Below are 72,089 nucleotides of genomic sequence, written 5' to 3' on the forward strand. Positions count from 1 at the left end.
AGGTAAATACACTACAATACCACCAACAGAATCAGAGCCGGGCAGCAAAGTCAGTCCAAGAATCACAACACATATCACCCTGTCCCCTGGTGGTGGTTCACAAAAGGCATGGGTAGCACCCCAGCTCCCCATTCAGCCTAGCACTCATCCCCAGCAAGTCTGGTACACACCCCTAGTTCCCCACCAGTCTCTACCTATCCCAAGCTCCCCAGCCAGCCTCTACCTATCCTCAGCTCCCCAGCCAGCCTGGTACCCATCCGTAGCGCCCCAGCTAGCCTGGTACCCATCCCTAGCTCCATAGCCAGTCTAGTACCCATCCCTAGCTCCATAGCCAGCCTAGTACCCATCCCTAGCTCCATAGCCAGCCTGGTACCCATCCCTAGCTCCATAGCCAGCCTGGTACCCATCCCTAGCGCCATAGCCAGCCTAGTACCCATCCCTAGCTCCATAGCCAGCCTAGTACCCATCCCTAGCTCCATAGCCAGCCTGGTACCCATCCCTAGCTCCATAGCCAGCCTGGTACACATCCCTAGCACCATAGCCAGCCTAGTACCCATCCCTAGCTCCATAGCCAGCCTAGTACCCATCCTTAGCTCCATAGCCAGCCTGGTACCCATCCCTAGCTCCATAGCCAGCCTGGTACCCATCCCTAGCTCCATAGCCAGCCTGGTACACATCCCTAGCGCCATAGCCAGCCTAGTACCCATCCCTAGCTCCATAGCCAGCCTAGTACCCATCCCTAGCTCCATAGCCAGCCTAGTACCCATCCCTAGCTCCATAGCCAGCCTGGTACCCATCCCTAGCTCCATAGCCAGCCCAGTACTCATCCCTAGCTCCATAGCCAGCCTAGTACCCATCCCTAGCTCCATAGCCAGCCTAGTACCCATCCCTAGCTCCATAGCCAGCCTAGTACCCATCCCTAGCTCCATAGCCAGCCTAGTACCCATCCCTAGCTCCATAGCCAGCCTAGTACCCATCCCTAGCTCCATAGCCAGCCTGGTACCCATCCCTAGCTCCATAGCCAGCCTGGTACCCATCCCTAGCGCCATAGCCAGCCTGGTACCCATCCCTAGCGCCATAGCCAGCCTAGTACCCATCCCTAGCTCCTTAGCCAGCCTAGTACCCATCCCTAGCTCCATAGCCAGCCTAGTACCCATCCCTAGCTCCATAGCCAGCCTAGTACCCATCCCTAGCTCCTTAGCCAGCCTAGTACCCATCTGCAATTTATTGGTTTTCTTAGTGGCCTTTAACAAACGTAATTGTTTTTAAACAGTAATATGGCGTACTGCATTAGAAGTGGACAAGCCCGTGAGCATGGTGGTATGGTAGATGGCCTACACTTATGGCTCTAGGCCCCGCATATGACCCTTGCCCCAGGCCTCGCATACTCTAAGGCCGCCTCTGATTCAGACACTACTGCAGCCAAATAGATCAGCAGGGCTGCCAGCGAACAATTATTGTTTAAAATGAAATACATATGGCCAGTGGCGTAGTTGCAGACTATGGGGCCCCATAGCAAACGTTTCAGGCAGCTTTATATCTATGCACTCTTGAGCAATGCCAATGCCTATGGCTATGAGCTGAGTGGGCAATGTATGTTTCTATGCAATGTACACTGTGTTTAGTCCATGGGTACTGAGAGAAAGTCAGAGGGGGGAGAAACGAAGGAGAGTTAATGGCGAATACATCAATTACTACCTGGGCCTCCTCCTCATCTCTAGGCCCCTATAGCAGTTGCTATGTCTATTGCCACACCGCTTCTCACTTCAGCTGTCCTTTAAAGGAAGTGAGATGGATATGGAGGCTGCTGTAATTATTTCCTTTGAAACAATACGAGAAATAAAAATGGCAGCCTCCATATTCTTCGAGCTTCAGATTCTCTTTAATACAGGCTGCGGGCACCTGCAGGGGTGGTCTTAGGTAAGATGGAGGGCTGGGCCTGTTACGGTCCTTGACTTGCGGGCCCTGAGCAATTGCCCAATTTGCTCCATGGAAGCACCGGCCCTGGGCACCCGACATGGAGCCACGGCCACAAACACATGCAAATTGTGATCAAAACTGACAGGCTTCAGATTCTTTTTCTTTCACTTCTGTACAAATCTCACAATTTGAAATGTTTGTAAAATCATTGCATTCATTATATCAGTCCTATTGTTGTTTTATAAATAGGATGCTGAAAGACAAAAGATCAGCATGACAGGCAAGGCAAGTAATGTATGCAAGTAAATTAAGTCGAAGCAGCATTCTTGAAATTTCTCCTAGCACCAGGATTCTATTAAAAAAAGGTATTTTCTTCAATGTTGATTGTTTGTTTCTTAAAGTGAACCATCCATCGGTGCATAAATTGTACTGACACAGATGATTGTGTTGAGGATGCTATTAATGCTTTTATCTCTTATTTACAGTAATACACACTCATGAGGCGAGAGTAAGGGCTTTGTGTTAAATCGAGTGATGGTGATACAAATATCAGTGTAGTAGAGCATCACTTCTCAGCATCTCCAGGGTCTAATTCAACCATGCCTATGAGCCAGTCATTTGTTCCACCTGCCTTCAAATCCGTGAGGCACAATCCGAGATATGGCTGCAAATCACTCAGATGGCAGATAGATGTGTCTGGTGCTCTAATGGGACCACAAGAGGGCAGTATAGTCAAACATGTGAGCTGAAGGCAGGAGAATGATTCTGAAACTATAACCTTCACTAAACGGAAAAATTAACTCTTCCCACTCAGAGCCTCCTGAACAAATAATTTAATAACAGGTAATATCGAACTGGCTAAGGGAGAAATTTAAAATCTGCTAGTTGAGTAACGATCCAGTCACTGAAAAATGCCTGTTATGGCGATCACTCTGTACTTTAAGGCTGCTTACACACTAAGACGTTACAGGCGCACGTTAGTGCGCCTGTAACGCTCCCCCAACGCACAGCAATGTAACACAAGTGGGCTGTTCACACAGCCCACGTTGCGTTACATGTAACGCTGCACGTTCTCCCGAAAGTGCAGCATGCTACGGCGTTACAGCGGCTTAAGCCGCGTTAGACTGTCTGCACATGCGCAGTCATGTTGGGGAGTAGCGGAGAGCGGCCAGGTACATGGCTAATTAATATTCACTGCACGTTGTGACGTGCAGTGTTTACTTCCTGGAGCGGCCGCTCTGTGCGGTGATTGGCCGGCGGGACCACGTGATGCAGCATGCGCACAAGAGTACGCATCACGGCATCACGGACGCCAGAGTGAGCTGCACAACGCGGCTCACTCTGACGTCCACATCGAAGAGCACCAGGCCTTGAGTTAGGTGCACGTTATGCGACCTTAGCGTGGCACCTAACGCAACGTCTTAGTGTGCAAGTAGCCTTAACCATAAAAGGACACTCTGCATGAAAGAGACACGCCTGACTAGGACCAGAAGGCAGCAGTTGTTCTTTTGCTGTAAAATAGAGCTTATATTTTTTAAATCATAGAACTACCACAGATAATAAACATCATATCCCAAAACATTTCAAAAACAGAAAAAGGTACGTACACGAGTTAATTGGCTTCCCCTAAATTGTCCCTAGACTACCATACATACACTATACGATACATACATAGACATATGACTATGGTAGGGATTCGATTCTGAGCCCCTCTGAGGGACAGTTAAAAGGACCCTCAGAGGGCCGCCTTAAAAGCCTTAAATCAAAAATGTCACTTACCTGGAACTTCGTCCAGCCCACCGTAGGCGCAAAATCCTCCTGGCTCTTCTGCGGGTCCCGCTGGCGGCTCTGTTACCAGAGACACCTGGGCCTGGATCTGGATACTTGGCGTCATCACGACGGCCTCTACGCGTCATCAAGGCGGCCGACGGGACAGTACTGCGCACACGTGGTTCAGAGTTAGAAAAATGCGCAGTATTGTCACGCCGGCCTCTGTGATGACGCGTAGCGGCCGGCGCGATGACGCGTAGCGGCCCCCAAGCATCCAGATCCAGGAAGTGTCGGCCCGGTTGTCACCTGTAACGGAGCTGCCAGCGGGATCTGCAGAGGAGCCAGGAGGATGCCAGGGGACCTCACGGCCTACGGTGGGCTGGAGGAAGACCCAAGTAAGTTAAATTTTTCATTTAATGTACTGCTCAGGGTCCCTTTAAGTGACAAGACAATGAACTCTATACAGCACTTTGAAAGATGTTGGCGCTATATAAATACTAACTACGGTAATGGTAATAATTTTGACCTGTCCATACAGTGCTCCAAGCTCCACCCATCCAGCTATGAGCACGCTTTGCCCCTTAATCATCCTAAATATCAAATGCAATACTATTTCACAGACTGAGACTAAGTGACCATGGCCATGTTACTCGCATTGTGAGTTCTGCCATTTTGAAGAGACTATAGCCCCTGCTATTACACAGGCAGACAGAGACTGACCACTGACAGACAGATACCTGTTGATAGACTCCACAGATTCTTTTGACATACGTTTTCCACTGACAGACAGTTGCTTTTCATAGGCAGTGTTTTCTAACAGGAAGATATAAGAGATGAGGTACCTGACAGCCAAATGCACATGGTCCACTTACTGTACATTTCAGTACTGTACTCTCCATAAGGTTGATGTGACCTTAGCAATTCTTGACATGGGAGCCCCTAAGAAACTTGGGATGCTAGGCAATTGTCTGCTTTACCCCTATGGAAGGAATGGTCCTGCAGGTAGATTGTTTGACAGGTGGATACAATTAATGGGCACATAACATTGACAGGAAGTGCTGATGTATGAGGTAGGGAATTTCAGAATGAAGTAGGATATGTAAATGTACAGTACATGTATCTTGGACATTCTGTGTATATACATACGGTAATTGAAAATGTTACTTGGAATGATAAGCGATTCCCTATACTAAAACTGACAAAGGGCTAGATGCAGAAAATAATGGCAATATTGCCATGCACAGACAGCGCATAGAAATATTACCCGTACTTCCACCAGCAGTACCTCCAGTTACACTGTTAGCGTGCCCGGCAGTACTTGAGTAGCACTACTATTGCTACGGTATTGCACATTACTAACGAGCATTATTGTTAGTAATGCGCATTAACCGTAGCAACGGTTTAGCTACTTGAGTACCGCGGGTTGCGCTAATAGCGTAATTGGAGGTACTGTGTTACACAGTAATATTAGTGCGATTTTGTTCATCTACCGCAAAGTGGCATTATCCTACCTAATAAAAGGCAAGTGTCCCTGCGTCCTGTCCCTGTGTCAGTGCTTTTGCGCTACTGCGCATGTCCTGCACTGTCAGCTGTTGGGACAAGACGCAGGACGGACCAAGGGGTGTGGGTGAGCGAGTGCGTGCGGCGGGCGGGTGCATGCATGCGGCGGTGACAGACCTAGAGCCTGTTTTTAAACAGGTTTAGGTCACTAGTGTGAACATAAAGCTTTTTGTGCAAAGAAAAAAACAAAACAACAAAAAAAAGCTTTTTGAAAATGTATTAACAGGAACATATAACAGCCAAACTATAAGGGCCAGTTCACACTACGCTGTAAACCACTCCAATTCAGCAGAGCAAATGTGAATGTGTCAATGGATCCTATAATAAGCATAAGATCCATTTACGCTTGCCGCTGCAAATGGAGCAGAACAGGAGAGGAGCACACATTCCCGATTGCAGATGCTGTAGATGCCCATGGAGTCATGCAAGCCTATGTGTACTAGGCTATTTTCCCCATCTGTTTCTGCTCTACTCTCCTGTCTTCTATGTCTTCGGTCATCTCCTGTCCTCTCCTCTGCTGCAGCTGGCACTGCCGCTCGACACAGGGGAGAAGCGTCGGTATTTAGATCAGAGGCCCATAAATGTATTTATAATATTTTCCTTGTGCCCTTTTTGCATGTAAGCTTTTTGTTACCTACCATGTGATTTACCTTTGGATGTTAGCAATATGCAAAGCAGTTTAGCAAAATCCTGTGCACTTCTCTGGAGTTATCTACCTTTGTCTATACTGTGCACTTTCTCTGGAGTTATCTGCCTTTGCCTATACTATCCATAATTCTTTAGTTTCCATGGCCACAGTTCCCTTACTGTTTTCCCTGCAACTTCTTCCTTTCTCTGCCTTTCTAGTTAAATGTAGTTTTACTGCACATCTTAAACAACCGCCTTACTATCACAGTTGTTGTTCTTCACTGTGAAGCAACACTCATATGGAGACAGTGTGTAACACATTTGAAGCTCGATACACACTTTCAATTATTGTCACCTGAAGGGATCATACTGTAACTTGATCCCACAGGCAGCAGTTTGGAGCCATGCTCTGTACAGATGTGTTGCTAGCAGCATAACATACAATACTCAATGGAGTGACACGAAGTGGGAGGGGTAAGGAAGGAGAACAATAGAGTTGGGCAGGGCTCAGTCGAGATGATCCAGCAGTCCGGATCTCTCGCCAATGCATCGGGGGCCAACAAACAAACACTACATTCTCTTGAACCATTTAACCTGTGTGTATGAAGTTTTAGGTAGAGAAGAAAACTGGTTTGCAAGAGACGTGAAACTTGTACAGTTAACATCTATGTAATGAGCCCTATAGAACTAGGCTTGGCCAATGAGAAGCCAATAATTACGCGCTAATGCAGGTTTATGCAAATTCTGTATGCAGACTTATGCAGCTTGAAAATAAACCAATCAAATTCCACCAAGGTGCAATTTGATTGGTCCATTTTCAAGCTGCATACATTTACATACAATTTTTTCCTAACCCTGCATCTCATTGCCCATCTGTACATAGAACTTTGGTTATGTGTTTATGCTTACTGTGTGTGTGGCCTTCCATGCCACCTCTTACCTACATGGACATTCTGCCTTAATGTAGGCTGGACTTGTTGGTATTACTTTACCACATTTGATCTGATGATTAATTCATTTTGAATGGTGAACCTTCATCTAAAATACCAAAAGGAAACTAGACTAGTTGAAAATGTTTTATTTTCCTCTCTTTGTACCATAATCTTGATAAACAAGAACCTTCATAGATATCATATTATTGGCGTTCCTAAATTTTCCAGTGAAGCTGATTGATTTTGTAATGATCTTGTGTTTGGTTCCTATTGCCCTGTAGTCATCATTTCCATCATAATCACTAGTGATTTACAGCTGGAGCCTCATGGGTATTCTCCAGGGATAAAATATATTTTCTGAATACCAGCTGTTGCTCCTTTCCTTGAGTTTCCATACTTTCTATAAGAGAGAAAGAGAACTTGTAAGGGGAGAGGTTCTGCACTTGGGGCTGTGCAGTTATTTGTCTCAGCAATTATTATTATTATTATTAGTATTATAATAGATGCCAGTGTTGCTTAATGGTAATGGCATAGAGTAGATTCATGCAGTGTCAGTCTACTTAGCTGCACATCTCGGTTCATATGTATCCACTATTCTGGTCCTATCATTCTCTATCTGTACAATATGTGCTTAGGCATGAAAGCCTTTAACCACTTGCTGACCACCCACTGTAGATTGGCGGCGGCAAAGTGGCAGCCCCAGGACCACGGTGTCGGATCCTGGGAGTCTTCCTGGCCGGGGATCGCGTGCAGTGATGTGCGCGCATCCGCCGGCAATAAGCTCCGCCCACCCGCGACGTCAACCCGCCAGCCGATCGGAAGTGCCGGCGGGTTGTTAACCCCTGGATCGCCGCATCTAAAGCGTATAATACACTTTGTAATGTATACAAAGCGTATTATACAGGCTGCCTCCTGTCCTGTTGGTCCCAGTGATCAAGGGACCACCAGGGCAGGCTGCAGCCACCCTAGTCTGCACCCAAACACACTGATCTGCCCCCCCTGCCCTCTGATCGCCCACAGCACCCCTCAGACCCCCCCCCCCCCCCTGCCCATCCCCTCAGACCCCTGTTTTCACCCAATCACCCCCCTAATCACCCATCAATCACTCCCTGTCACTATCTGTCAACGCTATTTTTTAGATGAACCCCTTAACTGCCCCCTGGGGGCTCCTGATCACCCACCCACACCCTCAGATCCTCCCCAGACCCCCCAGACCCCCCCCCCTGTGTACTGTATACACCTATCCTCCCCTATAATCACCTGTCAATCACTTGTCAATCACAAATCAATCACCCCCTGTCACCACCTGTCACTGCTAACCATCAGAACAGACCCTAACCTGCCTCTTGCGGGCGTCTGATCACCCACCCACACCCTCAGATCGCCCGCAGACCCACCGTCACATCACCTCCCAAGTGCATTGTTTACATCTGTTCTCTCCTCTAAACACCCACTAATCACCCATCAATCACCCATCAATCACCCCCTGTCACCACATGTCACTGCTACCCATCAGATCAGACCCTAATCTGCCCCTTGCGGGCACCCAATCACCCGCCACACCCTCAAATAGCCCCCCAGACCCCCTCTGATCAACTCGCCAGTGCACTGCTTGCAAATATTCTCACTTGTAATCACCTACTGATCACCTATCAATCACCCCGTCACCCCCTGTCACCACCTGTCACTGCTACCCATCAGATTAGACCCTAATATGCCCCTTGCTGGCACCCAATAACCCGCCACAGCCTCAAATAGCCCCCCAGACCCCCTTTGATCAACTCGCCAGTGCACTGCTTGCGTATATTCTCACTTGTAATCACCTACTGATCACCTATCAATCACCCCGTAACCCCCTGTCACCACCTGTCACTGCTACCCATCAGATTAGACCCTAATCTGCCCCTTGCGGGCACCCAATCACCCGCCCACAGCCTCAGACAGCCCCCCAGACCCGCTCTGATCAACTCGCCAGTGCATTATTTACATCTGTTCTCCCCTCTAATCACCCATCAATCAGCCCCTGTCACCACCTGTCACTGCTACCCATCATACCCATCAGATCAGACCCTCATCTGCCCCTTGCGGGCACCCAGTGACCAGCCCACACCCTCAGATCGCCCTCAGATACCCCCGATCACCTCCCCAGTGCATTGCTTGCATCTATTCCTCCCTCTATTCACACCCTGAGACACCCATCAATCACCTCCTGTCATCCCCTAGCTCACCTACCCATCAAATCAGGTCCTAATTTGCCCCGTGTGGGCTCCTGATCACTCAGCCAAATCCTCAGATCCCCCTCAGACCCCCTTCCGATCACCTTCCCAGTGTATTGGTTGCATCTATTCTCCCCTCTAATCACCCACTGAGACACCCATCAATCACCCCCTGTCAACCCCTAGCACTCCTATCCATCAGATCAGGCCCTAATCTGCCCCCCTTCGGGCTTCTGATCACCCGGCCAAACCCTCACCCGCCCCACCGCAGTGACAGAATTTTTTTTTCTGATCACTGCTGGTACGACTTAATTGTGGCGAGACCAACCGTTATGCCACACAATACGCAACCGCCAATCCAAGAAGCTACTATGCCCAGCCTTTATGGTGGAAGCCACTCCAAGATTCCGAACGTAACATTTTTTGGGCCCTTCTTCTTAACATGGGTCTAGTCAAAAAGAATGTATTGCGGTCGTATTGGTCTACGCACCCAATACATCACATGCCGATGTTCTCTGCTGCCATGTCCAGGTCACGATTTGAGAACATCCTACGCTTCCTGCACTTCAGTGCCAATACAACTTGTCATCTAAGAGGCCACCCTGCTTATGACTGGTTCCACAAAATTCGGCCCCTCATAAACCACCTGTCATCAAATTTTGCAGATGCTTATACCCCTGAACAGTCATTTTGAGGCATTTGGTTTCTAGACTACTCCTTACGGTTTTAGAAAGAGCAGAAGAAATACCGCTCCACTCACAGAATGGAAAACAGTGCTGGAAAAAAGGGGCTGCCCAGCCCGGAACACAGTATGCAATCAATATCCGCACGATGTCTCCAAAAATCCAAAATTTATTCAGGACGTATCCCAATCAGATAAAAAAGCGAGTACTTAGACTGACATGTTTCGAACCATCCCGGTTCTTAATCATAGCCATTTTTATGACTTACATCCACAAGGTTTTATAGGGGGTGGTGGGCGGGACCAGGAAGTGTGACAGACCGGCCACACCCAGTGAGGGTGGTTTCAAAAGGTCAGCACACTCAAGAGAGGTCGCCACAGCAGCCTCTACAACACTGTACACATTTAAAATTTGTATTAAAAACTTACAGATATATAAAAAAAACCAAAGAAAAGAAAAGCGCACTTGAGATGAAAACACATCAATATAAAGCAAAGCAAGATAAATGTATGTACTAGGAGATAATTCCAATGAGAAATAAATAAAGATGAAACAAAAAACAAGGACAAGATAAAGCAGGGGGGGGGGGGGGGGGGAGTTATCTTCTGTGTTTGAACTAACCGGTCACTAAAGCTAAATCCCACCTTGCATTCATACCAAGGGGGGCCCTAGTCCCTAAACAAAAAATCCAATAAGCCTCTCTTTTACGAATCATGGCTAAAAGATCTCCCCCTCTTTTGGGTAAAAAGACCCTCTCAATGCCCTGAAATTGGAAGCTGGACATTTCTCCCTCATGTTCTGAGCGAAAATGTTTTGCCACATTTGAGATACTATTTGTGAGCCAACCGGCCCCCAAATAGTGTTCAGCAATACGGGCCTTCAAAGGCCTAGTAGTGCATCCTACATATGGGACAGAACAGCTAACACAAGTGATCAAATAAATTAAATTTTGTGTGTTGCAGTTAATGAAATGTTTGATTAGGGAGACATGTCCATTGGAAAGGGAAACAATAGTCTGGGTTTTAAAATGCATGGGACAGTAGTGGCAAGAAGCCACTCCACATTTATATGACCCCTTAAAGGTGTAGAGTGTGCTGACCTTTTGAAACCACCCTCACTGGGTGTGGCCGGTCTGTCACACTTCCTGGTCCCGCCCACCACCCCCTATAAAACCTTGTGGATGTAAGTCATAAAAATGGCTATGATTAAGAACCGGGATGGTTCGAAACATGTCAGTCTAAGTACTCGCTTTTTTATCAGATTGGGATACGTCCTGAATACATTTTGGATTTTTGGAGACATCGTGCAGATATTGATTGGGCTCCTAAAATTCCAGGGCCGTATAGGAACCCCACAAGTGACCCCATTTTGAAAGAAGACTCCCCAAGGTATTCCATTAGGTGTATGATTAGTTCATAGAAGATTTTATTTTTTGTCAAAAGTTCGCAGAAATTGATTTTTATTTTTATTTTTTTCACAAAGTGTCATTTTCCACTAACTTGTGACAAAAAATAAAATCTTCTATGACCTCACCATACACCTAACGGAATACCTTGGGGTGTCTTCTTTCTAAAATGGGGTCACTTGTGGGGTTCCTATACTGCCCTGGTATTTTAGGGGCCCTAAACGGTGAGGAGTAGTCTTGAAACCAAATGCATGAAAATGACCTGTGAATAGGACGTTGGGCCCCTTAGCGCACCTAGGCTGCAAAAAAAGTGTCACATATGTGATATTGCCCCACTTAGGAGAAGTAGTATAATGTGTTTTGGGGTGTATTTTTACACATACCCATGTTGGGTGGGAAAAATATCTCTGTAAATGAAGTTTTTTTTATTTTTTTACACACAATTGTCCATTTACAGAGATATTTCTCCCACCCAGCATGGGTATGTATAAAAATACACCCCAAAACACATTATACTATTTCTCCTGAGTACGGCGATACCACATGCGTGACATTTTTTTTGCAGCCTAGGTGCGCTAAGGGGCCCAACGTCCAATGGGTACCTTTATGATTTCAAAGATCATTTTGAGACATTTGGTTTCAAGACTACTCCTCACGGTTTAGGGCCCCTAAAATGCCAGGGCAGTATAGGAACCCCACAAATGACCCCATTTTAGAAAGAAGACACCCCAAGGTATTCTGTTAGGAGTATGGTGAGTTCATGGAAGATTTTATTTTTTTGTCACAAGTTAGCGTAAATTGATTTTTATTGTTTTTTTTTCACAAAGTGTCATTTTCCGCTAACTTATGACAAAAAATAAAATCTTCTATGAACTCACCATACTCCTAACTGAATACCTTGGGGTGTCTTCTTTCTAAAATGGGGTCATTTGTGGTGTTCCTATACTGCCCTGGCATTTTAGGGGCCCTAAACCGTGAGGAGTAGTCTTGAAACCAAATTTCTCAAAATGACCTGTGAAATCCTAAAGGTACTCATTGGACTTTGGGCCCCTTAGCGCCGTTAGGGTGCAAAAAAGTGCCACACATGTGGTATCGCCGTACTCAGGAGAAGTAGTATAATGTGTTTTGCAGTGTATTTTTACACATACCCATGCTGGGTGGGAGAAATATCTCTGTAAATGGACAATTGTGGGGGAAAAAAAAATAAAAAAATTGTCATTTACAGAGATATTTCTCCCACCCAGCATGGGTATGTAAAAATACACTGCAAAACACATTATACTACTTCTCCTGAGTACGGCGATATCACATGTGTGGCACTTTTTTGCACCCTAACTGCGCTAAGGGGCCCAAAGTCCAATGAGTACCTTTAGGATTTCACAGGTCATTTTGAGACATTTGGTTTCAAGACTACTCCTCACGGTTTAGGGCCCCTAAAATGCCAGGGCAGTATAGGAACACCACAAATGACCCCATTTTAGAAAGAAGACACCCCAAGGTATTATAAAAATTTATTGTGCTACATGTCTTTGATAAAAAAAAATCCAATAAGTGTATATTTATTGGTTTGGGTAAAAGTTATAGCGTTTACAAATTATGGTGCAAAAAGTGAATTTTCCCATTTTAAAGCATCTCTGACTTTTCTGAGCACCTGTCAGGTTTCATGAGGTGCTAGAATTCCAGGATAGTATAAATACCCCCTAAATGACCCCATTTTGGAAAGAAGACATCCCAAAGTATTCACTGAGAGGCATGGTGAGTTCATAGAAGATTTTATTTTTGTCACAAGTTAGCGGAAAATGACACTTTGTGACAAAAAAAATAAATAAAAGTTTTAATTTCTGCTAACTTGTGACCAAAAAAAAAAATGAAATTTTGTCATGGACTCACCATGCCCCTCTCTGAATACTTTGGGATATCTACATTCCAAAATGGGGTCATTTGTGGGGTGTGTTTACTGTCCTGGCATTTTGGGGGGTGCTAAATTGTAAGCACCCCTGTAAAGCGTAAAGGTGCTCATAAGACTTTGGGCCCCTTAGCGCACCTAGGCTGCAAAAAAGTGTCACACATGTAGTATCAACGTACTCAGGAGAAATACTATAATGTGTTTTGGGGTGTATTTTTACACATACCCATGCTGGGTGGGAGAAATATCTCTTTAAATGAGAATTTTTTTAATTTTTTTTTACTCACAATTGTCCATTTACAGAGATATTTCTCCCACCCAGCATAGGTATGTGTAAAAATACACCACAAACCACATTATACTACTTCTCCCGAGTACAGCGATACCACATATGTGGCACTTTTTCTGCACCCTAACTGTGCTAAGGGGCCCAAAAGTCCAATGAGTACCTTTAGGATTTCACTGGTCATTTTGAGACATTTGGTTTCAAGACTACGCCTAACAGTTTAGGGCCCCTAAAATGCCAGGACAGTATAGGAACACCACAAATGACCCCATTTCAGAAAGAAGACACCCCAAGGTATTTCGTTAGGAGTATGGTGTGTTCATAGAAGATTTTATTTTTTGTCACAAGTTAGCGGAAAATGACACTTTGTGAAAAAAAAACAATAAAAGTCAATTTCTATATACAAAAATGTATATAGAAATTTTACTTTATTTGAAAACTGTCAGCACAGAAAGTAAAAAAAAAACATTTTTTTGATAAAATTCATGTATTTTTTGATGAATATAATAAAAACTAAAAATCACAGCAGCAATCAAATAGCCCCCAAAAGAAAGTTGTATTAGGGACAAGAAAGGGAGGTAAAATTCATTTAGATAGTAGGTTGTATGACCGAGCAATAAACTGGTAAAGCTGCAGTGGTCTGAATGGAAAAAAAGTGTCTGGTCCTTAAAGAGACTCTGTAACAAAAATTGCATCCTGTTTTTTATCATCCTACAAGTTCCAAAAGCTATTCTAATGTGTTCTGGCTTACTGCAGCACGTTCTACTATCACCATCTCTGTAATAAATCAACTTATCTCTCTCTTGTCAGACTTGTCAGCCTGTGTCTGGAAGGCTGCCAAGTTCTTCAGTGTTGTGGTTCTGTGATGCATCTCCCCCCTCCAGGCCCCTCTCTGCACACTGCCTGTGTGTTATTTAGGATTAGAGCAGCTTCTCTCTGCTCTATTATCTTTTACAAGCTGGATAAATCCTCCTCTGAGCTGGCTGGGCTTTCACATACTGAGGAATTACAACAGGCAGAGCTGTCTGCACTCTGCAGGAAGAAACAGCCTGACACTTCAGTGGAAGGGGGAAAGAAACACACAAATGATCTCTTGAGATTCAAAAGGAAGGGTGTATACAGCCTGCTTGTGTATGAATGTATTTTCTATGTGTGGACATACTGTACATCAACCTACTTCCTGTTTTGGTGGCCATTTTGTTTGTTTATAAACAAACTTTTTAAAACTGTTTTTAACCACTTTTAATGTGGCGAGGAGCGGCGAAATTGTGACAGAGGGTAATAGGAGATGTCCCCTAACGCACTGGTATGTTTACTTTTGTGCGATTTTAACAATACAGATTCTCTTTAAGGGGTTTTATGACTGCAGTCCTTAAGTGGTTAAAGAGATCCCGAGGTTGGTTTTAAGAATGCTATTAGGACACAGAGGCTGGGCCTGCATACTATTACCAGTCTCTGTGTCTGTACTGTGCCCCCCGGTCTCCCCCCTGCGCTCTGCTGTTCCCCTCCAGAAATGAAACCGCCGTGCTAGCGACATGCACCATGTTGCTAGCAGGCTGTTTACCTTTGTGCTGCCTGTCACTACTGCTCCCCGCCTCCTCTATGTCGCCGCTCCCCGCCTGTGTCCCTTCCCTCAAATCAGCTTACAGAGGTGGGGAAGGAAGGGACCTAGACGGGGAGCGTCAATATAGAGGAGGCAGGGGAGTGGCCTCAAATCAGCTTACAGAGGTGGGGAAGGAAGGGACCTAGACGGGGTCGGCGATATAGAGGAGGCGGGGGAGTGGCGGTGACAGGCAGCACAAAGGTAAACAGCCTGCTAGTGACAAGGTGCATGTTGCTAGCACAGCGGTTTTATTTATGGGGGACAGTAGAGTGCAGGGGGGGGGGGGGCACAGTACAGACACAAAGGCTGGTGATAGTATGCAGAACCAGCCTCTGTGTCCTAATAGCATTCTTAAAACCCACCTCGGGTTCCCTTTAAACAGATCGGTGTGTGTGTGTTTGTTGACTGAAGAAGGTGGAGAAAAGATCTAGAAATCCCTTCCACTCCAGCTAGATGAGTGCTGTTGTTCCTTCATTCATGGACTTGTTAGATCTGTCTATTCCCTCCTAACCTTCCACACTAGGCTGCGTGTAATGCTTAATTTAAGTAAGTTTTGCTGCTTCACAAATCAGACAACACCCACATCAAGGTAGCAGACAATCACGACTGCAAAGATAGTGGTAATTGTGTGTGCCCCTAGCAAAAATAAATAAATTAATTCAGAAGTGTGTTCATTGAAAAGGATTCTCAGTGTTCAGTTCAATGTACCAATAGGAGAAATCCCAGCAGGAGATTTAAAGATGTTTTTATTAGTGATCCATGAAAGTTCAGTATGCAGCGAGATGTGGCAAGAAGGCAAAAGCATCTTTGACTTTGCTGCTGGAGCTTTCCATTGATCCATTGACCTTCGCAATAAGAATTCTCACCATGAAGGTTTCACATTGGTCCAAGTCAGTGGTGTAATGGGGACCCCTGGTGGGAGATTCCAAAATGTTAATGCAGTGATTTTCTGAAACCAAAATTTAGTAGCAGAATACAACAGTGCAGATGATCAGTAGGATAGCTCAGTACATTTGGATTTCAGTGAGGAAAAGTTAGTAGAAATTGCTTTCTACAAAAAAGTATTTTTAAAGATGTCAGTTTTTATTTTTATTGTAATAATGTTATCTATAAGCTACCAGAAGTTAACCCCACATGCATAGGGTAGTAACCTTGACTCCCTCTTGGACACCGAGGGTGGAAATTAGCCCCTTGCCCTTCTCTATTTCCCCCAATTGGGATGTTAGAGCAGTGCCAAGTACGAGGAATAAGCAACATCTGGAAGAGTGAGGTCCCTACAGCTAGCTGCAAGGGCTGCTCCTTTGGTAATTATGCCTCTGGTTCACATAGCTCATAGAGATCCCAGACAGACAGCACACATAGCAAACTGGGCTCACTATTCTCCAGTGTACTGTATGCAAGCACAGACAGTTCTTGGCCTGTTAACTGGACAGTGAAAAGCAGAAGCATGCTGAAGAATCATCACTGTGTTCTCCATTATTTTGATCTAAAATAGGCTATTTTGCTCCTCATTATGTGGAGTGGGGAGAAGGTAGCATTAAGCAGAATTCAATGAGGCTGCATATCAGGAGTGAAACAATAGCAATTGTAAATTATTTTCTATCTGTCCCAGATGCTTGCTAAGAGCACACAGACATATGACTGTAGTACATTCCTACCTGCAACAGCTGGATAGGCGTATGCGTTATTCGGCCACCGGTGAGCTGGGTGTAGGGTGAGATGAATGACAGCTCACCCTGTGAGTTGTAGCAACTCGGAGGGAGATGTAATTCGTGGTCTAACGACCGCTGGATTCCCAAATTACCCTTGTGCGGGGAGCGTAACATAGTGCTGCAATGACCTGATTTGCTGTATAGGACAACTGTATATATAATATCCTTCACATAATTCAGCACTGCATTTCCCATTTCTTTCCATTTCTGTGCACTGATGTGAAAGGCATTTCAGGACCCTGGAAATTAATATAAAGAGACTCTGAAGTCTCTTTTTTTTACCTTATATTGTCATACAATCCTCTTCAGCATTAATGACAAAGTGGAGTCACCGCATCCACGCAGCAGATGAGTGAATTATTAGTGAGAAATAGCCCTGCAAAGTTCCAGGGCTCGCAGGGCTTTACTTCCTTGAAGAGGCAAAACTTTGCGCTGCAGCTCTGCCTCCTCCCCAGTCGATCGCCACCTCTCCCCGCCCCTCTCAGTCTTCTTTCACTGAGAGTGGCATGGAGAGTAGAGTTGGGCCGAACGGTTCGCCTGCGAACGGTTCTATGCGAACTTCCGTGGTTCGCGTTCGCGTCCCGCAGGCGAACCTTTGCGGAAGTTCGGTTCGTCCCATAATGCACATGGAGGGTCAACTTTGACCCTCTACATCACAGTCAGCAGGCCCAGTGTAGCCAATTAGGCTACACTAGCCCCTGGAGCCCCACCCCTCTTATATAAGGCAGGCAGTGGCGGCCATTACGGTCACTCGTGTGCCTGCATTAGTGAGAGTAGGGCGAGCTGCTGCAGACTGTCTCTCATAGGGAAAGATTAGCTTGTTCCTGGCTCCATACCTGTTCTGTGAACCCACCACTGCATACCTGTTCTGTGAACCCACCACTGCATACCTGTACTGTGAACCCACCACTGCATACCTGTACTGTGAACCCACCACTGCATACCTGTTCAGTGAACCCACCACTGCATACCTGTTCAGTGAACCCACCACTGCATACCTGTTCAGTGAACCTGCCACTGCATACCTGTTCTGTGAACCCACCCCTGCATACCTGTTCTGTGAACCCACCACTGCATACCTGTTCTGTGAACCCACCACTGCATACCTGTTGTGTTCAGTGAACCTGCCACTGCATACCTGTTCTGTTCAGTGGACCCACCACTGTATACCTGTTCAGTAAACCCGCCACTGCATACCTGTTGTGTTCAGTGAACCTGCCACTGCATACCTGTTCTGTGAACCCGCCACTGCATATCTGTTCTGTTCAGTGGACCCGCCACTGTATACCTGTTCTGTTCAGTGAACACGCCAATGTATACCTGTTCAGTGAACCCGCCACTGCATACCTGTTCTGTTCAGTGAACCTGCCACTGCATACCTGTTCTGTGAACCCGCCACTGTATACCTGTACTGTTCAGTGAACCCGCCACTGCATACCTGTTCTGTTCAGTGGACCCGCTACTGTATACCTGTTCTGTTCAGTGAACCCGCCACTGTATACCTGTACTGTTCAGTGAACCCGCCACTGCATACCTGTTCTGTTCAGTGGAGCCGCTACTGTATACCGGTTCTGTTCAGTGAACCCGCCACTGCATACCTGTTGTGTTCAGTGAACCCGCCACTGTATACCTGTACTGTTCAGTGAATCCGCCACTGCATACCTGTACTGTTCAGTGAACCCGCCACTGCATACCTGTTGTGTTCAGTGAACCCGCCACTGCATACCTGTTCTGTTCAGTGAACCTGCCACTGCATACCTGTTCTGTGAACCCGCCACTGTATACCTGTACTGTTCAGTGAACCCGCCACTGCATACCTGTTCTGTTCAGTGAACCTGCCACTGCATACCTGTTCTGTGAACCCGCCACTGTATACCTGTTCTGTTCAGTGAACCCACCGCATCAGTGCGCATACCTGTGCAGTTAAGTGAACCCACTTACCTACGTGAGTGCACGCAGTGTGATATACCACTCCGTGCATACCCGATATGGACAAAACAGGTAGAGGAAGAGGTAGTGCCAGAGCCAGAGGAAGGCCACCCGGCAGGTCTGCGCGAGGTCGTGTAAATGTAATTTCGTGTGGACCTGGCCCACAGTACAGTGCTCGGAAGAAGGCACGTCCCATCACCTCCCAAGATTGTCAGGACGTGGTTGAGTATTTAGCGACACAGAACACCTCATCTTGCCCAGCCACCAGCGCTACTACTAGCACCACTTCTGCTGCATTTGACACTTCGCAAGAATTATTTAGTGTTGAAATCACTGATGCACAGCCATTGTTGTTACAGCCAGATGAATTTTCACCAGCTCATATGTCTGAGTTACGCGGCAACACTATGGATGTAACGTGTAAGGAGGATGAAGGACCTACTGATGGTGCATGTTTGGATTTGTCTGAGGCAAGCGAAGCTGGGCAGGATGATTACGATGATGACGATGATAGGGATCCTCTGTATGTTCCCAATAGAGAAGATGAAGAGGGGGACAGTTCAGAGGGGGAGTCAGAGAGTAGTAGGAGGAGAGAAGTTGCTGAAAGAAGCTGGGGCAGCTCTTCGTCAGAAACAGCTGGTGGCAGTGTCCGGCACCATGTATCGCCACCTATGTACAGCCAGCCAACTTGCCCTTCAGCATCAGCTGCTGAGGTCCCCATAGTGCCCACATCCCAGGGTGGCTCAGCGGTGTGGAAATTTTTTAATGTGTGTGCCTCAGATCGGAGCAAAGCCATCTGTTCGCTCTGCCAACAAAATTTGAGCCGTGGAAAGGCCAACACTCACGTAGGGACAAGTGCCTTACGAAGGCACCTGGAGAAAAGGCACAAACAGCAATGGGATGGCCACCTGAGCAAAAGCAGCAGCAGCACACAAAAGAAAAGTCACCCTCCTTCTCCTCTTCCTCCTTCAGGTGCATCATCTGCTTCTGCCGCTTTATCCCTTCCACCTTCACAGGCACCCTCCTCCACTCCGCCTTTGCCCTTGAGCGGTTCCTGCTCCTCTGCCCACAGCAGCAGTCAGGTGTCCGTGAAGGAAATGTTTGAGCGGAAGAAGCCAATTTCGGCCAGTCACCCCCTTGCCCGGCGTCTGACAGCTGGCGTGGCGGAACTGTTAGCTCTCCAGCTGTTACCATACCGGCTGGTGGACTCTGAGGCCTTCCGTAAATTTGTGGCCATCGGAACACCGCAGTGGAAGATGCCAGGCCGCACTTATTTTTCGAGAAAGGCCATACCCCAACTGCACCGTGAAGTTGAGAGGCAAGTGGTGTCATCTCTTGCGAAGAGCGTTGGGTCAAGGGTACACCTGACCACGGATGCCTGGTCTGCCAAGCACGGCCAGGGCCACTACATTACGTACACAGCCCATTGGGTCAACCTGGTGGTGAACGATGGCAAGCAGGGCGCAGCTGACCAAATTGTGACACTTCCACGGCTTGCAGGCAGGCCTCCTGCCACCTCCTCTCCTCCTGCTACATGCTCTTCGCTGTCCTCCTTGGCTGAGTGGCAGTTCTCCTCTCCAGCTACACAGCCCCAGCTCCGCAGGGCCTATGCTGCATGCCAGGTACGACGGTGTCACGCCATCTTAGACATGTCTTGTCTCAAAGTGGAGAGTCACACTGGAGCAGCTCTCCTGGCTGCTCTTAAGAAACAGGTGGATGAGTGGCTGACCCCGCACCACCTGGAGATAGGCAACGTGGTGTGCGACAACGGCAGCAATCTGCTTGCCGCTTTGCATATGGGGAAGCTGACACACATACCCTGCATGGCACATGTCATGAATCTAGTTGTTCAAAGATTTGTGGCAAAGTACCCTGGCTTAGCGGATGTCCTGAAGCAGGCCAGGAAGGTCTGTGGGCATTTGAGGCGGTCTTACACAGCCATGGCACGCTTTGCGGAAATTCAGCGGAAAAACAACATGCCGGTGAGACGCCTCATTTGCGATAGCCCGACTCGCTGGAATTCGACCCTGCTCATGTTCTCCCGCCTGCTAGAACAGAAGAAAGCCGTCACCCACTACCTCTACAACTACAATAGAATGAAACAGTCTGGGAAGATGGGGATGTTCTGGCCCGACAACTGGACACTGATGAAAAATGCATGCAGGCTCATGCGGCCGTTTGAGGAGGTGACCAACCTGGTGAGCCGCAGTGAGGGCACCATCAGCGACTTAATTCCCTACGCTTACTTCTTGGAGCGTGCTGTGCGTAGAGTGGCGGATGAAGCTGCGAATGAGCATGACCAGGAACCGTTACGGCAGGAACAGGCATGGGACCAATTTTCATCAGACCCAGCTGTTTCCTCAACACCTGCGGCAGCACAGAGGGGGGAGGAGGAGGAAGAAGAGAAGTCGTGTGCAGAAGATAAGTCAGACTCAGAGGATGATGAGCAAGGTGTTTCTTTGGGGAAGGAGGAGGAGGAGGGGACGGCGGCAGGAGAACACCCGCAGCAGGCGTCGCCGGGGGCTTGTGCTGCTCAACCTTCCCGTGGTATTGTTCGCGGCTGGGGGGAGGAGGTTGACTTACGTGACGTCACTGAGGAAGAGCAAGAGGAGATGGAGGGTACTGGATCCGACTTTGTGCAGATGTCGTCTTTTATGCTGTCCTGCCTGTTGAGGGACCCCCGTGTAAAAAACCTCAAGGGGAATGAGCTGTACTGGGTGGCAACACTACTAGACCCTCGGTACAGGCACAAAGTGGCGGACCTGTTACCAACTCACCTGAAGGTGGAAAGGATGCAGCACATGCAGAACCAGCTGTCAACTATGCTTTACAATGCCTTTAAGGGTGATGTGACAGCACAACGCCAGCAAGGTACCACTAATCCTCCTCCCATGTCCACGCAGTCAAAGACAGGACGCTCCAGCGATCTCATGGTGATGTCGGACATGCGGACGTTCTTTAGTCCAACGCCTCGCCGTAGCCCTTCCGGATCCACCCTCCACCAACGCCTGGAACGGCAGGTAGCCGACTACCTGGCCTTAAGTGTGGATGTAGACACTGCTGTGAACAGCGATGAGGAACCCTTGAACTACTGGGTGCGCAGGCTTGACCTGTGGCCAGAGCTGTCCCAATTTGCCATCCAACTTCTCTCCTGCCCTGCCGCAAGCGTCCTGTCAGAAAGGACCTTCAGCGCAGCTGGAGGCATTGTCACTGAGAAGAGAAGTCGCCTAAGTCACAAAAGTGTTAAGTACCTCACCTTTATCAAAATGAATGAGGCATGGATCCCGGAAGGCTGCTGCTCGCCCCAAGACTAAGTCAGTCCCCGCACACACAGCATCTCTGCCTGCACCTCGTGTGACTGGCTGACTGGCCTGCCCCAAGAAGACTAAGTCACTCCCAGTCCCTCCACACAGCATGTCTGCCTGCAGGCCGCTTGACTACCTTCTCCGCCACCACCAACAGGGTTCGGGACTCCAGGCGGATTGCTGAATTTGCGGCCGCTGTAATAATTTTTCTGGTGCGTGTACATGACTGCCTAATTTTTCTGGCTGCACTGCGGGCAGCTGCAACAACAAAAGAAAAGGCATGTACATGCGCCCATTCCCCTTCGTGATCATTACCTTGCCGTGGTGAAGGGGCTTGCGTATCACAATGAAGCAATGACCGGCGCCTAGATGAGTGTCTCGGGGGGCACACAAAAGATAATAAGGTCGTTGCTTCATTGTGGTCAGACCAAATTTGATCAGCTGGACAGTCACTGTTCTGTCATTCAGCTACATCAGCCAGGCGACCATATGGGCTGTAAAGCCACCAAAACCTGCACTCTCGCCATGGAGCACGGGCGTCACTACAAAAACAGCTGTTTGCGGTGCGTTACACAGTGAGTTTGGTGTGTCAGTATGAAGCAGTACCTTAATTACACTACCTGATTGATGTATACACATGCAAGATGTTTTAAAGCACTTTAGGCCTGTCATTTAGCATTCAATGTGATTTCTGCCCTTAAAACGCTGCTTTGCATCAAATCCAGATTTTTCCCGGGGACTTTTGGCGTGTATCCCACTCCGCCATGCCCCCCTCCAGGTGTTAGACCCCTTGAAACATCTTTTCCATCACTTTTGTGGCCAGCATAATTATTTTTTTTTCAAAGTTCGCATCCCCATTGAAGTCTATTGCGGTTCGCGAACTTTAACGCGAACCGAACCTTCCGCGGAAGTTCGCGAACCCGGTTCGCGAACCTAAAATCGGAGGTTCGGCCCAACTCTAATGGAGAGGCGGAGATCCGCAGAGATTGATTGAGGAGAGGCAGAGCTACAGCACAAAGCTCTGCCTCCCCAGGGAAGCAAAATCTGCGACCTGCAAAGTCCTGGAACTTTGCAGGCCTATTTCTCACTAATAAATCACTCATCTGTCTCGGGGATGCGTCGATTCCACTTGGACATTAATGCTAAAGAGGATTTTATAACAAAATAAGGTAAAAAAAGAGGCTTCAGAGTCTCTTTAATATGAATTAATGATATATAGATTATCATATGTTTACACATACTTGTAGTTTATCTTTACATCTACTGTATAGTACAACTATATTTCTGGCAATATGGCTTATTGTCAGGACTTGTAACATTAAGTGTGGCTTACACTGAGCAGCGGTATCATCATTTCCATAATAAGAACAATATTAGGGACATTGTGATATGTCACACACTCTCTTATCGTGGCATTAAGAACTTGCCGGGTAATGTTTCCCTAAGTGCCTTTTGCTGACCTAACAGTATATAGATGATTATAGATGATTAGATGCACTAGGGAAAATAATGGCACTGTCCTTGTTTCAGGTCATATTAGAGATTCTACAGTATAGTGCTTAGTACAAGAAGAAAATATATTCACTACCTCTCCAGCATTTTCTCTCACCGTATCCTTCCATGGCTTGTATTAAATAGGGCTTTCATCCTTATGATCTTGTAGCTGCTGCACTGTGACTTCTGCTAAGCTCTCTCCAATAATTAGGGGTGGAACGTCTATGGCACATACAATTACTTAATACAAACATCATGGTTCGTCTATCTTTCAGTATTGGTTACATGGAACAGCCAGCTAAGGTGATGTTTCAGGAGGGCAGCGGGCTGTTTTTGTGTTATCTTAGTGTACACTTTTTGTATACTGTATATATATTTAACAGATTTTTTTTTTTTAATGCCGAGACATTGACAAAGACAGAAAAAAAGACATTGATTGGTCGCATTCCACCCCAAAACAAATAAAAGCATTTAACAGTTATGTCTCCACTGCAACAACAGTAAACAATGGAAGGCTAGTTTCAAAGATGGAGAGACAATTTCAAGTCTGCTATCCAAGGTGGGCAGCCAAACTTCAAAGATTGACTTTTGTCTGAGGGGGAGAGAGAAAGGAAGGTGGCAGGTGTGGGAAAGGGAGGGTTTGAGGATGGGGATAGGGGTAGATGGGATCCAGCACATAAAGGTACTGGAGTGGACTAGCCTTTTCTTTTCCTCCTGGTTGGACTTGATGGATGGATGTCTTTTTTTCAATCAAGCTAACTATGCAGTTATGTAACCTTAATCCAATAGAAAATCTGTGGAGGAAGCTGAAGGTTCGAGTTACCAAAACATAAAACCTTGCTAACTTGGAGAGGATCTGCAAAGAATAACGGCCCAAAATCACTCCTAAGGTGTGTACATATCTGTTGGCCAACTACAAGAAACGTCTGACATCTGTAATTGCCAACAATGGTTTTGCCATCTTTTGTCGAAAGTCATATTTTGATAGCAAGAAGTTTTACTGATGGCTAACACGGTACAATACCCTACTGCTAATATTTTGATAGGGGATTGAATGCTTATTTCACTCATTACAATGCACACCAAGCTCTAATTTTGGGGCACAGGCTTTATGGACTCTTCATTTCTTGGTCAGATGAAAAACTAGCAAAAACAACATGAGATTAAATATTTATTTCCCTCACTGTATATTTTTGTTTGTATTTTAAAAATCCCCCTTTTTAAACTTTATCTTATCTTATTTTGCAGACCTGTCTACAAAGTATCTGTTTTTCTGACACGGATTCCCCACAATAGCCTGGTGCAGAAGCTGAGGATACAGGTACTATGAGAAAATGGCCTCAATTCACCAGTGGTTACCGACCTATTTATCTCATGGGAGGTAATTTACCTCCTGTTATATCTTCAAATAACAATTCTCCAGAAGTATAGGGTGAAATATCGACAGAGAGAAATCCATGCGATAAATGTGTGATAAATGTGCGATAAATAGGCAATAGTTAGTCGTTATTTTTTCTCAAAATCACAATTCACCAGGGAAAAAAGGGGGTGTGGCCATTCGTTATTTTTTCATCTATTTATCCCCTGAATGTACCTGGAGATATGTGGTTTTTCTCACAGCTGCTGCAGCTCACTCTGCAGCTAGTTTACTAGCAGCACACAATAACAGCCTATACTTTACATATTTCCGGCACCAGAGAGCAGCCCATTTACAATATAAAGCATATTAAGCAATATTAAGTGTTTACAATTAATTTAATTAATTTAATTAATTGAGTGGATGGGCGAAAGGAAGGAGGAATCTGGATACATCTGGATACATTTTTCATCGGGAGTGAGTGTGAAAATGTATCCAAATACCTCCTCTGTTTCACCCATCCACTTAATATTGTGAATGCTTAATATTGCTTAATATACTTAATATGCAGAACGAAGGGAGGGATTTGTAATGGAAGGAGAGGGTCAAAAACAGGGAGGGAAACCCTCTGCGGTCACATGCTGGTAATAACCTCCTCCTCCTCCCCACAATCCTTTACTTCCAGCATCCAGAGAGGCAAAGTATCACATGCAAATCACTAACACCGCATAACTATCGACCATTTATCGCATGGTTTTCGCATCCATATCGCTCCATTATCGCACCATTTTCGCCTGCTATCGAACACTCTTCTCTCTATCCTCTCACAGTGGTGAATTGCAAACAAAGTGTTAAAATACCGCATGAGATAAAATACCGACCTTTTATCTCTTACTAACTTTTCTCTGGCGAATTGAGGCCAATGTGTGTATGTGAATAGAAAAATGCAAAGAGTGTTAGTGAATTGAACATACTCAGAATGGGAAACCGTTAGCAGTGGGGTACTTCAGGGGTCAGAACATGGCCCATTTCATTATAAACATGGTCGTTTATAATGCCAAGCAACAGTAGCTAAAGCAAATACAATTTTGGAATGCATGATAAAGGGAAACAAAATCTTGAGATGCTAGTGTACTACTACCTCTGTATAAATCTCTTCTGGAGTATGGGATACAGTTAATGGGCAACACACTATAGAAAGGACATTGGTCTTCTAGAACGAGTACAAAGATGGGCAACTTAATTAATCAGAGAGATGGAAGATCTCACTTACCAACAAAGGTTGGCCAAAGTGGGCTTATTTAGCTTGGAAAAAAGGTGACTGAGAGGTGACCTGATTACCATGTATAAATATGTCAGAAGGCAATACAGAAGCTTGGCAGATCAACTTTTTGTCCCTACGGTTGTACAACCAACAAGGAGGCATGATGTGCAAATGGAGAAAAAAAGTTTTTGCCATCTATTTAGAAAGGGGACCTTTACAGTGGGAGTGGTTAAAATCTGGAATATTTTACCTCAAGAAGAAGTTAAAGAGGCACGCCAGCCTAAACAAACATACTGTCATTAAGTTACATTAGTTATGTTAATTAACATAGATAGGTAATATAATCTCGGCTCTTAGCCACCCTGTTTTAAAAGAACAGGCAAATGTTTGATTTTATGATGGCAGCCATCTCGCATATCACAATATTAGGGACATTGTGATATGTCACACACTCTCTTATCATGGCATTAAGAACTCGCCGGGTAATGTTTCCCGAAGCGCCTTTTGCTGACCTAACGGTATATAGATGATTATAGATGATTAGATGCACTAGGGAAAATAATGTCACTGTCCTTGTTTCCCGAACTCGCCGGGTAGTGCCTAACTGAAGGAAGCTCTTTGCTCTGCTGATTCTAGCAGACACACGTGCTATTGCTAGCACAGAATTTTATGTATACTTGGTTGAAAGGAGGTGACAGGGAGCATGAGACACAGTTCCAACTGTCCCATGTCCTGAGCACCTCTCCCAGTTGCTAGGCAACGTGAATAACAACATAGGAAATCCCATCATGCTCTGCACAGCATCAGGGGGAAAAAGCCCGGGCTTTTTTTCTTTGATGGGTGGAGCTTAGATAAAAATGCAGCTAAAAATTATGCTTTGGTAAGAAAAACAAAGTTCTGATGCTGTGAAACTGCTAGAGAAACACCAAGCCTTTTCAGTTCTGCTGAGTAGATTTTTAGTCCAGAGGTTCACTTTAAGGCAATCTCTGTATCTGCATTTAACCACTTGCCGACCGCACACTCATAACGTGCGTCGGCAAAGTGGCAGCTGCAGGACCAGCGACGCAGTACTGCGTCGCCAGCTGCAGCTTAATTAATCAAGAAGCAGCCGCTCGCGCGAGCGGCTGCTTCTTGTCAAATCACGGCGGGGGGCTCCGTGAATAGCCTGCGGGCCGCCGATGGCGGCTCGCAGGCTAGATGTAAACACAAGCGGAAATAATCCGCTTTGTTTACATTTGTACGGCGCTGCTGCGCAGCAGCGCCGTAAGGCAGATCGGCGATCCCCGGCCAATCAGTGGCCGGGGATCGCCGCCATGTGACAGGGGACGTCCTGTCACAGGCTGCACAGGACGGATAGCGTCCTGTGCAGCCCAGATCTCCCGGGGGCAGCAGGTAGGAGAGGGAGGGGGGGAATTTCGCCACGGAGGGGGGCTTTGAGGTGCCCCCCCCCCGCCACCCACAGCAGGCAGGAGAGATCAGACCCCCCCAGCACATCATCCCCATAGGGGGGAAAAAAGGGGGGCAATCTGATCTCTCTGCCTGCACGCTGATCTGTGCTGGGGGCTGCAGAGCCCACCCAGCACAGATCAGCTAAAACAGCGCTGGTCCTTAAGGGGGGGTAAAGGGTGGGTCCTCAAGTGGTTAAAGAGGGCGAATTACTAAGTAATTCCCAGGAGAGTTTATCCAGGGATTTCTCTGACTGCCATCTGGAGTTGGACAGGAATTTGTCCCTTTTAAAGAGGAGCTGTTAGGTATAAGGTCTCAGAGAAAATAAACACATATATCAGTAGCTAAAGATTGGCTGTACTTACATTACATATGCATTTCACTGTCCACGTTTGTACTTCACATAATTTTTATATAGTATTTGCAGAGAATGATGCTCCTGACAGCTCATGGCAGGTTCCATGTTTGTCTGTCTCCTATGAAGCCAAATGTGTCGTCATGTCCTGCCTGCTTCCTGATGATTCCACTCTCACAAACGCTGGTAATGAATAACACTACTGTGCAGTGAATATTAATGAGCCATGTGGCTAGGAACAATAGCGGACTCCTGCAGTGTACTCTGCCCGAGATTTATTAGTGCTGTGAGCTAGACTGTTACATGCTGTTGAAACTTGAGCCTCACTAGCAGCCAGGGGAGGGCGCTAGAATGCTTTGCAGTATCTGTTATTCGGCTTGCGTCCTCCTTAGGAGCCTGGGAATACAGAGCCTTGCTGTCAGCAAACATCTAAAGTAAGAGAGATTTTTAACTGCAGTATTGCCTTTTTGGCTTCTTTCTAAACTGTTTAACACAGGAGAATAAAGGTTTAAATTAGCTTTTGCAGCCTGACAGTTACTCTTTAAGGCTAATTGGCCCTGGCCTTGTAAGGTTTTTCGCCTTCCCCTGGATCAACTGGGATGTGCGGGTTCAGGACAGTGGGTTTTTTTTTGTTTTCTTTCTGGTTGAACTTGATGGATGGATACCTTTTTTTAACCAAACTATCTTAGTATGTAGGTTCTTGACACTGTAATGAAGGCGTTAGGGACAGAAATGAGGATGTCAGTAGTTTACTCCAGATAGCCTTTCTCTTTACTTTTCATAACAGGCACTGAGTGAGCAAAAAAAATGACTTTGCACAGATCCTATCCGCTACCATGACTTTGCTGCTCTAGAGGAAGTTGAATATGTTGTCTCCAGCTGAGAGGTAGCCAGAAGTGCTGAACTGGAAATGGGGAATGGAACTTTCCTAATGCTAAGATCAGATGGACATTAGAACGGAAAAACAAATGCCATTTAATCATCTATATTGATCCCTTCTCTAGGTATTTGGTATGAAGTTTGTTGAGCATTTAATGTCCTTCAGTACGCACTCACATAATTTCCCAGACACCCTCCAGCAGTCCATTTCTTGATCTCCCGGAATGATTCCGTGTTTTTAAACTCTGGAATGCTCAAAAATGGTCTCAATAGAACAAGAAGGTGATGCTTTGAAGCAGTTGTTATGCAGTCTGAGCCCAAAACGCATCCATAAATGGTGGTTTGTAAATGAGCAACTTTACAGAGCAACTTTACAAGTGCCTAACTGAAGGAAGCCCTTTGTTCTGCTGATTCTAGCAGACACACATGCTATTGCTAGCACAGAATTTTATGTATACTTGCAACACATGAATCGATTCTTATCCACTCCTTTAATATATTAATTTAAAATTAGTGAAACAGAATCAATCTTTTGAATGATTGAAAAGGATTAAATTGATTAAATGCACAAGATATTTTTCAGTTTTGCTTTTGCTCTTCGATAAAATGAATACAATTGACTGAAACAAGGAAGTTTCTTGCCAAAGGCATTCCAGGCTGCCACCTGGAGCGCAATTAAAGCTAACAGGAACACCTGGAGTGCAGGCAATGCTATCATTAATTTTCCTTGACCCCCCTGCTGCTCCTATCACTCTCTGTTGTTCCCTGTGTCAGTCTATCATCATTGACGCCCTGCTCCGCCTCTAACATCGCCTTCCCCCTCTGCAGAGCCAATAAAAAAATGTCACCACTCAACTCCTCTGCAACTAACTCCGCCCCCCCCCCACTCAGCATGGCCAAGAGTGCCGGTTGCTGTGACCTGCGGTGATGGCAACCACCTAGGGGAAGCGAGCTTGGTTAGGACAGATAGGCAGAGTGTGGCAGCATAGCAGCAGCTCATATTATAGCAGTGGTGACTTGGCCTGAACAGTCCAGGATAATGTAAAAGCTGGTGGGGAAAAACAGCAACAGCATGGGCACATTATTGAGTACACAGTGTGGGAGTCGCTGTGCAGCTGCTGCTGTAGTAAACAGAGGTCTGATCAAAGCTGCTGGTGAGGAATCTAGATGTGCATGCAGAGCAGTGCATGTGATGTATCTATGCTCTGACTTTTTGAGGTTTATATTATTACTGCTTTTCAATATTGTAAAAAAAATTGTCAAGATGTTTTCTGAAGTTCAGTGGTGTCGCCCCCCCCCCCCCCATCTTAGTACTTTTACATTAACCCCTTTCTTGCCAAAGTGTTTTTCCTGTATTTCTAATACTTTCAGGTCCTTGTTTGGATGGGCTCCCTTGCAGTGCACTGCTCAGCACCCCAGTTTATGGCTCGGACTGGAAGCAGTTGAATGGAAGGTAAAAGAGCGCCCAGCTGAGTACAGTAGCCACTGCCAGGAGCACTGTGCGTCGCTTCTGGAGTATACATGGCCAGAACAATCCTGGCCGCAGATGCTGGTCTCTCCCAGGTGGGAGTGCTGACATACAGGAAGTATGGAGTGGACAGAGCCGTCCCCACTCTTTTAGCTTCCATTCAACTGACTGAAGTTGGAGCCATAAACAGGTGGGGGGTGGCAGAATAGTACAATGGGGGGGGGGAGTAGTTCATCCAAACAGAGGGACCAGTAAGTATTAGGACCCCATACTACACATGTTGGCATGTCTAGCTTAACAATGATGCAGTTGGTTCACCTGGTTGGTAAACCTGTATGTAGAAGAGTAGAAAAGGAACAGATACTTACTTCAGGCTTCTCCTGTTCTTCTCCAGACCACCGCTGGATACTTGGACCCCCTGGAAGTTTGTGGCCATGCTCTCCTCCATGAACGGCACCTGAGCAGTTGCTCCGCATTGTTGCGTAGGCACGAGGCACCCTGCTTACAGTCAGAGCCATTAATGGGGGCCAGCTCGGTCAGAGCAGAGAGGCAGAGTGTAGTTTACTGAGTCACTCCATAGTGTGTATGTGTATATTTGGTTTGAGGTAGAGGATTGTGAGGAAACACAGGTTTTCTAGCCAGGAGAAAATGGCCTGAAACAAATGAGCATACCTCAGTTCTACAAAAACTCACAATTATGTATTTTCCAGTCTGACCGAGAAAGAGACCATGAATTAAACCTGAGCAATGTACTGCAAATGCAGCATATGATGATATAATATTGAATTAGAGATCGCCCTCAGTGGAAACTGCATAACAATGTTATTTCTTGCTTTAGAGATATACCCTGGAGAAAAATATCCAGATTAGTGGGCGTGTTAGGATTTTCCAGAGGCGTAGTTATGTGGGGACAAGGGGATACATATGCCCCTGGGTGCAACATTGTGAGGGCGCTCAGTACAGTGGCTGCACCTCTACGTGCATAAGAGGTGGCTTTCTGGCTGCCCGAAGTGCCCCCGCTTCTCTCCCTCCCTCTGCAGAGGAGTACATCTGGTTATCTATAGGAGAGAACATCTGGCTATTTAAATGGGGGAAAAGGGGTCACATCTGACTATCTAAAGGGGAGCACATTTAGCTATTTAAAGGGGGCACATCAGGCTACCTCAATGGGGGCACATTTGACTATCTAATCGGGGGGGGGGGGGGCACATATGGCTATCTATGAGAGGTAAGGGGGCACATCTGGCGATCTAGATAGCATTTGTACATTTGACTCCACTCCACATTCTGATGCGTGGCCATTTTGTGCAGGGGAGTGAGGGTGCAAAAACTGTCTTTGTCCCTGGGCACTGAAAACCCTAGCTCCACCTCTGGGATTGTCACAAGGAGACAGTCTACTTTCAAGGGCACCCATTGGCAATTCAAACTGACTGGTACCTTAGGATTAGCTCGCACAGACATTTTCAGAAACAGATATACAGTACATGTATCGTTTTTTTTTAATGAAAGTGGAGTTACACTTTAACGAAACATATGCAGCTAGGAATAGGAGACAGCAATACATTTTCCTAGGATTGCTCCCAAAATGATAAATAATAATAGTAGTCAGATATTCATTTCCCTTTGGATGCATAAATGTCACGCTATATTACATGTATTAAACATATGAAGTCCATGCATTATTTCATGCCAGGCTGGAAATTGTTCTGATGTGGTGCATATTCTGAATATCTCTTGTGACCCCACTGGTGACATTTCCATCACAGATTTCTCATTGACCCATGACTCTTGTTGCTGAGTAGCCTGCCGAGAATAGTAGGCATGAAATCTGAGAAGCTGACAGTTCACATACACAGCTAGATGCACCATAACCTCAGAAATCAGAAGGATGTATATCCCCAACAACGTGTCATTCTTTAGCACAATGCTGAGATCGTTTTCTCTTTGCGGAGCTGCAGTACTGCTGTTAACTCTTCACGGTACATGCACACTCCAACAGGGCCGCCATCAGAAATTTTGGGGCCCCTCACAAATCATCAGTCCGGGCCCCCCCCCCCCCCCACAAACTGAGAAATGTGCGTAGCCATTACATGTTGGCAGAGCTAGTTGGAGGCTTGCTGTCCACAAATTAATCACGAATAACCACGGTGGATACTCGTGATTCAAGTTAGCTCTAATTGCCACAGCTGAGTGGCTAGATGCGGCGGGGTTAATTACCCAGAACGCCGTTCTCCACCCAGCGTTTCAACGAGGTGCAAGTGTCCGAATGGACGCGTTGCAAGCCTCGATATCGAGCACTTCCTCCTTCAAGCCGGAAGGAGGAAGTGCTCCATCATTTTTTTAGAACCTCCCAGTTTTATTTTCTGTTTAAAAAAGCTAAAAAAGTAGGTTTAATGCTATTGTCTCATATGGTAATGATTCAGCTTTTCCCATAGTCTCGCAGTTAGCAATCATGAGGCCCCCAACAAACCATGAGGCCCCCAACAAGACAAATTCAGCAATCATGAGGCCCCCAACAAGACAAATTCAGCAATCATGAAGCCCCCAACAAGACAAATTCAGCAATCATGAGGCCCCCAACAAGACAAATTCAGCAATCGTGAGACCCCCAACAAATCATGAGGCCCCCAACAAGACAAATTCAGCAATCTTGAGGCTCCCAACAAATCATGAGGCCCCCAACAAGTAAAAATTCAATCATTAGGCCCCCAACAAGACAAATTCAGCAGTCATGAGGCACATAAATAGACAGCATTTCACATAAATAGGCAGAATGCCCCCTTATTATGGTAGACACCTCTCACCTGGATTCTGACAGGGACCCCCAGGTTAGGTAGTGAGTGACATGGAGCCCTTTAGGCAGTGAGTGACAGGGAGCCCTTTTAGGTAGTGAGTGAGTGACAGGGAGCCCCTTTAGGTAGTGAGTGAGTGACAGGGAGCCCCTTTAGGTAGTGAGTGAGTGACAGGGAGCCCCTTTAGCAAGTGAGTGAGTGACAGGGAGCCCCTTTAGCTAGTGAGTAAGTGACAGGGAGGCCCTTTAGCTAATGAGTGAGTGACAGGGAGGCCCTTTAGCTAGTGAGTGAGTGACAGGGAGGTCCTTTAGCTAGTGAGTGAGTGACAGGGAGGCCCTTTAGGTAGTGAGTGAGTGACAGGGAGGCCCTTTAGGTAGTGAGTGAGTGACAGGGAGGCCCTTTAAGTAGTGAGTGAGTGACAGGGAGGCCCTTTAGCTAGTGAGTGAGTGACAGGGAGGCCCTTTAGGGAGTGAGTGACAGGGAGTCCCTTTAAGTAGTGAGTGAGTGACAGGGAGGCCCTTTAAGTAGTGAGTGAGTGACAGGGAGGCCCTTTAAGTAGTGAGTGAGTGACAGGGAGGCCCTTTAGCTAGTGAGTGAGTGACAGGGAGGCCCTTTAGGGAGTGAGTGACAGGGAGGCCCTTTTAATAGTGAGTGAGTGACAGGGAGGCCCTTTAGGTAGTGAGTGAGTGACAGGGAGGCCCTTTAGGGAGTGAGTGACAGGGAGGCCCTTTAGGGAGTGAGTGAGTGACAGGGAGGCCCTTTAAGTAGGGAGTGAGTGACAGGGAGGCCCTTTAGGGAGTGAGTGACAGGGAGTCCCTTTAAGTAGTGAGTGAGTGACAGGGAGGCCCTTTTAATAGTGAGTGAGTGACAGGGAGGCCCTTTAGGTAGTGAGTGAGTGACAGGGAGGCCCTTTAGGGAGTGAGTGACAGTGAGGCCCTTTTAATAGTGAGTGAGTGACAGGGAGGCCCTTTAGATAGTGAGTGAGTGACAGGGAGGCCCTTTAGCTAGTGAGCGAGTGACAGGGAGCCGCCCCCCCCCAGCCGCTGCCGCCGTCGTCGTCGCCGCCTCCGCTGCCTCCCCTACCTTGCCAGTGAGTGCTGCCCAGCGTCAGACCTCAAGATCAGCGGCGACCCGACCAGAGCGGGCGCTGGACGCACCCGCTCTATATGCGGAAGTGACGTCACTTCCGCATATCAGTGCGGGCGCTGGGCCCTTTTAGGTAGTGAGTGAGTGACAGGGAGCCCCTTTAGGTAGTGAGTGAGTGACAGGGAGCCCCTTTAGGTAGTGAGTGAGTGACAGGGAGCCCCTTTAGCAAGTGAGTGAGTGACAGGGAGCCCCTTTAGCTAGTGAGTAAGTGACAGGGAGGCCCTTTAGCTAATGAGTGAGTGACAGGGAGGCCCTTTAGCTAGTGAGTGAGTGACAGGGAGGCCCTTTAGCTAGTGAGTGAGTGACAGGGAGGCCCTTTAGGTAGTGAGTGAGTGACAGGGAGGCCCTTTAGGTAGTGAGTGAGTGACAGGGAGGCCCTTTAGCTAGTGAGTGAGTGACAGGGAGGCCCTTTAGGGAGTGAGTGACAGGGAGTCCCTTTAAGTAGTGAGTGAGTGACAGGGAGGCCCTTTAAGTAGTGAGTGAGTGACAGGGAGGCCCTTTAAGTAGTGAGTGAGTGACAGGGAGGCCCTTTAAGTAGTGAGTGAGTGACAGGGAGGCCCTTTAGCTAGTGAGTGAGTGACAGGGAGGCCCTTTAGGGAGTGAGTGACAGGGAGGCCCTTTTAATAGTGAGTGAGTGACAGGGAGGCCCTTTAGGTAGTGAGTGAGTGACAGGGAGGCCCTTTAGGGAGTGAGTGACAGGGAGGCCCTTTAGGTAGTGAGTGAGTGACAGGGAGGCCCTTTAAGTAGTGAGTGAGTGACAGGGAGGCCCTTTAAGTAGTGAGTGAGTGACAGGGAGGCCCTTTAAGTAGTGAGTGAGTGACAGGGAGGCCCTTTAGCTAGTGAGTGAGTGACAGGGAGGCCCTTTAAGTAGGGAGTGAGTGACAGGGAGGCCCTTTAGCTAGTGAGTGAGTGACAGGGAGGCCCTTTAAGTAGGGAGTGAGTGACAGGGAGGCCCTTTAAGTAGTGAGTGAGTGACAGGGAGGCCCTTTAGGTAGTGAGTGAGTGACAGGGAGGCCCTTTAAGTAGTGAGTGAGTGACAGGGAGGCCCTTTAAGTAGTGAGTGAGTGACAGGGAGGCCCTTTAGCTAGTGAGTGAGTGACAGGGAGGCCCTTTAAGTAGGGAGTGAGTGACAGGGAGGCCCTTTAAGTAGTGAGTGAGTGACAGGGAGGCCCTTTAGGTAGTGAGTGAGTGACAGGGAGGCCCTTTAAGTAGTGAGTGAGTGACAGGGAGGCCCTTTAAGTAGTGAGTGAGTGACAGGGAGGCCCTTTAAGTAGTGAGTGAGTGACAGGGAGGCCCTTTAGCTAGTGAGTGAGTGACAGTGAGGCCCTTTTAATAGTGAGTGAGTGACAGGGAGGCCCTTTAGGTAGTGAGTGAGTGACAGTGAGGCCCTTTTAATAGTGAGTGAGTGACAGGGAGGCCCTTTAGGTAGTGAGTGAGTGACAGGGAGGCCCTTTAGCTAGTGAGCGAGTGACAGGGAGCCGCCCCCCCCAGCCGCTGCCGCCGTCGCCGCCTCCGCTGCCTCCCCTACCTTGCCATTGAGTGCTGCCCAGCGTCAGACCTCAAAATCAGCGGCGACCCGACCAGAGCGGGCGCTGGACGCACCCGCTCTATATGCGGAAGTGACGTCACTTCCGCATATCAGTGCGGGCGCTGGGTCCTAGCGCCCGCACTATTGTCGCCGCCTGATCGGGGTCTGACTAGGCGGAGGCGGCGGAGGCGGCGGCGGTTAGAGGGAGGGAGGGAGCAGCGGTCATGGGGGGTTGAGCGGCGGCCGGGCGGCACCCGCCAGGGCCGCGGCGGGGATGGGGCCCCCCTGCAGGGCCGGGCCCGTGACGGGAGTCACGGATGTCCCCCCCTGATGGCGGGCCTGCACTCCAACCTCTCCCGAATGTTGTGACATCGTAAGACATGTTAACAAGACAATCAAATCTAGAACCCTTTGCAGCTGCCTGTGACCTTCATTCCTTCATAATGTGTGTTTGTATTAAGTCCCTAAGGGCTATATCCTATTCAAGGTGATAAGTAGCTTGCAGATGTGAGCTACTTATCACCTTGCCATTGCACAAGGATTACCGGCAAATCCTATTGCCGGTTTCACTCGTGCAATGGCCGATCACTAGGGAGCCAGAGAGATACTCCCATATCCTGGGCGATGGGGAGCGAGGTTTTGTGCTTTGGTGCTGTCTTTTAGCACCACTAAACTGCTGCCTCGCTCCCCAGAGATGTGCGTGCACCGGACGAACATCCACCGCCATCTTCCGGCACTGCATCTGGGGGTCTCTTTTAATAAGAGCTCCCCGTCAGTCTCCCATCGTTGCCCGAAGCCCCCCGCAGCTGAGGCAGGCACCCCTGCACGCTGCATCTGCGCGCCAAACACCCTCCGCCCCTCGCTGCAAGTCCTGAGTCCCGACAAAGCCCCTTTAATGCTCCCGCCAGGGCTCCTCAGTGGTACATTGTCTGACCCCAGATACACCGGTGACGGTGTGCGCTAGCATGCTTAGACTTGCTCTTTGTTTGAGCTAACACTCATGACTGATGGGAAGCATCGCCTCCTAGCGGGATGAAAACGGCAATTGGATAGGGTGTAAAGAACTCACTGAAGGGGTGGGAGAGGGTGATAAATGTAACTAGATTAGGTGATGCTTTCATCTCCTAATTAATGAACTCGCCAGCGATTATCACTTTATCGCTGGTGAGTTTGGAAATAGGATATGGCCCTAAATTAGTGTTTCTCAAACCTGTCCTTGTGACTCCCCAATGGTGCATGTTTTGCAGGCAACCTCACCTATGCACAGGTGGGGTCATTAGTGTCTCAGCTACATGGAATCTGTCTAGCTGACACACTAATTACCGCACCTGTGCATAGGTGAGGTTGCCTGCAAAACATGCACCGTTGGGGAGTCACGAGGACAGGCTTGAGAAATACTGCCCTAAATTTTCATTTGTTCATAATAATTTCATCCCTAAACCTTAAACCCCAATGTAATCCAATAGAAGTCATTTTTAGGCCTTCCTTTAGACTCCTGTGGCCCGTTTCTGCACTTATGCACTAAACATTTGGGGACTGTCAACCAATAAATAAAAAAAAAAAAATTGTAGGTACGGTACTTGGGAGATCCCAAGGATAGCCATAGGAGAGTGTGATTAAAGGTAGGTGAGTTGTAGGACGGTTGGAGGAGGTGTCGCTCAAAAATAACCGTGAGGACCAAGAACTGAAGGAAAGATAAAGAGACTGCACATTCAGTACAACAATTGATCAGGCTGTAAAGCCACTGGTGGACAGGTCTTACCTTCTGTGATGGGCTTTGTTCCACTGTAACGGGGGTTTTGGCATCTCCGGAAGTAGCTGAAAAAAGGACAATTATTGTATATAGTTTGCCACTAAAGTCACAGATCCCACAGAGGATGCAAAACGTACATATTCACAATCATGTCATTTTTTAAAAGAGTGGAAGGTTGCAATAAATTATTACTATCTGTTGCTGTTTGTGTCTATGTTCTGAAGAGGAATACGTAAAATAGATGATAATACTGTATGGGTATTGATCATCAGGGAAACCTATTTATATAATAAAGATAATCACACACCTGCTAATACCTGCTTTGATAGTCTGTACAATTTTGCATACAAGAAATACTGGTGGAGCTTAAAAATGTGATTTCTATTTCTTTCCCAAGGACCAAGTGGTCTCCAGTCCACTAGGAAGCCGCTGACTGTGGACAGCTTCTCCTTGTATAAGTTACTTGGAGAGGCAGAATTTAGCAAGGTGAGTGATTGAACTGATTTTCAGTCCAGACATGGCTCGAGATCTCCATCTCTATAGGTTGTCTAATTTCTACAAGATGTAAAGAGCCAGCAGCCTCTGGATGACTGTATTCCTGTATTGTGACTGTCCATCTTACTTAAAGGAACACTGTCATGAAAATCTTAACATTTAAAATACATGTAAACATATACAGATAAGAAGTATGTTTCTTCCAGTGTTAAATGAGCAATAAATTACTTTTCTCCTATGTTGCTGTCACTTACAGTAACAAGTAAAAATCTGAAAGAACTGACAGGTTTTGGACTAGCCCATCTTTTCATGGGGGATTCTCAGGGTTTTCTTTATTTTTAAAAGCACTTAGTAAATGGCAGTTGCTCCGTCCAACTGCCAAAAAAGTGCAGTGAGCATGGAGGCTGGCCAGCATCTTTTTCTAAATGTTTTTCAAGGAGTGTCTTCATAAATAATAAAGGCCATGCTGTGAATCCTCTAGGGAGAGGTGGACTAGCCCAAAATCTGTCGGTAATGTCAGATTTCTACTGCTTACTGTAAGTGACAGCAACATAGGAGAAAAGTAATTTATGGCTCATTTTACTCTGGATGAAACATGCTTCTTATGTGTATGTGTTTACATGTATTTTAAATGTTAAGGTTTTCACAACAGTGGTATTTTATCAATCAGTAAGTTGTAATTTCTGTCTCCTCCAGATGTATCTAGCATCTCATCTAGCCAGTGACCAACAGCTGACTGGGGAAAAGGTGAACAAAGGTTTTTAAACAGATATTCCAAGGTCATTACAGAGAGCTCCAAGTGTTGGAGAATATAAGGATTGTCCCCTCCCAGAGGCACAGCTAGAACGCACTGGGCTCCATAAAAAAATGTTGGTTGGGCCCCCTCACCCCAATGGAAGACCTGGTCCCCCCATTTAGTGTTTCCTGGTTGTATAGTGGTCCCCTATCACCCATATACTATTCCCTAGTGGTCTAGTGGTAATCCCTCCACCTCACAATATTCCCTTGTGATCTAGAGGTTCTCCTTGCTCTTATAGTTTTTTTGTGGTGGTCTAGTAGTCCTCCCTACCATTATAGTTCTTCCTAGTGGACTAGTGGCCCCCTTCCCACTTATAGATTTTCTTGGTGGTCTACAGTGGTTCCCACCCATAAAGCTTTCTTTGGTGGTCTAGGGCCCTCCCCCCCCAATTATATTTCCTAGACTTTGGTGAATGATCAAGTGCCCCCCCATATAAATTAATAAATATATTTAACATATCATTGTACCAACAATGAATGTGTGGATCAAAAATATTAATGTATCCACATATTACTTACTTTACTCTATAAACTTTACTCTAGTAAACTTAAAATATAGGAAATACAGAGCCCCTTTTCATGGCCATGGCAAATGTTTTGAGCTGTAGAGCTCCTTTGTCTGCAAAACCTTTAGGGTCGGGTCACATGGCCACCCCATGGGGACTGTGTTGCTACAACTAGTGGCTGTGACTAGACTTAAATAGAATATAAAGCTGTTGCCAGGCATAGAAACTAGTTATTAGTAACTACTTACCGAGGCTTCTCACCTCTTACTAGCAATAAAGCCTGTTTACAGCATTTAGTTGCTATGACAACTATTAGTTGCAAATAGCTGACATTAAGTGCTCTGAAAACCTGACATAACATTCAGTAAAAATGTGTTTTCCTTCTTTTTATTACTCATACAGTTATCATATTTGCTTTTGTGCACACGTAATATTGTCTGTTTACAAATTAGAAGTTTCCACAGTGTAGTTTTTCTTGCCCTGAAAGCTGGCATTGCATTTTAATCTTTTTCTATTATAACTGCTTTTTATTATATATTAAAATAGTCTAATGAGCTATTCTAAACACTGTGTGTGCCTGAAGCAGAGGCAGCTTTTCAGAGAGTGTTTGTTTACATTCCAGTGTTGATACATTTGTGTTTAACAAGTAAAAAAGATACTGTTATCTCCAGTTGGATGCAAATTTGAAGCTGAATAGCAGGACAAAGTGCTTTGTTTAACCATTTCAGTGATGTTCTGTTTGAATTTTTTTCTGGGATAGTAGCTTTCAAGCTGTGAGAAATGCTGGCTTCCCGACCACTTTAGACATAGCTCTTACAGCTAAGAGAAGCTTGCGGGGTTAACTAGCAACTGCTCTCTGAGTATAAGGGAATTATCAGACATCATAGAGAAGTAGCTTTAGAGAATTAATACTAGAGATATGAAATAGATGATTGCCAAACAAAATAATAATTAAAAAAAATGAGCAATTTACTGTTTTTATAGCAATAATGTTCTGTTTCATATTTCTTAGCTACTATGCAAGAGTCTAATAAGATGTAAAAAGCTGCTCAGCAACCTTCAAGAAGAGCCACTATTTATTTCTATATTGTGAGGGATGTAGGGTCCGGAGAGGCTCGCCCACTGTTTCGTGTTGCATCCCCTCTGGAAAAACCGTGTGAGACTATTAGCACCTTTGAAATAATATTCTACGAAGCCAAGAAGCTTCTGATACCAGATACACAGAAACAGATCTCTCTTTCTCATTTGAAACATGCCAAGCCATGTAAGAGACATATTATATCCGCTCCATCACTAGAGTCAAGACCAGGGGCTCTGACCAGCTCGGAAACACCATAATCAGACTCACAATGCCACCATATAAGCTGCAATTCCATCTATCAGGGAACATCAGCATTTCCTCACCTGGACAAAACCATCTCCTTGGTCTCTTTATCCGGACAGCCACAATCTGACAACAAGACTAGAAACTTTGTAAAGCACTGCGGAAGATGTCAGCGATATATATAAATATTAGATAATAAATAATAACATTGTTGTAAAAGTAAAATAAAAACAATTTGTGAGCTTTTTTTTCATCATTTTGATGTTGCCAAACCATGTGAAATTATTTACTTACTGCAAAAAAATTTTTTTAAAGAGACTCTGTAACAAATTTTTCAGCCTTAGTTCTTCTATCCTATAAGTTCCTATGCTTGTTCTAATGTGCTCTGGCTTACTGCAGCCTTTCCTAATTGCAATGTCTCTGTAATAAATCTTATCTCCTTTCCTCTGTCGTGTCTGTCGGGCTAAGGCTTGAATGTGTGGAATGTGCAGGGCTGCTTGTGATTGGATAGAAGCGATACACACCCTCTGCAGGCCCCCTGCACACTCTGTATGACTCACACACTCTGTTTATGTGAACCTATCACAAGCTGTTAGTTTGTTTGTAAACACTGCCTAAAACTGTTAATTACAAGCCAGAATTGCAGCAGAGAGTGGCAGAAACAGCACAGAGGAGCCCAGGAGAAAATAAGGAATAGAATGGTATGCTTTTTAGTGTAAGAATATTAGAGTACAGATTCTCTTTAAGGTGGGTATTGATGTATTTATAATAATATATGATTAATTTCAATTTTGTCCAAAACATATTTCTTTAAGGCATAGTTAACAGTACTCAGCTGAATTGCAGAATAATTCTGCATCTCAACTCACTTCCCATACACTTCAATGGAAACCCTCCTGATGAAGGCCAACGCTATTTGGCTGAAACGCGTTGAGGTTGTGGAGCTTGTTAGGCAACAAGGGCTCAGGCTTGTATTTTGTGTGAGCCGTGAGCGCGCAGCGACCACCCACAGATGAAACATCGAGTCTGGGCAGTAGGTGACGTCACCGAGAAAGGGAAATCCCAGTGGAAGCCCAGCCGGGCGGAAGTTCACAGAGCGGCTCGCTGAGTCTGACGGGCGGAAGTGACGCAGCCCGCGCGAGAACGCCAGTCTGGACGTGCCATTTGGGAAGTTGCTACCGGAGTGTATCTGGCTGAAAAGAGTAATCTGCCTCCCGGGGGAAACTACCAGGAGACGAATTTGGATCAACTTATCAGATATCTCATGATGCCGCCCCGTGTATGAAATATAACGACAGTGTGCGGACACGTGAGTTAAGATAATTGATCATCCGACTAAGGGGTGGTGCACACCAGAGCGGGATGCATTTTGCAGAAACGCATACTCCCGGGCTGCTGCAGATTTTGGATTGCGGAGTCGTTTCTGCCTCAATGTTAAGTATAGGAAAAACGCAAACCGCTCTGAAAAACGGCAGTTCAGAGCGGTTTGCCAGACGGTTTTTGTTACAGTAGCTTTTCAGTAACAGCTTTACTGTAACAATACATGAAATCTACTACACCAAAAACGCTTCACAAAACCGCAAAATGCTAAGTGAAACGCTACAGAAAAAGAAGAAAAAGCGTTTCAAAATCTGCTAGCATTTTGCGGATCTGCTAGCGTTTTTTGGTGTGCACCAGGCCTTCGTGTGCATAAAAGTGCTGGATCTTGACTAATCTGCTAAGGACAGAACAATATTGCTCCTTCGTTCTGAGAGAGGGGTGTTTTTTGATTGAACATTTATTGTTGAGCTGAATATTTTTATCTTCAAAATTTTTAGACTTTTTGGATTAGCCATATGTACTGACTCCTGAACTGGAGGAATTTTTTATATATCCATTTGAGATATTGAAGGGCCCTTCATATTAGGTGTGTGTGGGTTGTATGAATGATTGACACATTTTATATCTTCTTTGTGTATTACTGAGATTGGGAATAAAAGGAATTAATTAAATAATCAATTAGCGCGTGTTGCACATATATAACTTCAATGGAGCTGTTTACAGTACTGTGCTGTAATTGATCACTTTATTCTAACTTGCTGCATGGAGGCTTTATATTTAAGTCTAGGGCCAGTCTCTATTACAGTTCACTTTCATTACAACGCGTGCCTTTTGAAACTGAGCACTGTGAACTTAGCCTGAAAGTTTTATCTTTTATCCAGAGTGAAAACTAAAAACAGAGAAGATTAAGGCAGGGAACACATTTGACAGTTTTTGTACACGTTTTCTGCACAGAATTACTGAGAACTCATGTTAATTAATGGGCTAGTTCACACTTAGGAGTCAATTCAGTAAAAAGTGATAACTGTTATCACAGCAGTTATCAATCGATCTGTCGCGCGCAAAGGTTTGCGCGCGCACTTCGTTACTTTGCATGAGAAGCGAAGGTTTGCGCGTGATCACGTGCATGTGTCACATGAACCGCACACGTGATCGCGTACAAACCTTCGCTTATCATGCAAAGTAACACAGTGCGCGGCAGATTGCGTGATGACTGCTGTGATAGCAGTTATCACGCTTTAGTGAATCGAGCCCTTAATGTGTTTTCACACGCAGAAAAAAAACTGACATTCTGCATCATGATTGCACACATTTTGTCAGTTTTTTGTATTAATTACATTAGCTGCTATGAAAAAAACGCACGTGTTTTTCTGCATAGAAACACGCTTTATTCACTAAACCGTGATAACTCAAATATCACACCTTATCAAAGATATCACACCTTATCAAAGTTTACATGCCTTATCAGAGTAGCATAGCGAGCGCTACTAACTTATGCCTGCTAATTGGCAATGGCACTCGTCCTGCCCTGAGCCCCTGCGGGTTTGTAGCGCTCACTATGCTACTCTGATAAGGCGTGTTAACTTTGATAAGGTGTGATATCTTTGATAAGGTGTGATATTTGAGTTATTACGGTTTAGTGAATCAAGCCCTTGATGTGCAGAAAACGTACGCAGAAAACTGAAAGACAAGTGTGTTCCCTGCCTAAGACCCTGTTCACAGTACCTTATCGTGTTATTCTAACTCCCTGCATTCTGGCTTTGTATTAAAGTTTATGGCCAGTCTCTATTGCAGTTTACACTCATTATAACGTGTGAGTTAGGCAACTGACCACTGTGAGCCTAGCCTAACAATATGAAACATATAAGGTAAATGACACATGAATGCTGTTACACCTTTAGGCTAGGTTCACAGTGCTCAGTTGCGTTGCAGAAAAATTCTGCATGTTAACTTACTGCCCATACTATTCTATGGACTTGTTCACAGTAACGGATCACGTTATTCTAACTTGCTGCATGCAGGCTTTGCATTAAAGTATATGCCCAGTCTCCATTGCAGTTCACACTCTTTTTAACTCATGCGTTATGCAACTGACCACTGTGAATCTCCTGTATCTGACCATAGTTGCTTCATCATATGTTTGTGCTTCCGTACAATCTTCCGTAAAATCTTTTAAATCCCTGATTTACATTCTGACATTTATTACATGGTTGAAGAGATCAGCAGCACCACGTGGATGTATTCAAGCTCTTTATTGCATAAAGATAGCGCCCAGGGACAGCTGTCCCTGGGCGCTATCTTTATGCAATAAAGAGCTTGAATACATTCACGTGGTGCTGCTGATCTCTTCAACCGATGTCTTAGGAGCTGCTGGACCACAGCGCCACATCAGCCTAGCACACGGATACCCTCACCAGGGTGCCGATCGACTGTGGTGCAACATGGATATGGTCCGAGATGCTGGCACCGTGAGTGGTAATGAACGCAATCTGGCGGCCATCACCCTTGCCTATGCGGTTGAGGAGGCGGCACAGATTATGGCAGAGGCGGCTGGTGAGACCTCCTTTCTACAAAAACCGGATCCTAAGCCCCTGAAAAGAGAACTGGAACAGCTGAAGCGTCGGCGCATTGACCTCGACTTGCACGCCAAAACTTTGGCCGAGTACCACAGATGTGGACGTATCCCAAGACAGATGAGAGCAAATGTGGCCCCACTTCTCTTCCCTAGAGATGGTGATTTCTGCGTTGGATGGGAACATATTTGGAATAAAGTGGCCTTCGACGCCATGGTGCACACTGTGGTGAGAATTCGCAAGGAGCTTCCAGTGATCGATTCTAAGATCTCTACGATCGAATCCAGCCTTGAGTAACTTTTGCCTGTTGAGGAGCTTACTCAGTATGAGGATCAATTAAAACTCCGTATGGACACTTACCTAAATACAGGTGAAGAGGAGAAACGTATGACGCAATGGATTATTCCTCGGGCTTTGTATATGCCTGGCAGAAGGCTCCAAGTGCTCGTAAGAGGAGACCTCCCTTCCAAAGACCAAGGCGTCCTGGAAAACCAGGCCAACCTAAGGGCCCGGCTCCGTCTGACGGTGAGGCATCATCAGATGTCCCAGTATCTTCTGGGGGTGAGAGTTCACCTACTACACGTCGAAAAAACGACGAGGGGGCAAACGGTACAAGCGAAGATGCCGGAAGCAACAAGCAGGTCCCCAAAACCAACAAAATGAATCTTCGACAACGCAAAAATTAGTTGTCAATATTTCACATCATGTGCTCTCGAATGAGGAAACTAGGGCCCTTAATCATGGTTTGGGTTTCTGCCCCACCAACCCTCCAGATTTCTTCCTCATGGAACAGGAATGCTATCGCTTTTTGCGAAGTATTAAATTGAAGGCCTTCTTCTCCACTAACTCTTTTTTACCTCGACAACGGATTGAAAGGGAAGGACTTTTTTCATTAAGGGACTATCAGCTTACGATTAAGAGTTCCTTTGTTCCACCCAGCCACCCCACTATTGATATTTTTGCTTCTAAATTGATGGATGGAATCAAGGCAATGGAGCGGGACTTTAACAATGGTCATTTGAAGATCAAATCAAATTTAAGTTGTTCTGAAAGGGATGCGCTGGCTTCTATACAGAGGAACTCTGATATCACTGTTCGGGCAGCGGATAAGGGGGGAGCAGTGGTGGTCATGGACACTAGTTATTACAGAGAGGAGATTTTATCGCAGCTTGACCATACCTTAGTCTACAAGAAATTAAGTGGTGACCCCATTCGGAGGATTTGTTCACGCATTAAGTCCGTTATTGATGATGCATACTTTAGGGGTACCATCGATGAAGAGTTAAGGAAATTCCTCTACTATGACCACCCTGCGACCCCCAAATTTTATACTTTACCGAAAATTCACAAGAACCTACTCCGGCCACCCGGGAGACCCATTGTGGCCAGGGTAGGTTCAGTGTTTGTCCCTTTGGCTAAGTTTCTGGATAAGCTTTTGCAGCCCTTCGTTGTGTCTTTAGATTCTTATCTAAAGGACACCACTATGTTTTTGGAGAAGTTGGGTAAACTTCAGATTGATTGCACGGATCTCGCGCTGGTTACATTGGACGTCGAGAGCCTCTACACCTCCATCCCACATGATGGGGGTGTGGAGGCTATCGATTGGTTTCTTCTTACACAGTCTGACCTGACCGTTGAACAGAGAAAGTTTGCAGTTTCACTCTTGAAGATTATCTTGGAGGAGAACTACTTCGAGTTCGAGGGTGTCTTCTATCAGCAATTACGGGGGACGGCAATGGGTTCCAATGTGGCCCCCTCCTACGCAAATTTTTTTATGGGCCTCTACTAAGAGGCATTCGTCTACACCAGCATGTACTTCCGCCAACATGTGGTTTGTTGGTGGAGGTACATTGACGATATTTTTTGCGTTTGGAGGGGGCCACAGTTGACCCTTAACTCATTCATTGAGGAGCTTTCGAGCAAATGCCCCCCCATTAGATTGACGGCACACTTTGACTCGAAGAGTGTTTCCTTTCTGGATACTCAGGTTGTCTTGGGACCCGGTGGTTTCCAGACAGATCTGTATGTTAAACCAACAAAAAGAAATTCTGTTTTGGAATTCTCTAGCTTCCGCCCCAGGTCGACTAGGGAACACATTCCTGGTGGACAATTGCAGAGAGTCTCCAGGATTGTGTCGGATTCTGGCCAGTGCGAGATTCATCTTAATGAAATGAGGGACAGATTTAGGTCAAGGGGGTACCCTGAACACACCCTGGTATCCAATAGACCCACCAGAAGACGTCATGGAGGAGTGAGACTCCCTTTTGTTTCCAGGTACAATGCCTGCAGCTATAAGCTGGGGTCCATTGTACGGCAGCATTGGGGCCTCTTACAAAGTGCTTTTCCTCAGGTTCCGGAGTTTAAATTTCCTCCTTTGTTATCCTTCAAACGAGCCCCTACGGTCAGGGACAAGATTCGAGCACGCACACCTCGAGCTGTGGTACAGAGCGGCCGAAATGGCACCTTTCCATGTTTAGGATATCATATGTGTGGCTTGATTTTTAAGGGAGATAAGTTCAGGCACCCGTCCAAGGGTACTGAGTTCAGCATACGTGGTCGGTATACATGTGATTCTTCATATGTAGTTTATATACTAAAATGCCCATGTGGGCTATTATATGTGGGAGAGACCACTCAGCGACTGCGTGAACGTATCTCCTCACATAAATCGGCCATCAGGACCAAGAATATGTCCCAATCTGTCTCGGCCCATTTTACCCAGTTCCGCCACTCTATACCACAGCTCCGTGTGCAAGTTATAGATGGGGTTCCTGTTCATTTTAGAGGAAATAGGGAAAAGGAATTACTTAGACGGGAGGCGGGTTGGATTAGGAGGTTGGGTACCCTGGGAGGGGGCGGTCTCAACCGTGATTATGACCTTTCTTTTTGCATTTAAATTTCTATATCCTATCTGAGTACAAGATTCATTGATATATTGTGCCTTCACATGTTCTTGTGCGGTCTGCTATGCTGCGTCGGCGGTGTGCTGACTGCCGAGTCCAGCTATGTGTGTTTCCCTTGTGGTTACACTTTGAGTATTCTGGGGGTTGCTACTTTTTGATGTGCAGGTCTCTTTATTGTTATTGTATCTTTTACATCTAATACATCTATAAGGGTGGTTATCTCTCATGGCACACTCAGCCTTACTTTACCACAGCACTAGCATTTTTTCGCTTTTGGTCATCATCTGATGTTTTATGGTGCTGACTTCGTCAGCATGTTCGGCTTTATATGAGTTTTATGCGCCAGTTTGCGTATTTTTGCATTCGGCATAGCGGCTATTCTATATTGTTCTGTATTTGATTTTATGCGTAAGTTTTTTCTGCGTTTTTTTCGCGTTTTTCCGTGTTTTTGACGCGTGGTTTGGACGTTTTTACGCATGGAGGCCTTTTTGTACGCGTACGCTTTTACGCATCGCTAGGACGCTTTTACGCATGGATGCTATTGAGAATCTTATGCGTACATTTTTTTTTTTTGGTAACACTGTTTTTATTAAGGAATAATGCAGTTTACATAGATCAATTAAAACATTTTTAAACAGCTTATTATTATCCAACGTATATGGTGATAACATTTTGGAAGTGGAGAATGATACAGTTTCATAACAGATACCTATACGATTGATTCGTATTTGATCAAGTGAGAACAATAACAATAACACAAAAGTAAAAATAAAGAGAAAAATAAAAATAATAACGCAGAGAAGAGTCATATTATATGCATTATATTGTAGGTCAAAAGATAATTTTTGAGTTTGGTCTGGTCTACCCTCATTTTTTTTTTTTTTTTTTTTTTGTGTAGCCGTGTATCTAGGAAATAGTATATAGGTCCCATAGCAGATTTACATCATTTGCATATTCAGAGTCCTACTATTCCAGTGTTAACTAGCAGGATGAGTACCTTTCGATATGCTGCTGAGGTTACCCAACTTTATAATATCAAGGGGGGATATAATTTGAGAAATAAAGTTCCCATGAGTTCCATACTTTTTCATACTGGGGTTCAGTATCTCTAAGAAGGGCTGTAAGATATTCCATAAGTTTAGTCCACTGTAGTTTAGCTATGATTTTATATATAGTTGGTGCCTCGACACTGCGCCACTGTGATGCTATAGCTAATCTTGTGGCCGTTAATATATGTGTGGCAAGTTTCATAGAGTGTCTTCTATAACCAGAGACCGGTTTGCCCAGCAGCATATGGATAGGATCCAAAGGGATGGAAATATTAGTTATCCGTAATATTGAAGCTTGTATATCGACCCAAAGTGGTTGTATAATTGGGCAAAACCAAAAAATGTGTTCTAGCGTGCCCAAATTATTGCAGCCCCTCCAACAATTGCTTGAGACATCAGGATACATTTTTGACAACATGTCAGGGGTTCTGTACCAGCGAAATAGTATCTTATAGATATTTTCCTTCACTTGGCTGCACATCGAGGTTTGTTTAGCGTTGTCCCATATGGCTATCCAATCGTCCACTGTCAGAGGTTGACCAATAACATGTTCCCATTTAGACATATAAGGATGATTTGGATTGAGTTTACCCGATTTATCTAAAAGCAGTGTATATATTGTAGAGATGAGACCCTTTTGGTGCCCCCTAGTGTCACAAATGCGTTCAAACGGGCTATGGGTGGGTATAGGAGTTATTCCTTTAGTATAGGTTTTTAGGAAGTGATAAATTTGATTATACTCCATGTGAGTTTGTGCAGTGAATGTTATTTTTTCCTCTAATTTACTTTTTGTAATGAGTTTACCAGTAAGAGTATCTGTCCATTTACTAAGAGTATAATATTTAAAGGTAAACCATCTTCCCATAAAGTCTTCAGCAGTCCCTGGGAGAAAGGAGGGGTTGCCTAAGATCGGGTATAGAGGGGATATTGAAGATCTGAGATTAGCTGATTGTGCTGTAGATTTCCAAATTTGTACAGTAAATTTGATAGTGGGTAAGATTTGTACAGTGGGGATTTTGGGGGGAATTTGGGACCATAGTAAAGCCGATAAGGAGATTGGGTATATACTTTTTGCCTCTATGAAGCCCCATTTAGTATGAACCCTAAAGTCGGACCATTCTGGCAGTTGTCGTAAATGAGCCGCCTGATAGTAGAGTTTTAAAGATGGTACTCCCAGGCCTCCTTGTTCCCTTGAGGCCATGAGGACAGATGCTCGGACCCTGGGGCGAGAGTTATGCCAGATAAATTTCAAGAAGGCTTGTTGCAGTATTTTAAATTGTGAGGGGGGGACCTGAACAGGAAGGGTTTCAAAAAGGTATAGAATCCGTGGAAGGATGTTCATTTTCAGTGAGTAGATCCTACCTATCCAGGATATTTTATATGCCGTCCATTTATGAAGGTCTTGCAGAATACAATGTATTAAAGAGGGAAAATTCGCTTTATATAGGGTAGAGTAATTAGGCGTCAAATGGATACCAAGGTATTTAATAGCGTGTGTTTTCCATGTGTAATGAAATGAGTGTTTCAAATTGTTTAACATCATTGGGGGTATCTTAATGGGGAGTGCTTCTGTCTTTTCTTTGTTTAATTTAAAGCCTGAGATGGATTCAAACTCCTGTAGGACTGAGTGCAAGGTGGGCAAGGAGATAAGCGGCTGTGTTAATGTTAGTAGGATGTCATCTGCAAATAGTGAAACCTTGTATTCATGAGAGCCTTGTTTTACCCCTGAGATGTTTGGGTTTTGCCTGATGGCACAGGCCAGGGGTTCAATACTAATGGCAAATAGCAGTGGAGATAGGGGGCACCCCTGGCGTGTGCCGTTTTGAATTGGGAAGCTGTGTGGGGAGGCAAATGGGAGTTTAACCGAAGTAGATGGAGAAGAGTATAGGAAGTGAATTAATTTTAGGAAGGGTCCCTCAAACCCTTGGTGTAACATAACTTTAAATAGGAAGGGCCATGATAGTCTGTTGAAGGCCTTCTCTGCATCCAAACTAAGGAGCAGAGAGGGCCTCCCAGATCTATTCATTAGTTCTATTAAATTAATAGCTTTTCTAGTGTTGTCACCAGCCTGACGGCCCATTATGAATCCTACCTGATCATTATTGATTAAGGATGTCAGAATGGGGTTCAGTCGATTAGCTAATACTTTAGTAATTATTTTAAGGTCAGAATTGAGGAGTGATATTGGCCGGTAGCTTTGCGGGAGTTGGGGGTCTTTTCCCTCCTTAGGGATCATAGTAATTAAGGAGTTTAGGAGTGAGTGGGGCGAAGGTTTTCCTTCCATTAGACTGTTAGCTAAGTGAGCTAGGTGGGGGGCAAGGATATTGGAGAATTTTTTATAATATGAGTATGGTAGGCCATCTGGTCCTGGTGCTTTAGAAGATGGCAGTAGTTTAATAACTTCTGTAATTTCTGTGGTCGTTATGGGGGTGTTTAATTGTTTAATGTTGTCCTCTGTTAATCGTGGTAGTGATAGTTGGGCCAGGAATGAGTCAATTTTAGAGGAGTTGGTTGCAGAGCATACAGGTTTAGGGAGATTATATAGTTGAGTGTAATAGTCTGTGAAGATTTGTGCCACTGTCTGAGGATGATAATGTACTGTATCATGACTGTCCTTCATAGAGTATATGTGGTGTTGCGAGGATTTCGGATTTAGTTTACGGGCCAAAATAGTATGAGGTTTATTGCCTCTTTCGTAAAATAGTTGTTTTGTCCATCTCAGACTTTTCTCTAATTGTGTGCATTGTAGTGCTTGTATTTCATGTTTAATAGTTTGCATCGCAGAATAGTTTGTTTGGGTAGGTTCTTTTTTATATAAAGTTTGAGCCTTGGAAAGGGTCAAGTGGAGGGTTGAAAGTTTTTGTGTTGCATTTTTTTTGCGCTTGGTGCTTTCTGAAATGAATAATCCTCTTATAAATGCTTTATGGGCTTCCCACATAACCCCAAAGGATGACACTGACCCAATATTTGTTGTAAAATACGATTGCAATTCGTCTGTAAATTGAGATAGTAGGTCCTTATTCTGTAATAAGTTCTCATTCAGCCTCCAAAAAGTTGGTTTGTGACTGTATGAGAAGAGATCTATTTCTGCCGTGACTGCTTGATGGTCCGTCCATGCAATTGGGTGGATCTCGGCCGCTTTTAGCAGAGGTATTGTGGTGGCCTTAGTGAAGAGGTAATCAATACGGGAGTTGGATGCATGAGGGGGGGAGAAGAAAGTATATTCTATGGAAGTAGGATTAGAAATCCTCCAGATATCTAATAGTCTGTATTGTCTTAGGAGAGTTCTAAATTTACGAGAATTACGGTCATGGGTGGGCCTAGTAGTTGAGTTAGGGGGGATGTAGCGATCTTTAATAGTGGAAAAAGCTAAGTTAAAGTCCCCTCCTAAAAAAAGGGTTCCTTCGACAACCTTAAATAATTTTCGAAGGAAAGAGTTTAAAAATGATATTTGGTTATTATTGGGGACGTATATATTAGCCAAAGTGATGGGTTTTCCTGCTAGGGATCCAATGAGTATCATAAAGTGGCCATCTGGGTCAGTAACAGTTTTGGAGATTTGTAGGGGAAAGGTTTTCTTATATATAATAGCTACTCCTGCTTTTTTCTTGGGACCAGAGGCCAAACACACCTCAGAGTATAGCTTGTTGTAGAGACGAGAAGAATCGTCTTTGCGCAGATGCGTTTCTTGCAAGAAAGCCAAATCAATGTTTAATCTCTTCAGATCTCTAAACAATGAAAACCGTTTCTGTGGTGTGTTAAGGCCTTTGACATTAAGAGTCAGAAGATTAGCCATAATCAGTATATGTTTGAGTATGCACATACCAAATAAGGGTAGACCAATTAGACCTTTTAGATACCAGTGTGTTGATATACCTATACGTGTCAACATGACAAACCTTAAGAGTTAGAAAAAAAAATTGACAAAACCATAACATTGTAAAAAGCCAATTATCAGAGTGGAAGCCACTTTCAAACCAGTGGCTACATGTACAGGCAGCATAAAACTGCTGCCAAAGTAGAGAACCCCCTGGGTTGGTCAGTCGCCATGGCGACTGGTCAAGTCGAGGGAGTATCTCTCGGAGGCACAAACGGGTGACCAAGATGGTGCATTGTATAGTAAATACCAGAGGTAACATCAGTTAAGTGGTTGGTCTCGAATCCACCGCCTATAAGAGGAAAAGAGTAGATGGAACCGGGGAGCTTATGTCTTTAAATTCGAGGGGGCGGTTTCAGATGTGATAAGTATTTGAAAAGTTAGTCCCCAGAGGTATTCATTATAAAGCATTTAGGAGTTACAACCAAGGCAGTTGAATTCCAGTTGGTGTATAGAGAGGTCTAAGATGCATAGTTCAAGTTCAGGCTGGTTGGTCTTCCATTTCCTCAGATCTATCTGGGAATGTGATACTGCGTATGGGGAGTTTGGTCCACTCCGAGATGTGTCGTATTTTCCGTGGCGGTGAGGAAGCCGTTGGGGAGCGGGTCAGAGAGGCAGTGTTAGTGGGGAGCCTGAGGCCTAGTTGTTTGAGGAACATGGGGGCGTCATCTAGGTCAGAAACAGAGAAGATTAATCCTTGCTTGTTTACAGTGAGGCGGAAGGGAAATCCCCATTTGTATGGGATATTCGCATCTCTGAGAAGCTGCGTTACTGGCTTAAATGCTCTCCTTTTTGCCAGTGTGATTAAGGATAAGTCATTGTATATGGCAATCTCTTCCCCTTTAAATGAAACAGTGGAAGTATTCCTAAGAGCTTTAAAAAGTGCGTCCTTTGCTTCAAAGTAATGCAGTTTAGCTATGATATCCTTAGGTCTTTGTGAACCCGGCTGACGTTCCCCCAGGGATCTATGAGCTCTATCTATTCTCCACATTTCATCTGGTATGTCAGGGAGGATAGTGTGGAAGAGTTCCTTAAGATAGTCGTGGATCTGTTCATGTTTTAATGCCATAGAGACCCCCTTGATGCGTATGTTCTGCCTCCTTTCCCTGTTTTCCATGTCTTCCTGTGCTGTACGCAGAAATTTTATGTCTGTTTGCATGAGTTGCTGATCCTCTGTTAGTTCAGCATGCTTTAGATTTATAGCTTCCATTTTCTCCTCTAGGGCATGTGTGCGATCCCCCAGCCCTGTGATTTCAGTGCGCAGCTCCTTTACAGCTGTCATTATTACAGTCTGTAGAGAGTTATGGAGGCTGGTGTAGTGTTTATCTAGCGCAGACTGAAGGAGTGCCGCTGTGAGGGGCTGTGTGTCTCCGTTTACACTTGCCTGGTCTGTAGAGTGAAGGCCCCGCGGATCTGCGTTGTTGGCGCCATCTTGGCTGGGAGGAGGGCATAGGTATTTTTCCATAGCGCCAGCCGGAGAAGCATTTTTAGGGCCCCCTTTGTGCGCCATAGTGTACAGGGGTTGATGCTGGGGATATCGCGCACTAAACCGCCCGTCTGGTTCCCGGTGGGAGCGGAGGAGGTAGCTGATAGCGGCGGTGGTAGACGGAGCTCCCTCGCTAGGCGGCCATCTTGCTCAGCTCGCGCATGCGCCTCCTTATGCGTACATTTTTACGCATTGCTAGGACATGACGTCATTCGTTCCGTTTTTCAGCAGTACGCTTCTCGCATTGCCCCCTGGGAGATTGGGAGGAGCGTTATGACATTGCTGTGGTTTCCCATCAGGTCCTCCTGACTTGGTAAGTGCTGATTGGACATTGGGGTTATGACACTTTTCAAATCATGCTGTGATAACGGCTGCTGATTTACATATCTGTTTCCCATCAGGTCCTCTCATTATGCTTTGCCCTGTGATTGGATACTTATGCTTTTTTGTATTGTGATGTTATCTGATTGGTCCATGTGACCCTATTGAAACTGTATATAAATGCCTTTATGTTTGCTATCTCTTTTGAGTGAGCCTATACAGCTTGAGAAAGGAGCTTGTCTCCGAAACAGCGTCAGCTGTCCCTGGGCGCTATCTTTATGCAATAAAGAGCTTGAATACATCCACGTGGTGCTGCTGATCTCTTCAACCGATGTCTTAGGAGCTGCTGGACCACAGCGCCACATCAGCCTAGCACACGGATACCCTCACCAGGGTGCCTATCGACTGTGGTGCAACATTTATTACATGGTGACATTTTTACTGCTGGCAGGTGATGTAGCTGCTGCTTGCTGTTTTGGAAGTTGGAAACAGCTGTAAACAGCTATTTCCCACAATGCAACAAGGTTCACAGACAGGAAACTGCATACAGCGCCCACTGATGGTCTGTTTGTGAAAAGGAATATATTTCTCATTTAAAAGGGGGTATCAGCTTCTGATTGGGATAAAGTTCAATTCTTGGTCGGAGTTTCTCTTTAAGGATGGGTAGAGTGCCACAATTTCTGCTTACAGGGTGAATCATTGCTTTGCCCAAAGATTTTCTCTAACAAAGTAACACATTGTACAGTTCATTATCTTTCGTGTAAAGCAGTGGTTTAGTTATACCACTAACCACTATCTTTACAAGCCGCTGTCATAGTCTGTTTTACTGTTTTAGTAAGCTTACATGGTCATGCCTTATTGAAGAAAATAACACTTAAATAATATTACAACCCAATGTTAAAGCAGTTTAAAAACCATAAATGATATGCATCAGATTGAGTTTAGAAATCCATTGGCTTCACACTTTGGGGTGCACTTGTTGGGTATCCTGTTAGGCACTGCCACCTTTCTCTAGTGGACGTTGATGGCAGAAGCCAATCATATTTTAAGAAGCAAGAAAGGATTAAACGTTACAAGTCCTTTCTTATCTGTACCCTCCATCTGGAAAATTTGGCAATTGTCCACCACATAGGGGACACTATCTGCGTGCAATTTTTGTGTTGCCCAGTTTTGGTATGATTTTTCTATAAATGTACGTTTCCTCCCAAATCATTAAAACATATTGGCAAGTTAACTGTAATATTACTATTCACTGAAGTAACAGGTAAATATGCCAGATTGGCATGTTTCCATGGGGATGGTTCTTGGCGGCAGGTCTGGCCAAGGTTGGCCAAGAATCTAGTGTGTGTACAGTGGGCCCCTACCAGCCATCAATGCCTCAGCCAGTAATCCACCACATTGGATCGGCTCTGCTTAGCATTGTTGAGGGGATTGTTCTTCATCTCTCCGCATAGCAACAGAATGGTTTACCAGACTGAAGGCTAGTGACATGTCTGTACTACGTTGAGCATAAACTGTTGATGGTGTGATCAAGTCTGAATCACTTTCTGGTAACATGCCCTGGTTTGGTACGAGGCTTTAGCGAGCAGCTTCAAGTAATCTGATCTCAGTGCAGCAGAACGGACAATTAAAGTGCAACTTCACTGTTACAGGCTAGGTGTACACATAGCAGAAATGCTAGTGTTGCGGAAAACGCTGCACTTTTGCTGTAAGTCTGTGGGCTGCAGAAAAAAACGCATATTTGATGCGTGCGTTTTGAAAAACGCTGGTTTTGTTGCATTATCTTCAAAAACGCATGAAAGACACACATAATTAAAGTCAATGGAAACACAATGGTACGCGTTTTTCACGCATTTTTTCTATGCATTTTTGCTTTAAAAAATGTTTTGTGATGTATTTCTCCTTCCTGTTGTCTTCTTAGTGATTTACATAAAATGCATTTTTTATATGCGAACCTCAAATGCATTAAAATGTATGCAAAATGCTTGAAAAACGCATATGCGTAAAAAAAAACACGAACACAGCAAAAACCTACAAAAATGCACAAAAAACCCACACAACATTAACATAAAACATGACATAAAATGCAGCCTTTCCCGCTATGTTATGTGTGCACATAGCCTGTGCATTTTCTGCATAGGAAAACTGCAACCAATGTTAATCCATGGCTAGTTCACACTTGGATGCATTTTTTACATGCAGAAAAACAATTGACAGCAATGCAAAACTGTCAGACAACTCATGCAGAAAAACTGAGGCACAGAAAAACAGACGAGTGTTGAAAGGCCCTTTCCAGATCAGCAGTATATACATTGCAAATATTTTTGAAAAATGGGTTACTGTGAAATAATGTCCTGGCAGGAAATGATGAGTGGGAATGATTAGGGTGTACAAATCCGTATACTGTTGCTATGGTTTCCAGCAATTTCAGTTTAAATTTGTTTCTTTGGTGTGATGTTATGGGGAATTATTTGATGCATAATAAGCCAGCCTTCCATAGCAGTTCGCCCAAAGTAATGTATATGCGTATGTGCGTATTAGTCAACATGCTATGTACCTGTTCACATTGGGCACTAGAGGAATAGTAACCTGACTGTCTGACACCAAGCTGGTCTCTGCATTAGGGATTCATGAGGTGATGTCCTGTATAGTGTATAGGGGAGCCACATATCCTGAACTGACTTGTGCATGCTAATACTGTCCATCCAGAAATTGTATAAGGATCTTAGGCACATATGCAATTAACTTTTTCTCCCACGTTTTCTCCTAGGTGATATTTTCACACCTTACCATGAAATGCCCTTTAAACCACCAGCAAGCAAGAAAACACTCAAAATAAATTTGATAGTACTTTTTCACCAACCTTTGGGTACTTTTTCGATTGTAAATTGCTGAAAACTTATTTTTTTAGAGAGGATGAAAATTATGTCCTAATAGATAACTCAGGTCAAAAAATGAATTGCATATGGACCTTAAAGTGTTATGAAACTCAGCATTTCCTCTTTGCTCTAAAAAAGCTAAAAATCTATTATCACAAAAAAATGTGTAGCAATACAGCATTCATACAGTTAAACACAACACTTTATTCTTCAGTGGAAAGCTCCTTGCTTCAGTGGAAAGCTTCTGGCCGCATCTGAAGAGGTGATATATATATATATATATATATATATATATATATATATATATATATATATATATATATATATATATCTTTTGTTGTTGTGTCAGATACATTTAGTAAACATTAGCAAACTGCAGAAACTGAGCTGTACTGAGCTGAGAAGCAGAAAGAGCTGAGAAGTGATCACTAGCTAGATTTTAATATATATATATGCAGCTGCTATGCAATAAAATGAAGTGACAGCTTTCAAAACAGATAAACTGTGCTTTGGGGAATTATAGACAGAAAATATTACTTGTACACAAAAGCAAATGTGATAACTGTGGGTAATAGAAAGTAGGAATAGGAACACACATTTTTATTGAATGTTGTGTCAGAGTTTGATCCCACTTTACATTTGTGGAGTAATTCGATGTACACATATCTAACTATACGTGTAATTGGTTATGATGAATGTAATATGTGGAGTACTCCATGGCTGTTTTTAAGGAATGGCCCGCCTGTTGTTTTTGAGAGGATTGGTGGTGGTTTATCTCCTAATGAATGGCAGACCTTTGGAAGGGGAGCTATTTTTTGGCTAATAAAGTGAATTTGGGCTATGTTCCCATGTGTGAGCGACCATTGATGTTGTATGCCACAAATAAAAGGTCATCTCCCCTAGCAATAGGGATCTCAGTTGCTGGAAATAAAATGCTCTGTTATCCTTCCCTTCTGTCTCCACAACAAGAAGTAGTTATTCCTTGAACACTGCATGAGCTCACAGTACGCTTTTAAAGCGAGCGACATTGTAATGATTTTTCTTTTAATGAAATGGTTTTCACACTATTGGAAGTTTCCTTTCTATTCTATTACTTCTGTGAGCAGTGAGGGGGTATGTACTGTAAAGGCTGTTTATTGTGAAAAAAGAAGGAAAGCTTTCTGAGCATTTTCAGGGTCAGAAATCTGTGTCTCTATTGCTAAGGGAGTTGACACTTTTATAACCTAAAGGTCCTATAATCACCCTTTACTCTTTAAAAATATCTATTTTTTTAACAGTGGGGGGAGGGGGTGGCTGGAAAACGGCTAGTGAGTGGTCATGGAGAGTAAATAATATAGATCTGGTCCTGTCAGTCACATAGACCTTGAAGCAGTGAGCGAGAGAAATGGTCAGAGGACCAGGAGACTATAATTACTGGATAACTATAGTATATAGGATAACCATAAGAAGCAGCTACTGCAGATGCAGGGAGAAATTAAAGCCTTTAGATACTGTATATGAATGCACTGCCCATACTGACCACATTATCCAAACATACTTTCTACATTACTTTTCTGGATAAACTGCACATTAAGGAGCACATTACCATAGCCATTCTATATGCTATAAAAAGTAAGGCGCATGTTATAACATTCCTGCATTGCTACACGATGTGTGTAGTGTTAACATAGCCTTATAACAACAAATTGTATTCTATCTAGAAAACAAATTAGAGAACCAGCTGGGATCCAAAATATTACAAGTGCCTGTGTGTGCCAGGCTTACGTTAGGCCTGGGGCCCACTGACGGTGCTTTTTAGAAATGGCAAACACTCACGATTTCCGAATCACAGAAGTCCCGTGATTTTAAATGTGATACCCGGAGCGATCATGGTTTGGCTCTGCAGCCATGAAATGTGTTTGCACCCGGATCGTTCCCAAAATGATGCATGCAGAGATTTGCAACTGCTTCATGATCGCACCGCTGCAAGTGGAAGCAATGCCATAGGTTTCCACTGTTGCAGCTCTTTGCCAATCGCCGGTGATTGGCAAGCGCTGTTAAAGCACTGACAGTGAGCCCCAGCCCTTATGCTGTTTCTTTTTTCTACAGTTTTGCTTTAAAGCACACCTGAAATGAAATTTAATAGTCAAAATAAAGATACTCAAGTCATACTTACCACCCATGTAGTCTACACACCAATCTCTTTCTCCTCTCCTGTTTGTCTACTGTGATCAATGTAATTCTCCGTCCTCCATTTTGAAAATGGCCATCACCCTATAACAACTTCTGGGTCAGCACATTGTTTAAAGGGAACCAGAGACGAATGGCCAGCTAAAATAGGAAAAGGATTTATACATACCTGGGGCTTCTTCCAGCCCCATAAGCCTGGATCGCTCCCACGCCGCCATCCTCCGCTTCCTGTATCGCCGGTACCGGGTCCCGTCACTTGTCCGCATACACAGGGGCTCCCTCCATACCCTTACGCATGCGGCTGCGCAGTATGCAGCCGCATGCGTAGGTATATGGAGTGAGCCCCTGTGATGCGGACAATTGGCCGCGTCCAGCCGGCCGACTGGCCGACTCGCGGTAATGACGGGACCCGGTACTGGCAGATCCAGGCAGCGGAGGACGGCGGCTTGGGAGCGATCCGTGCGTATGGGGCTGGAGGAAGCCCCAGGTATGTATAAATCTTTCCTTATTTCACATCTGGTTCTCTTTAACTGTAATATCGCCCACTTGAGCCACAGGGAAACATTTATTGTATTTATAAAGCGCCAACATATTACGCAGCTTAGTTAAAGTTACAGACAATATTTAGGGGTGACATACAGCAATATGACAATACAGGAATACATGAAAACCAGATCACACAGCACAGTATGAGTACAAGGTAATGCTTAGTCAGTCACTGGATGGGAGCATGGAGATTAGGCAAGTCGACTTCATTCAAGAGTTCACTCAGATCTATAGGATGGGTGTACGGTAAGGTCCGTGAACAGGTAGGAGACATAAGGAGGTGGACCCTTCCCGAAGACATACAATCTAGAAGGAGAGGTAGGGACATAAAAGGTAGGGGACCAGAGTTCAGCTGTGGTTTAGATCACTAGTGAGGGAGGGTAGGCCAGAGTGAAAAGGTGAGTTTTGAGGACCTTCTTGAAGATGTTGAAGGAGGGGGAAACCTTCATGGAGGGAGGTAGGGAGTTCCATAGTGTTGGAACTATTGGACCAACCATTGTGTTGTGTATCTTATTGCTATTACCTGTATTGTTGTATCTATTGTCTATTAGCTGTATTGTTCTGTCACTCCTGTTATCATTGTCTGTAATCCTATTTATTGTACAGCGCTGCGTAATATGTTGGCGCTATATAAATCTAATAAATAATAATAATAATAATTGGACATTACCTTGCTCATCAGTTGTCCTTTCACTTATAAATGACTGCAAATGATATAAAACTGCAACTGATACATTTCAGTTCAGACAAAATCTTGTTTGAACTGGAAGAGATCGTTGTAAAAAGAAAATTGTGAGCTTCTGAGAGGAACCGACAGCAAGGTAAGTATGTAATATTCATTTCCAGGTACATCATGTGTTTATTTTAACTATTTTTACTCAATTCAAGATGACTTTAATGATTTACTTTGCTCATTGATTGAGAAGCCCCAATGTCTAGGGTGAGAGGAATAAGTACTATTTCAGCTAAACATGAACTGTAGGTGAATTCATTTATGTCTCTAATATATTGTACATGCCATTTCTATATCACAGAGGAATGCACATGCTGGGGGCACGGACAACAAGGAAACATATCCCTGCCCTTGTATCTTCAATTTCCCTGCTACAACTTGCAATGAGAATAACATGAAACGATGATCTCAGCATGGCAGGATGAGCCTCATGACAGCGAATGGTGCAAGCGCTGAGGATTTTATTTCTGGATTCATCATACCATGACAACATATACATATAATGAAATGCATTCCTAGATGAAAAACTATTGTCAACCTAAAGCCAGGAGGCGACATCAAAGACAGGAAAATAATAAAGTGTTCTATTGGCTGTACAGGAAAGCTGCAAAATGCATTCTCTCCAACATGAATGTGACAGATAGTGCATATGGTAACATTGCCTACACAATCCATGTATATTTAAATATAGAACTTGAGGGTCCATAAAACACTGTTCATTTAAGATAAATTCAAATTGGAAAACAATGGATGGGATTTACTTGGACATCTCCGGGCCAGAGTCCAGAAGTGATATTCCAAAAGTATCCTGGATTTTTTACAAATCACCCGTCATAAGGTGGCAACCCTGGCCTTGCTGTTGTGCAATGCAGTCATGCACAGACTTGCAGTAACCCCCCCCCCCCTTTCTTTTTAATAAATTCAGGATATCCTATATTCATTTTCTGGCTGTGGGCACATGCACACAGCTGCAAATCAACTGCTGCAGTTTTGTGATTGTGTATCTCTCTACATCTCTGCACTGGGATCTTTTTTTATTATAATTTCCAAGCTTACCTAAACTTTTTTAATTCACTAACCTTTGTAAAATTCTTTGTACATTTTCCAATTAAATATAGGGCTTAAAGGGAGCAATATCAGTTTCCTGGCTGTCCTGCTGACCATCTGCCTCTAATTACAGCCATAGATCCTGAACAAGTGTGCAGATCAGATGTTTCTGACAAAAATCTGACAAGATTAGCTGCATGCTTGGTTTCGGTTTGTGAGTCAGACACAACTGGAGCCAAAGAGACCAACAGGACTTCCGTGGTGGGACAGTGGAACACAGCATGACCAAGTGTCCAGGAGGGTGCGAAACAGCCGTCGCTTGTCCCACCACAGTGCCAAAACCCCACCTCCACTCCCACGGCTGCCTTAGCTACATAGAATCCTTATGCAAGCTAGGAGCGATTCCTATGTTTGGATCCTGTTATGTCCCACGTGATGCAATAAACCACGTTGGTACTCGACGGTATGGTGCAAGTGCTTTTTTTCTCTTTATGGAAATTGACAACGCTCCTTTCTTCAACCAATATTCAAATGGAGCACACGTCCAGCATCAGAATCAGGAATTGCTGCAGGTGGTGGGATTCATTTTTGCCTTTGTTTTATACCAGTACGCTGAGAGTGATTTAATATAAGGGGAGTGCCACACTACGTTCACTACTTGTTCTATGAATTGTATGTGTAGTACAGATAATAAATAGAACATTAGTAGCAAAGAAAAGATTCTCATATTTTTATTTTCAGTTATATATATACAGTTGCAGTTTAGAATCCACACTCTGTATCTTATAATGACAGATAATTACCCTTTTTCTGCTTTTTTCGCCATATTAAAACGATAATTTACATTTCAGAATGATAATTTATAAAATTATTATTCTCAAAACGAATTTCAAAATGTTAAAACAGTTAAGATTATAATTTACAAAAAATGATCATTGTCAAAACGAATTTGAAATGATAGTTTACAAACCACTAATTCTCAAAACGAAAAATTTCCCACTATTTGCTGGGTGTTCAAATTGTCCAGTTTTGCGCCCAATAGCCAATATTTAACATTAGAGTAAATGAAGGAGCTCGATTTGTTCACTTCTCATATGCGCCTGGTTTTCTTGTTCCTCTCTAGGCCCGATCCAATTCACTATTTCTCCTAAATTCTCTATGTTTTCTCCTAGGAGATAATTTTCATCCTCTGTTTAAAATAACTTTTCAGCACTCTCCGGCCCATCTGAAAATTAACTTTTTCTCCTAGGTGATATTTCCACACCTAGTCAATAAAATGCCTCTTAAAGGGGAACTGAAGAGAGAGGTATATGGAGGCTGTCATGTTTATTTCCTTTTAGACAATACCAGTTGCCTGGCAGCCCTGCTGATCCTCTGCCTCTAATACTATTAGCCATAGCCCCTGAACAAGCATGCAGCAGATCAGGTGTTTCAGTGGTTTAGACTTATAAGTCTAATCTGACAAGACTAGCTGCATGCTTGTTTCTGGTTTTAATCAGATACTACTGCAGAGAAATAGACCAGCAGGGCCGCCAGGTAACTGGTATTGATTAAAAGGAAATAAACATGACAGCCTCCATATACCTCTCTCTTCAGTTCCCCTATAAAGCTCCAACAAGTAAGAAAATACTTAAAATAATTTTGACAGTGCCTTTTTCACTACTTTTTGGTACTTTTTCAGTTGCAGAGTGCTGAAAAGTTATCTCCTAGGAGAAAACTAAGGAGAAAAAATGAATTGCTAATGGCCTGCAATTGAAAAATACCAAAAAGTATGTGGAAAAGTACTGTCAAAATTATTCTGAGTATTTTCTTGTTAGCTTGTGTTTTTAATGAGACCTCCACCTAGGAGAAAACTTAGGAGAGAAAGTGAATTGGAACAGGCCCAAAACATGGTAAGGACAGCTGCCACTTCAGAGAGATGTAAGCAGGGGAGGAGAACAAGGGCCCTGATGTGATAACGGCCCCTATTGCTACTCCACTATGCTTATGAAAAAACATTTCCTTTAAAGCAAACCTGTGACAAATTTGAACGTTATATACTTACCATGGTAGAGTGAAGCCTCTGGATTTTTTTGGGTCTTCCCACATCCCCCTTGAGACCACCACCAGATGCTGGAACCCTCTGTAAGTTTGAGGTTGTTCTCCTGTCCATGAATGATCATGGCTGCATTGCGCAGATGAATGACGGCTTACGTCTGAGCAGTAGAGTGGCTCAGTGCTACCACACAGACACTAGACATTTGCACCTGCGCAGTACGGCCGTGCTCCCATCAACGAGCCCTCGTCAAGGAGCTTTGGGGGGGTCCCAGTGCTAGAACATTGTGGTGGAGTTGGCAAGGGGAGCCTCTGGATTATCCATAGACTTCCCTCAACTGAGGTAAGTATCTGTTTGGGCCACTTTTTTTACCTACAGGTACACTTCAAAATCATTTAATATTATAAATATAAAAATTAAATATATATGAGAATGCAGCACCACACTACAACTCGAAGCTGGACAGATAAGTTCTAGCTCTGATCCCCAAACTTTTTGTTTTGCTTCCAGTTCAGACATTTCTGGATTTTACTGATTCTGCCAGACTAATCACCATTGATTAATTATATATCAATGTCACTGATTAAGTACCATCTTCCAAGGTCATATTAAACTGTAATCTCTCTGGGGATCCTCTTCGAAACATAACCTTCCTTGCCTGCTCCATAATGCAGGTAGTGCCTGAAAACCTTGTCATCCCCACAATGAGAATTGAAGTTGTTAAGCCGTATTTGTGCAGGGTCACGTTAGTTATAGGATCCGTCCTCCCCAGCCATTGACATCCTTTTTATAAATTGTGCTGGAGACGGGATCACCTTTTAGTGCCTTTGTTCTCTGTGTTTCATTTATCCTTTTTTTATTTCAAGATAAATGTAACATTTTATCTCACAATCAAAGATGTTAAGTCAAAAAAGCCAGTCTCTTTAAGCACCTCTATAGAGAGTGAATTTGAAAGATGTATACATGTGCTGTTTCGTAAGCCTCTGAAGAATAAAACTGCTTAGGGAAATGGCTTCAAACTCTGAAATAGTCAGAAAAGTGGAATAGAAGAAAAAAGGCTCATCACAAACGTAATGGGTAAAAAGAGAACTGTAACCTTTATCATGGTTATAAAAGACAAATAATTGGCATAATTTTCACAAAACTAGCATGAGGAGTGTAGTCAAAATCAGCATTGTAATATAACAAGAGCAATAATTAACCAGACCAAAGTTAACTTATAGGACATATTAAAAGAGAGCAAATTAGTGATACATGGCTAATAAGTAATCGGCATAAACAGTGATCTTGGGTCTAATTACAACAAATTATCTACTGAAGTAATTGTATCTATTTTTTTTTAATACTGATTCAACCTCATTTTGTTGTTCTTTCTACTTTTTTTCACATTGTCTCTTTATAATATTCTTAAATTCTGATCTCTACTAAGGGCATGGTTTATGCATAATTGTTTCTTTTAAATAATGGAGAATATAAAGGATTTAAAATGGGCTTGAAACATTGAATGATTAATTAATCCAAGTTCATCCAAATTTAAAAGTAAATAAACCACTGCTTTCCTAAATGCTTTGGCCTTTTAAAACAATTTCACTTTTTCATTAATCCATTGCTAATGCTGTATTGTTACCAATTTGATTTTGATGCCAATTTTTTTCAAGAGATGCCCATTATTCATACAAATAAAATGTACATTTTAGAATGTCTAAGTCTAGCCGTTTTGCACAAAGGTCTCATAGAATTATGTTTTGCACCATGATGAAGGTGTGCACAAAAGATGCCTTCAAAAAGCTGGGAACAGATGAGTAATTCTGGTACGTCCTGGAAGATGTTTCTGTGCTGCCCTTTGCCTCTCCTGTTTTTGCCAGATTTTATTGTCTGAGGAAGTGTATGAGAAACACCAACCTTGACTTTCGTAGAAAAATAAAACCTTGGTCATCATGATAAACTGAAAATCCCCATTGTGTTACTTTCTCAGGCATGTCTTCCGGATTGGGGATCAGCCGTAAGAGTGTAGATTGTAAGCTCGCAAGGGCAGGGCTCTTTCCCCCTTATTTGTCTTGGAATTTGTTGTTCATTTCATAGCTCGCACTCAGTTATACATTTTATTCATCATGCTATATCTGTCATTGTAACCACCAGTTCTGTATTTTGTACCAGTGTCCATTTTTGATGTATATCATTATGTACCCCTTGTTTGTTTTCCTACTCTGTACAGCGCCATGGAATATGTTGGAGCTTTATACATTATTTTTAATAATAATAATAATAATACTACTAATAATAAAAAGACTATATATACTTTGAGTTTCATTTTTAAAAGTGTCTACAAGCCCAAATTGCATTTCACGTACTTTGCACTCAGTGTTGCACTAGGTTTTATCCCAGGTACTTTATCCCAGCCTGTAGGATTAACGCTACAAAACAGAAACAACTGTTGTGTATTTTCCACAACTGCACAAACTGAGTGACTAACTGGAAGTTCTGAGCCCCCAGTCTTGACAGAGTCTGCTATAATAACTGTGTGCAGTAGCTGTGCATCACACTACATGGTAGACAAGCTACCATGAAATAATATGTGATATTAATTATGACAATGTGTAAAGCTGAACTGAAGGGATTGCTTATGTCTGAACAAAGCTGAAGAGTTGTGTTAGGGAACCCCCCCACCAGTAGATGTGAAGGGCATACTCAATCCATCACAACTGTTCTTAAAAGACCCTTGAAATTGAAGTTATGTGAGCATGGTACAGTCCAGGGGTCGAGTGGGGCGTGGACGTGGCTGAACAACGTCCACCTGCTTTTTTTAGAGGGTGGACGCCGTCCACCCTGGCATGTGTAGAGGGGAGCAGCGCAGTGGAAGGAGAGTGGTGGGCAGCGTGGAGAAGGTAAATCCCGCCCGCTGCCCGCACATTTTAGTTCTGGAGGGGAGAGCGAGGGATGGAGAGCCCCAAGGTGAGGGAAGGGGGGGAGACGTCCCCCCTTCTCCATGCTGCACACCACTCTCCTTCCACTGCGCTGCTCCTCTCCTGCTGGGGGGGACACCTGACTACCTATTCTGGGGACATATACCCCTGACTACATATATTGGGGACATATACCTCTGCCTACATATACTGGCGCATATACTCCTGGCTACATATACTGGGCACATATACCCCTGGCTACAAATACTGGGCACATATACCCCTGACTACATATACTGGGACATATACCCCTGACTACATATACTGGGCACATACTGCTGACAGATTATATGTATTTTGGGTGTTACATGTATTTTTGATGATCCGCTGCCAGGTTTCACGTATTTTGGGGAACTGCTTCCAGATTATGTGTATGTTGGGGGAACTGCTGCTGCCACATTGTCTATTTTGGGGGAACCACTGCCATATTATCTGTATTTTGGAGGAACTTCTACCAGATTATGTGTCTTTTTGGTGAAATGCTGTCAGATTACATCTATTTTTGGGGGATACACTACGGCAGAGCTCAAACTTCCCCGGCAGACCTTTTACATCACTGCTAAGGTCATGTTTATTTGGCCCCACCCATGACCACGCCCATGTTATGCTTGACCACGCCCATTTTGTAGGGTGAGTCCACTCACCTCTTTTCCCAGGACTAGACCCCTGGTACAGTCTCCCAACTCTTATGGCTGCTATGCATCCTATTACACATATTAGACAGCCATACATGGATTTTGATGGATTTGCATTGTCAACCATTCACAGTCTACAACAGGAACTGCGAGGGGAATATGCTGCATTGATGCTGCTTGTTCTAAACCTACAATTTAGATATTTATTAACTTATTCAATTTACTTTTTATCCTAAGTTTCTCCTAGGTAAATTTTTCACACCTTATCACTAAAATGCCTTTTATGCCACCAGCAAGCTGGAAATATTCAGAACTAGCTGACCCGCGGCGTAGCATATGCCGCATAAGAGGGTAGAGGGCAGGAAGGGGGTATTGGGCACAGCGGCAGGGAGGGGGGTTGGACCCCCCCTCAACTGGGCCCCCATGTGTGCTCTACCTCCAGCTTAAGCTCAACAGGAACCTCACCTGGGTCCCCAATGTGCATTCCCCCTCCAGCTTAAGCTCAGCAGGACCCCCCCCCTTACCTGGGTCCCCCATGTGCGCGCCCCCTCCTGCTTAAGCACAGTAACAGCCGCCATTATTAGTAAGAGGCAGCGGGCAGGGATGACTCACCTCTTCCGTGTTCCATCGTGCGTTCCACTGTCGTCACTTCCTGCAATGCCGCACACTGTATTGGTGTAATTTGCCTTTTTAAAACAGAAGGAAATCTGCAATAATTCAGCTATAAGTGAACATTTGTGGTTACCCACAATGCACTGCTACTAAATATGCAAATTACCCCTTTTCCCCCTTGGTAAGCCAAGCAAGCATCCAGAGCCGCTGGTGTATAGCAAGCATATAGCTTTAAATTTTACACAGTCATATCAAACCCACATGTAGACAGCCTGTTTCAGACTTTTGGTCCTCATCAGTACATGGCAGGGATTGATACGGCTGTATGAGATAAGGCTTGGACCAGTACAACAGAGTAACCAAGCAGCTCAGGGTGACACAAACCACTCAGAATGTATAGGGGGATAAAAGGGACCAAAAAGACCTCCTACTAAAAAAAGCAAGCTTGGTGTAATTTGCTTTCCTAAAACAGAAGGAAATATGCAATAATTCAGCTATAAGTGAACATTTGTGGTTACCCACAATGCACTGCTACTAAATATGCAAATAATTCATTTTCACCCTTAGTAAGCCAAGTAAGCATCTAGAACCACTGGTGTATAGCAAGCCTATAGCTTTAAATTTTACACAGCCATATCAAACCCACATGTGACAGCCTGTTTCAGACTTTTGGTCCTCATCTGTACATGGCAAGGATTGATATGGCTGTATGATATGGGGCTTGGACCAGTACAACAGAGTAACCAAGCAGCTCAGGGTGACCTAAACCACTCGGAATGTATAGGTGGATAAAAGGGACCAAAAAGTCCTTCTACTAAAAAAATCAAAGCTTGGTGTAATTTACCTTCTTAAAACAGAAGAAAATCTGCAATAATTCAGCTATAAGTGAACATTTGTGATTATCCACAATGCACCGCTACTAAATATGCAAATTATTCCTTTTCACCCTTGGTATGTCAAGCAAGCCTATAGCTTTAAGTTTTACACAGGCATATCAAACCCACATGTGCCAGCCTATTTCAGACATTTGGTCCTCATCAGTACATAGCAGGGATTGATAAGGCTATATGAGATAGGGCTTGGACCAGTACAACAGAGTAACCAAGCAGCTCAGGGTGACCCAAACTACTAAGAATGTATAGGAGGATAAAAGAGACCAAAAAGCCCTCCTACTAAAAAAAAAGCAAAGCTTGGTGTAATTTTCCTTCTTAAAACAGACGCAACTCTGCAATAATTCAGCTATAAGTGAACATTTGTGGTTACCCACAATGCACTGCTACTGAATATGCAAATTATCCCTCTTTGCCCTTGGTTTGATATGACACTACTTCTTCTTCTTGCTTGGACCAGCCCCTTCTTCTTGCTTGGACCGGCCCTGGGGGCAGGGCGCTACTTCTTCCTGCTTGAAGGTTGAGGCACTTACTCTATTATATATATAGATAATTTTGGCAGTACTTTTTCACATACTTTTTGGTGCTTTTATCATTTACTGAGTGCGGAGTGGTGACTGCTGAAAAGTTATTTTAAACAGAAGATGGATTGTTATCTTATAGGGGAAAACTTAGGAGAAAAATGAACTGAATTAGGGCCCTAGTCATTTACCAAGCGAAAGTGTGTCAGGAATTAAGTACAGACATTCGTGTTATAATGGTAGGACCATAAACCCTCTAATAGAGTGCCGCTGCTTTGTATATGAACTTGCTTTTTGAAGAGATGTAGGGCCATATGCAATTTACTTTTTCTCCTGAGGAGATAATTTTTCAACTTTTATTTAAATAACTTTTCAGAATTTTGCAATTGAAAAAGTACCAAAAAGTAGCTGAAGAAATACTATCAAAATTATTTTGAGCATTTTCTTGTTTGTTGGTGTTTTTAAAGGCATTTAATTGACAAGTATGAAAATATCACCTAGGAGAAAAAGTTAATTGCCTATGGGCCGTAGTGTCCCCAAAAAATCCTTTTTGCTGCAAGCATAAACATTTGTGTTTAAACCAATATAATTTTTTTGGGGTGAGTGAACTTGCAGTGTACAAGAGAGTCACTTGAAGCACATGGAGATGGTTCTAGGCTGCTATAGCTACTAATTAGTAGGGATGCTCATTCAGATTCCGTGGAAATTAAATTTCCGCATTTACGATTGTAAATCAGCATTTCCAATTGGATCTCGGAAATTGGATTTCCACAAAAAAATCCTGCATTACCGCAACTACATAATTTTAGCCCAGTCCCAGGACTCGGAAGCAATGGACCAATCAAGAATACATAATCAACTCGGAAGTATTTAGCCAATCAGAGAATGCAAAAAAATGACCAAAAAAAGGCTCATCAGAAATCGAAATCGGGAAACGGTAATTAGCATTTGCGTAAATTGGAATTTCTGATGAATCGGAAATCAGTATTTCCGACCATCCCTACTAAATAGCTATTGCAATGGTAAGTCCTATTATACCTTGGATGACAATAGTTTATTTGTTACAAAACAAGTCAGTGTTTTGTTTGATGCTGATTTTATGCTCATTATTTGATTTCAAATTTATTAGTACATAAAGCATATTTGTTTTTATAGGCACACTGTGGCCCAGCATATAAGAGAATATGTAAGTATCTGCTGTGAGTGAACCATATTGTGTACTCCACACAAACTGTCATTTTCTCTGCACCGAGGAAATAACTCTTTTAGTGCAATTTACTCTTATTTACTTAATGGTTTATAAGAGGAAAGAGTGATGAGTCCCTAAGTGATATTAAACTGAGTTTGGTTCTCCATTATTTTCTTGAGCAGCTGCAGTAACTAAATAATGAAACACTCAGACACAACTCGTATTTTCAGAGAAGATGACATTAGGGGAGTCATACAGGGGGTCACTTTGAATCATCATACAAAGTGTTAGTAGACTAATTACGTTATCTAATTTCAATTTGAAAAGACCAAGAATAAGTAAGTAAAGTAATATCTATATTCCCTTTCTGGAAGCCTTCATATTTGCTTGCAGCCAAAAAGTAATGCCTCCCTGATGAAAGATAGCTAGTCAGGTGCTAGAAACGGAATTGTTGGTAACTATGGATATTGCTCATCACATACATCTGAAAAAAAAGTGCCCCAATTTAGGTGCTGCACTAAATGAATAAAAAAACCAAATAAACAAAAAAAATTAAATAAATTAGCTTTTTATTGCAGTAGTAGAATAGCGGTAAATTTACCAATATTCTACAACCTGCTTGATATAGTGCCCAACATTTGCCGATATTTCACTATGACCTAACCTCTCCCTACTCTCATACAGAACCCTCCTCCCTGGGCAAATAATAACCCTCCCCCCAGGCAACTAATGATCCTCCCCCCGACAACTAATAACCCCCCCTGCAACTAATAACCCGCCCCATCCCCAATAACTAGTAACCTCCCGCGGTCCACATCCATTGTTGGTAGCCACAGTTCCCATAGCGAGTGCCCATTTTTGTCTGCGCTACCATTAACTGATCCATTGCCCATCACTGTCCTCCCTACCCTTCTCAACATGTGGTACCCATACTCCAGGGGGTACATTAGTTGGGCTCAGGGGCCACCTGAACATGTCATATTCAATCCATTATAGTAAGTTTTGAGATAAAAAAATGATAACTCATATATCAACACACCTGTAAAAGTATTCATAATTAATAATAAAAATGTGTAATATTCTAATAACAGCTATATACAGTTATAGACTACTCCTAACAAATATACTGTAAATTTATGTCAAGGGCTACTGGAGATGATGTTTCCCACAGGAAGAACGCTTGGCGATATTATAATAGTATAAGGCTACTTGCACACCAAGACGTTGCGTTAGGTGCCACGTTAAGGTCGCATAACGTGCACCTAACACAACGTATGGTGCTGCAAGAGCCGACGGTAGAGTGAGCCGCGTTAGGCGGCTCTATTCCGATAAAGTCTCCCAGAGTGGCGCTGATTGGCCGGCGGGACCTCGTGACGCGGAGCGAGACACTCCGCATCACGTGGTCCCGCCGGCCAATCAGCGGCCGCCAGTGCAGTGAATATTAAGTAGCCATGTGCGCGGCTACTGTAGCTGGCTCTCCCCGCCTCCTCTCCGCCCCCTACTGCGCATGTGTAAACAGTCTAACGCGGCTATAGCCGCTCTAACGCCGTAGCATGCTGCACTTTCCGGGCAACGTGCAGCGTTACATGTAACGCAACGTGGGCTGTGTGAACAGCCCACTTGAGTTACATTGCTGTGCGTTGGGGGAGCGTTACAGGCGCACTAACGTGCGCCTGTAACGTCCCTGTGTGTAAGCAGCCTAACAGTTACATTCTATATCGTAGACAGCTCTGTCAGTGTCAAGATCAGGGGTGATTATTATTTTTTTTTTATGTATATGGCACTAACATCTTTTATAGCGCTGTCCATAGTACAAAGCTAACAGTGGGGAGCATAGATACATGAGATGTTCAAAAGTCTGTACAATCAGGACATTCGGCAA

At 44.3% G+C, this 72,089-nt stretch overlaps 1 long non-coding RNA gene across 2 annotated transcripts; it reads right to left on the minus strand.

Moving 5' to 3' along the window:
* Window positions 1-7,026: 7,026 nt before the first annotated feature.
* On the minus strand, window positions 7,027-39,421 carry LOC137546483 (uncharacterized). 2 transcript variants are annotated; one of them, XR_011026268.1, is made up of 3 exons: window positions 39,384-39,421; window positions 37,346-37,401; window positions 7,027-7,209 (listed from the first exon to the last, which is right to left on the minus strand). It is a non-coding gene; the product is annotated as an uncharacterized lncRNA (long non-coding RNA). The 2 variants fall into 2 exon arrangements; XR_011026266.1 differs by lacking the exon at window positions 7,027-7,209 and adding an exon at window positions 23,469-23,570.
* Window positions 39,422-72,089: the final 32,668 nt, after the last annotated feature.

The sequence above is a fragment of the Hyperolius riggenbachi genome, chromosome 1 (assembly GCF_040937935.1).
Source record: "Hyperolius riggenbachi isolate aHypRig1 chromosome 1, aHypRig1.pri, whole genome shotgun sequence".
Classification (NCBI taxonomy): Eukaryota; Metazoa; Chordata; class Amphibia; order Anura; family Hyperoliidae; genus Hyperolius; species Hyperolius riggenbachi.